Source organism: Thamnophis sirtalis, unplaced genomic scaffold (assembly GCF_051295495.1).
Source record: "Thamnophis sirtalis isolate CommonGarterSnake01/CBP01778 unplaced genomic scaffold, rThaSir2_p1.2 scaffold_12, whole genome shotgun sequence".
NCBI classification, from domain to species: Eukaryota; Metazoa; Chordata; class Lepidosauria; order Squamata; family Natricidae; genus Thamnophis; species Thamnophis sirtalis.
Window position 1 is genome coordinate 43,768,482 of NW_028261392.1, and position 72,089 is coordinate 43,840,570.

The window sequence follows — 72,089 nt, forward strand, 5'->3', positions numbered from 1 at the left end:
CTGCTTCTTACTTAGTTATTCTTGGCAGAACTGAAAATAACATCAAACCCTCACAGAATTCAGGTTGTTATGTGCCTATTCTATGGTTTGGAAAAGACATACAAAAACAAAACAAACTGATTAGAATAGAACTAGAAGGGACCTTGGAGTTCTTCTAGTCCACCCGCTGCTCAAGCAGGAGACCCTATACCATTTCATACAAGTAACTACCCAGTCTCTTAAAAACATTCAGTGATGAAGAGCCCACAATTATTGAAGGCTAGCTATTCCATTGGTTAATTGTTCTCACTGTTAGGAAGTTTCTCCTTAATTCAAGGTTTCTTCTCTCCCTGATTAGTTTCCAACCATTGCTTCTTGTCCTGACCTCTGGTGCTTTGGATAATAATTTGACCCCCACTTCTTTGTGGCAGCCCCTCAAATATTGGAATACTGCTATCATGTCACCTCTAATTCTTCTTTTCTAGCCAAACCCAAATCCTGCAACCATTTTTCATATGTTTTAGTCTCCAGGCCTTTGGTCATCTTAGTTGTTTGTGTAGTGTTTATTGGAGGTGGTGACCCTTTGAGAGCTGTGTGCAATGAAATTTCATTTTAATGTATGCCGATTAGTGTACATTCAAAGTGACAATAAAGTTAGTCTAAGTCTAAAAAAACATTATTACATGATGAACAATTCTTGGGAAGTGGAGATTGTCCTTTGCAATAGTGAATTATAAGAATTTTCTATATACTATCTTGGAACTAGTGATATTATATTAAGAGCTTTGCGTCTAACTTGAGTTGTCACCTTGTCAGTAATACAGGTCACTGAGGACATATGCCTTCAGTAACTTTCTACCTAGTGAGTGTTAGAAAAGATTTGGAGGTCAAACAGCTTAAAAAAGAATCTTCCTGAGTGTCTGAATTGGCTCTTATTAGACCCATGCTTATCAGGGACAATACTACTTGATACTCAATACTTGAATCTGCCACTAATGATTGCTTTAAAAGGAAACAAATGAGGAAGCGGGGATGTCACTTTCACACTTTCCAAACTCTTTTGTTGTTCTTTAAATCTTAATATTAGAGAAACATGCATTGTTTTGTAAAAAGGGTGAAATGCCTATGTCTCATCAGGTTTCTAGTTCTAAGGTGAAATAAGACTCTGGGAAGGGCTTGGGGCGATGGGACGGCAAGGCAGCAAATTTGTTTAATTGGAATGTATAAGGTGAGCCCACCTGGGGAGTACTTTATGATAGTTCCCAATTTGCTGGTCTAACAGCAAGAGGAGATTGGGGACAAACTTTGAAGGAGTGATCAAGTGAAATGTGGCCTACTTGTACCTGCATGACATTGGTAAATTTTAAAGGTATTATTTCCCCACCACCACTCTGTTAATATTGTCCCTCACACCTGGCACTATCGATCCTTTAAACAATGGCTGTGTAATCAAGGATGATGTTACCCCAATATCGACCAAACACACGTAGTTCCTTCCTCCTATTGTAAGGATTAGGTCAGGCTCACTCTCAGGGCCATTCCTTAGGGATATGGCAAGGCCGGTGAAGGTGGCATGGCACTCAGTTAATTCAATATTTAGTTGTAACATGTCAGGGTTATCTTGGAACTGTATGTGATGAAGCTGTTTGGGAACTTCCTGATCCCAGTAAGGGGGGGTAGAAGATTCACTACAGAATAGGGCTCTCAGCAGGGGTTGATCGGTCCTGAGCAGGGGTGAAATTAAATCACCTTCGCTACCAGTTCGCAAATGTGAGCGTGCACGCGTGTGCTCTTGCTTCACTTCTGCCACCTGTGTATGCACAGAACCTTCCGCGCATGTGCAGAGCATCAAAAACGGGATGTGATGACACCTGGGTGGGTGGGCGGAGCCTCCTACCACCACCACCAGCTCGCCCAAACCAGATAGAACCGGCTGAATAGCACCACTGATTGTGGCTCTTGAAAAGCTGTCTCTACATCCCCTTTGAAAATATCCCTCCTGTCCGCATATTAAGAAATGTTGGCACCTTGATCCAGATAGCATCCAGATAGATCCTCCTTAAACCAAGAGCATTTCAACTGTTCATCTGGCAGCTGAAAGCTTGGATGTCACTTGTCATTTTGCATAGTTGCAAAACTTTTCAGGTCTTCCCTTTCAGTTCTCCTTTTCCTCTTCCTTTCTTTTTCTGCTTCCGTTATCTCTTCCTTTAATTTTTCCCTCTGCTCATACAAAGTTGGCAAATCTGCACAAGTCCAATATTTCTATTGGCTGATTGATAAATGAAAGTGAGACTAGGATATGCTGGACCTTGGGTTGCTCATGTCTAGGTGGGCATAATCCTAGCTGGGTATGGGCTACCCTGGTTTCCAGCAGAGAAACCCAGATGGCATCAGGCATCTCTCCCACTATATCTTACATTGAAACTGTGACCAATTCAGCAGCTTTCACCCTATTTCTTCCAATGCCTCCAGTAGGTTTTCTTTTGCCTGGCTGTACTTGTCCCAATGACTAGCCATGCTGTAATCCCAGTCATGCTGAGAATACTGAATATTGAGAATGCTGAGAATACTGAGAGAATGTGGAGATTATCGAGAGAACACTGAACACTTTGTGGAGTATTGTATGTATTATTGTACTGTTGGAACACCATTCAAGTAGCCAGGTGGCGCTGAACCATCTTGCGAATTTTGTGGTGCCATCTGTGGCGAGAGGCGGGCTGGGACTACCTGACCACTGGGGCCGAGGGGGCTTGTTGGAGCCTGGAAGAGCTGGCTGAGACCGTCTTGGCTACCGTGGAGACAGCTATTGGAGACTGTTTTGGGGGGACCCAACCCCCTTGATTGTCTGACGCCTCCATCTGCTGTCTGTGCTGCTGCAGGGTCAGGCTAGGGACAGAGTAGGGTTAGATTAGAATTATTGGGTGGGGTTAGTTTAGTTTAAGATTAGGATTAAGGTTAGGGTTAGGGTGGGGGTGGGGTTGCTAGCCTGATGGTTTACCGGTTGGCTGCCACCACTGGGAGTGTTACGGTACAGCTGGGAGTGGGGCTTGTTCCTCCCCCCCTTTTTACCGTGGGGTTTCCCTGGCTCCCGTGTGTCCTTTTGTTCCCGAGGGAAGGGGTGTTGCTGGCCTGTCGTCGCCTATGGCTGGCCCCGCAACTTTCACTGCTATATCTACCGCCTACGGCCTACTTGCCTCCCAGACATTTCCTGGCCTTACCCTCTGGACCATCGTTGGGGAGCGAATTGGAGCCTATGACTTTATTGCCATTCTGGGCTTCCTGTTTATACCCCCACTGACTTTTTGCAAGCTTATTACAGTAATGAGAGGACTGGGAAGTGTGGCTCTCTCTTTAATTGCTATCACCATATGTGTCTCTCATCATTTTCTGGATCTCGGCCTCTTGCATGGGAGGTCTTGGACATTACTCCCTCCTCGGCTATTTCGGACTATATTCGAACAATTTGCTATATTGCACAGTTTTTATAATTTTTATAATTTTAAATTTTTATAATTTTTAATTGTATGGAGAGCGCTTGGTATGATTGTGGTTGACTGAATGTTCCCACTTTTATTATGATATTGTTGTTCCCTTGTTTTTAACTTGTTTGTGGGGATTGACTGATTGTATGTGTGCGTATATGTGGTGGGCCGGGAGTATAGCTGGGTACCTCCTACACTGAGTGCTTTGGCAGAAGTGTCAGGGGGGGGCCAGGCCTAATCCCGCCCTTGGATTTGTGTGTCGAAGGGCCTGCTGGTGAATCCGGCGGCCAGGGGAGAGGGTGGAGGGACCATAGATGCAGGAGTGGGCCGGAACATTAGGGTCATAACGGGGAGGGGCAGATATGGCGGGAACTTCAGGGAGCCATTACCGGGGAAGGAGGGTTCCCTGCGTCATAGGGATCCCTCCTTCCGGCCCTGTTAGTTCCACTGCAAGGCCAGATGGCGGGAGTAGTCAGGACCCTGGTCTCAGGTTGTTGTTGCTAAATGCCAGGTCTGTGGTTCACAAAGCTCCCCTCGTCCATGACCTAATTTTAGACGAGGGGGCAGACCTGGCATGTATTACTGAAACCTGGCTGGGCCCGGAGGGAGGAGTCCCCCTCACTGAAATGTGCCCAGAGGGTTTTCAGGTGCTTCATCAACCGTGACCCCAGAAAAGGGGTGGGGGAGTGGCCATTGTTATCCGAAAGTCTTTAGTTCCTCGTAGGATCCCTGCTCCGGAGCTTGTCGGGTGTGAGTCCTTGCTGGTGAAGTTGGACCTTGCGGGTCAAGTGGGCTCGTTGTTAATGTACCTGCCTCCCAACAGCGTGGCAACAGCCCTCCCCTCGCTTCTTGAGTCAGTAGCTGAGCTGGCAGTTGAGTTCCCCAGACTTATGATCCTGGGGGACTTCAATCAGCCTTCGCTCGGCGAGCACACTGATGGAGCGCAGGAGTTCATGGCTTCCATGACAGCCATGGGCTTGACTCAAGTAATTCGGGGCCCGACTCACTCTGCAGGTCACATGCTCGACCTCGTATTTCTCTCGGAGCAGTGGAGTTGTGATCTTGGTTTGAGGGGTAGTGAGATCTTGCCCCTGTCATGGTCGGACCACTTCCTACTGAGGCTCGACTTTCGGAGACCAATCCCCCACTGTAGGGAGGAGGAGCCAATTAGGTGGTTCCACCCCAGGCATCTTATGGATCCTCAGGGTTTCCAGACGGCGCTTGGTGTTGTGCCTGATACTCTCGCCCACAGTCCGGTGGAGACCTTAATTGCTGCTTGGAACTCAGCAGCATCTGAGGCTCTCCACCAGATTGCACCTTTACCGATCCGAGGCAGTGGATCCAGGAGGGCTCCTTGGTTCACCAAGGACCTCCGGGAGATGAAGCGCCAAAAGAGACGCCTAGAGCGCCGCTGGAGGTCCAGTAAATCCGAGTCAGACCGAGCACTATTAAAAGCTTGCATCGGAGCATACCTTCTGGCAATCCGGACAGCTAAGAACACCTATACTGCCGCTCTGATTGCATCCGCTGAGTCGTGCCCAGCCGCCTTGTTTAGGGTAACCCGCTCCCTCCTGAATGGGAGGGTTGCAGATAATCCCTTACAAGGTAGAGCGGAGGAGTTTGTCCAGTTCCTCGCGGACAAAGTTGCTTGGCTTCGGACAGACCTGGACTCCAATTGCACAGAGCCAGCCGAGGTACCGGGGGAGGGTCTTGAGTGACATCTCTGGATTGATTTTCAACTTGTTACTCCTGATGAAGTGGACAAGGCCATGGGAGCGGTGAGTGCCGCCACGTGTGCACTGGACCCGTGCCCCTCCTGGCTGGTCGCGAACAGCAAGGAGGTGACGCGGGGCTGGATCCAGGCGATAGTGAACGCCTCTCTTCGGGAGGGCTTCTTTCCCCTGCCATTGAAGGTGGTGAGACCCCTCCTGAAGAAGCCATCTCTAGATCCAGCCACTTTGAATAACTACCGTCCAGTCTCCAACCTTCCCTTCGTTGGGAAGGTTGTTGAGAAAGTGGTGGCCTTTCAGCTCCGACGGTCCTTGGATGAAGCCGATTATCTGGATCCCTTTCAGTGAAAACCAGGTTTTCAGGAAGCAAAATCACTTATCCAAGTGTCCCTTTGAATCAGGTTTACAGAAAGCAAATCACTTATCCAAGTGCCTCTCACGAACAACGACCGATGAATGACAAACCACGAAGTTGACTTCTGCAACTCAGGCGTGGCACCATCCGTCATCTTTTATCTGCAGAAGACGACACTAACGAGCAACAGCTGCTCATTATTCCTGCATCCCGACTCAACTCACAGCAAACTTCTGCTGAGTCACAACAGTTACTGGTCTGGGATAGCAACTGTTTTTCAGCCTATTTGTCCTTGTTTTTATTGTCCTGTACCATCTGCCAGATGGCAATATTGAAAAAGAAGGGTGCCCAGGATGAGATGGATCTTTAAGAATGTTTTGAACTTTCTTTTTTTTTATTATTAAAAAAAAATTTAATTTCAATTTAAAACAAGTACAACATCTTTCTTTACATGCTATAGAAAGTGTATCAGTCGGTCACAAATAAACTTTGGTACATCTCCTCCACAGTCAACAAACATAACTCATGTTAACTCAAGCATTTTAACTCAGATATTCATACATATCACCATCGTCATATATCCATTTTCATTTGACTGTAATTATTATTTAAAAATATTGATAATAATAATACTCTTAAACAATACATGAGCCAAGGTGGCGCAGTGGTTAAATGCAGCACTGCAGGCTACTGCTAGATCAGCAGTTCAGCGGTTCAAATCTCACCGGCTCAGGGTTGACTCAGCCTTCCATCCTTCCGAGGTGGGTAAAATGAGGACCCAGATTGTTGGGGGCAATATGCTGACTCTCTGTAAACCGCTTAGAGAGGCCTGAAAGGCCTATGAAGCGGTATATAAGTCTACTGCTATTGCTATTGCTATTGCTATACATGCCCACACCAGTGGGAAAATAAATAAAAAAAAACAACAAAAAAAAAACATTAAAAAAAAGACAAAAAGAACAAAAGACAAGGCAGGGAGGAAAAAAAAAGAAGAAAAAAAACGAAAAAAACACAGGTATATATTATTTAAAAAAAGTATATCAGCTGGTTACAACATGTTTTGGTGCATCTCTTCCATTAATTCATATTAATTCAAATATCTTAGCTCAAATGTTTACCATATTGACATCATTATACCTCCACTTTTAGTTAACTACAGTTATTTAAACATCCTTCAACCTTAACTATGCCAAAGAGTTAATCCATAACCACATGCTGACATTTCATTTACTTGTTTGTAAAATCCTCTATTAACATCAAATCCTCATATCCTATTTTAGCTGAACATCCATAATATTTAATACCAAAAATTCCATCTTCCATGCAATATAATTTATTATCATTCTCCCTTCTTTATGTAGTTATATCGTATATCATAACATTTTCCCCATATTAATTAACATTTAACTGTATATATTTTATTTTTAGTAGTGATAATTATTGTGATTAATAACCTTTATATATAGCCCAAAAGTATTTCCAACCTTCCTTTCTCATATCCAATTATTATTTATCGTATCAACTCCACATTATATACATTACTATCAATATCAATTATTATTCAGCTATATCTATTACAAATGAGAGTAATTAGATTTAGCTAATTTTAAGTTGTATTCTTCCATCTGTCAGCCTATGTCTCTCCAATAACAAAACCTTCTCAGTCCTATTGCCATTTGTTGAATAGATTTACCAAATGTTTTTATAAGCAAGTCCAAACAGGGATATCTTCGCACCTTTTTGCTCAGGATGTCTCTGATGAGATAATAATGTTGTCCCAGGCTTGTTAAACTTTTCAAATTGACTTTAATTCTCAAGGGTGGAATTCTCATTTCTCCTACGCTCTGTCTCTTAAAATGAATCTTCTTTATAGCTCCCCCCCTTTCCAGCATAGCATTTCTTTCTTCCTCCGAGATAAACCAGACGCCATTTCTCACATTTTCCATTTGTATTTCAGGAACATTCAAACATTCCACGTTCTCACCTTTTCCTTCATATTTTAATGTCAAATAATCCAATTTTTTTTTCAAATCTTTGATATGAATCAAACAGCTTTCGAAATGCGGAAAAAAGTATTTGAAGTGAGCCCTTGGGAATATAATTCGACGCCATGTTGTGTCGCAGTTAGAGACTCTAAGGTATTTGCAAGTAAAAACACGCTGGGAGCTGTGCGATCTTATCTGATCTTAGACCAACACAGCCAAGCAGTAAAAGTGTCAAATCGTGAAGGGCCAATTAGTAGTAGGTTGATTTTACAACTCACTTAGAAAGAGTCAGGGGGGAATGTTGAAGAATTCCTTAAAGTGTTTAAGAAATAGGGTAACCACCGGCCATAAATCCATTAAAAAAAAAACCAATTCGCCGCTAGATTCTTCTGTTCTTTGGTTTCAATTAGCTTAAATTTTAGTGCGGACCGTCTCTCTTTGAGTAATAAAATCAGCTTACCAGTTGAATCCACTTAAACCATTCTTAGGGGCAACCTGCAGTTTCAGTTAGCATACAGCTAATCCAGAAAGGAGTTGGCAGGAGGGGTTAATTCCAAGCCCCCCCAGAGACTTTGCGAACGTCTCTGAGGTCACTGGATCTCCCCTCACCTTTCACTGTCTTCTCCGGGACAGCTAGGGTCCGACGACCCATCCAAAATTCCTTCGGAATAGGGGAATTTCAGGAATAGCCTGAAACTCCGTCTTCTCACTGCTAAGCCCCGCCTTCTTCCAAGAATGTTTTGAACTTTCTTAAGGCAGCGGGAACGACAAAGCTCTTCCAAGGAGGGGAGAGGGCAACCAATGATCCTTTGGGCAATGATGTTAACCCTCTGGAGCGTTCTCCTATCTGCCACTGTGCAATTAGCAAACCATACACAGGTGCAGTAAGTTAAGATACTCTCTCTAGTGCAGCAGAAGATCACCAGCAATTTTTCATTCAGTTGTTGTTTCTTGAGAAGTCTCAGGTAGTATAACCTCTGCTTGGCCCTTTTGACCTCACCTTTTGAAGGTGAGGACCCCAGGTTAGGTCCTTTTTTATGGTAACACCCAAAAACTTTAAACTGGCTGGATATCTGATCTATTCCTTCTGTAGTCCACTTTAAGCTCCTTGATCATATTGGTGTTATGGATCAAATTATTGTCGATGAAATCAATTGATCCACCTCATCTCGACAGGCAGTCTCATCCCCCCTGGAGATGTTTTATCATCTGAAAATTTAATAATAGTATTACTGGTGTGAGTGGGAAAGCAGTCATGTATATAGAGAGTATAGAGTAAGGGACTCAACACACAATCCTGTAGTGTACAAATGTTAAGAATAAGGGCCGAGGAGGTATGATTACATAATCTGACCCTCTGAGAGCGTCCAGACAGGAGATATATAATCCAAAGGCAGATTGAATGAGAAAGCCCAGGGTCCAGAAGTTTAAACACTAGTCTATGTGGAAGAATTGTGTTAAATACAGAACTAAAATCTACAAAAAGCGTCCTCACTTGTTGAGTTTTTACATGTATTGGGTAGTAGAAATGGGGAGCACTGATCTGTTAACTACAACCATTCTATTTTCTTTCAATGCATAGAAAAGCACTGAGACACACAGAGAAACTCAAAAGTTTATAAAGATTATAGCAAGATTACATTTAGTTCACTTCAAGTGGATTTAAAAAATGCAAATATTCTATAATAAAAAGGGTAGGTGTCAAATTTCCAAATTAATGTGCATTATGCATGTTATACCCACAAGCCCCAGTTCAATTTGTTCTTTGCTGCAATAAAAAAAATGTTAACCTGTGAATATGGAGAAACTGCTGATGAAGGTAAAACTTGCTTTTCAACAGTGACATTCATAAGCATAATTTCTATATAGGGAGTCCTAATTTACAACATTTGGGACTGGAACTTCTGTCACCTAATTTTGCAACTTTTTTTGTTAACAAAATCACTGCAGTTATTAGTTGAATCATAGGGTCATTAAACAAATCCAGCTTTGTGTGAGGGCTGCGACATGTCATCCCATTGATCGCCAGGTTGATTTGGTTGATCTAATTGGCTAGGCATGTCCTCTCCATGTGCGCCCCTCCCAAAGCTGTACACTCAGTGGAAGACAATGACCATCCCAGACAGAAGGGGTGTACCAATCTTCGTTCAAGGGTATACAATACTGCGCTCCCATTAGAATCTTCAAACAAGCTCCATCCAGCTTTCCTCTTTGACTTTGCTTGTTGGAAACCAGCTGGAAAGGTCACAAATGGTCATCATATGACCTGATGTCACTGCAATCGTCATAAACACATGCCTGAATTATGATCACATTTTTCAGTCACATTTTTCAATGGCATCATAAATTTGAAGTCATTAAATGAATGGACATAAGTCGGGAATAACTGTAATGGAAACAAAGAGTGAAATCTTAGCTTTTATAACACCATCTTTTGGGTTTATACACAAACTGCATTCATTATCTCCACACAAATCATAGAAAATAACAAGTTTACAATGAATTAAAAAGAACATTGCAAAACTTTTGCAATAAGAATTTATTCAAACAGTTAATTTAAAATCGATACTGTAATATTTACTATAAGTAGAATCAATACTATTCTTAAATTATGTTGACAGGAGACCTGCCACTAGAAAATCATACCCAATGGATTCCAACAGTATAGAAAGCATTTTAGGTGAAAATGCAATTTGGGCAATAGTCATTAAATCAGCAAATTACTTCCTTTGAGACAATGTTTTAAATAGAACTGAATGATGCCACTTGTTTTATTCATATTTAACAATTTTTCTGATCTATTTTCTAGGTGACTGGCATAAACAAAAATGCAATATGTTTAATATTTTTCTTTTCTTCTACAATGAATTTTATATGACAGAAAGGATAAATAAACTCACTGAAAGTCAACATTTTAAAATATACATAGGCTATCTGAAAAACTAATGTAGGCTACTAATGGTAAAATATATCTGTACATAAATGAGTTGTTAAGTTGTTTTGTTTCCCATGGTTTCATTGTAATTATAGTTCACGCTTGAGAATGCACTGGATTTTTAAAAAAATGAGTACACTAATTAATGAACACATTAATAGTATTTTTATGAAATAACACAAGTATTCAATTTTCTGCAAACTGCACATATTTATGACTTCATATGAACAAATTTAATGGAAAAAAACCATATTTTTAGCATTTTCACATCTGCATGAAAAAATGAAAATAAAAGCAATTGAAGTTTTGATTTCTCTTACTCTTTTCTAAGAAACAGTTTATCTTCTATACCAAATACAATTCCACTGCATTTGAAATCTACAAATTCAGATTTGTAGATCTACAAATCTACAAATTCAGGCCAGCACAATATAAAACACTTGTCTGGCATGAAATCTCAGTGACATTTTTTTGAGATAAACATAAATGGTGACATCAGCCCTTTGGGATCAAAGATTTGCATTTACAAGCCATCAATTTTTTATTTATTTTCATCTGGCATAATCTACTCAAACCAATTTTCCTTCAATAAAAACTGTATGGCATCATCATATCCATCTTGATATAGTGATTCCATCTTCTCCTGGCTTGGTGGAAATAGAGCTTGATGAAGTCTTAGAAAGTTGCCAATGGATAACTGCATCCAAGAAGGAAAAAGAAGCAGAATATGTTTTTGCTTAATTAATTACATTTTGATATAATGCATTATTTCATACCAATTGTATTCTTGCATTTGCTAAACCATAAAGTGCTTGATTTTGTTAATGGTATATAAATCATGGTGTCAACTTGTAAAGCATTTCCATGCCTATTGACATTGCAAGAAAGTAGGGGGAGAATTCCATGAATACCTTCAACCATGGTCTATCTCAGATTTCTACAGCAGGCCTGTGAGGCGTGAAATTTTACAATCTAAAGCTGGTGGATGTGATTTATGACACAGACACAGGGGAAGGGAGATACAGGGGTAAAGTTCAGCCACCATTAAATGGAAATCAGATCTGGCTCCGTGGCAGGAAAATGCCAAAATGTTGCTCCTAATAAATGACTGGATTTCCCTTGAACTTTGTCTCGAGGCTCGTAAATTAATTAGGACATCTTTTGGGAACCTCACACATGGCTTATGACTTGCAATATTTGAGGCCAATCAAATGGGTGTATTTAATAAACCATGGGGAAGCAATCATGGCTTAGATTGTTGTGAGAACCTCGGGACTGCAAGGTTTCACAAAATTTATCCAACATACAGCACTTAGATATAATTATATTAATTAGAACATTAATTAAATTAAAATCTAAAGCAAAATGGTTTTCCTAATCTAATTATTTTCACCATCCTAGAAAACTGAAACAGAATAGAGACATTTCTAAAATGTTTTTAAAACGATAATCAAATATTTTGCCCCTTTTGTAACATTTGAACCATGTTTTAAAATATTTATTGGTATGTTAAGCATATAGTTTTCATACCTATTTTTACTTGATGTACTGTCAAGGGAAAATTGCACTACAATTATCCAGTAGTTAACTACTAAATTTTAGTGATTTGATTTTGAAGCATAAAGATCAAATTAATGAACCTGGACCTGATGTCCTCCACCACAGAGGTGGCCAGTAATAGTTTGTCTAATGCAGGGGAGTCAAACCGGTGGCCCATGGGCCGGATGCATCACATGCAGAGCATGGCCACCCCAGCTTCCCGAAGGAAAAAAACATTATGAAATATCATGATGGCAACGTGACACCATGAGTGACACCCATAGTCTAATGTCTTACCCTCTTAATCTTCACTGCTATTTTTAATTAGGATTAGGACCAGATTGAAATTTCCTAGCTTCACATTATAATAATAGGGAGCTGAATATAATGTACTGTTCTACTATATATGCCCCAAAATAAAGACACGACTAGATTACTTTTTTTAGCACATCTTCCTAAATAACAAAGAGTAATTCTAAAACTGTGGAATAAATCATTTTCCTTGCATAACTCACCATGATGTCTTGCTTTGCAACTTTAGCATAAATATCCACTCGTCCTTTGTTTTCTGGGCAAATGTCCAGCCGGCCACAAAAAGGAGAAACAGTCACAGTTCGGCCTTTTGACAAGATAGGTAGGCCATTGGATAAGCCACCATCAATCCATTTCTAGTGAAAACAGTTATGCTCTATTAATAATTAATTGCTTTATTACCTGTCTACATACATATCAGGATACCATTTCCTGTGTCAAAACCTTGATTCTCTCAGGGAGAGAATCACAACTCTTAATCTGTATTATGCATTTTTTAATTCTCTAACTTGTATCATCTGTGTGTCATCTATAAAGCCTTATTGTTTCAACATCTAACCTAATTTCTAGTTTTCCTTGTTTCTTCTCTATCCTATTACTTTTAGTCCTTTCTTGATGAAAACTTCTAAACCTGAACACTCTGTTGAAATATTTTAGCTTATCCTTTCAAAGATTTTGGATTTTTTCGTCTATAGGCAAGATGGTTGCAATTATTCTTTTAAAGAGAACAGAAAGATACCGTATTTATGCATGTATCTTTTCAGGTACATAATGCTCTAAATCCGGGGTGTCCAATCTTGGCAAATTTAAGGCTTGAGGACTTCAACTTTCAGAATGTCAATGCTGATGGTAGTCAAGTGGTACTTTGGCATCCAAGGTCCTTGTTATTATTGGTACCATCTTTGCTATGTTTTGCAACAGTTGTTCTACTTCTATATTAAGGTCTTTATATTTTGTGATTTTTCTCTTGTTCTTTCTCTTTTATTCTGTCTCCAAGTAAAGGTAGACCTCAACAAATGGTCATTTAGTGACCATTCAAAGTTACAATAGCACTGAAAAAAGTGACTTATGATCATTTTTCACAATTAAAACCATTGTAAAATCCCCATGGTCACATGATTAAAATTAAGACACTTGACTGACTCATATGGTTGCCGTGTCCCAGGTCAGTGATCCCGTTTTGTGACCTTCTGAAAAGCAAAGTCAATGTGGAATGTGGATTCACTTAACTGTGATAAGAGAGGTCATAAAATGGGGCAAAATTAAATTGACAGTTGTCTCACTTCACAACATAAATTTTGGGCTCAATTTTGGTCACGTCAAGGACTACATGTATGTCAATATTATTGTTATTATTGAAACAGTAATAAAACCCTCCCAACAAAACATTAGAGAGACATATTTTCACAACAAACCCTCACTCTTTTTCTTCTACTACACCACAGAATCATCAATTACATTATTTAAAATTCAGACACTATTTCATCCTCAGGTCTTGTCTCTAGCAATTCACTATTACAAAGAAGATGCTGTAGCATAATGTATAAATCTACTTAAAAGAAATCATAGAGCATGACAAACATGTTTAGGATATATACTAAGTATTTAAACCTGTGTAACTATAGAAGTATTTGTTTTAGATTACTCTACATTGCTTCATGGATCACTGAATTTATAATCAGGATAAATGAATAAGTCTGTTTTCCTTATCCCTTATAAGTCAGTATAAACTCCCACAACATGAAGCTCATTAAAAAAAAGCATTGTAAAAATCCCACTACTATCTGGAGATCAATAATATACTTTAGTGCACAGCATTAAACAATTTTACTCCAATAAAGAGAATCTCAGCTATTTGCAGTATGAGAGACAATGCACAAGAAAAAAAACAACAGATGGCCATACAACTGTTGGAATATTTGTAATCCAACACAGCAAACAATATAATTACTAGACTTTTAATGTCTGCACAACAAAAGGAATTTTAACATCTCCATAGCTCAAAATATAGCAAGTTGTGTCTATGGCAGCATTCTCTTATGCAAAAAATTATCTAGTTCTCTCAGCCATGTGATATACTCCAGACAAGAAGCATACCCAGAACTACTTGCTCTAACTTTATTGTGAAGTTACACGAACATATTGTTGCAAGTCTGAAAGTACATCTGTTCCTTCTTGCCTTTATAGCTCAAGAAGCTAGGGAGGGTCCCTTCTGAGACGTTTGACACACCTCCATTTCTTCTTTGGGCTAAGCTGCCTCTTACCTGACTTTTATCTAGCATGCAGTTCTTTCTCTTGTCTCCCAAGGTCATTCTCACAAGTACAGAAGTTACTTCCTAGGATGTTTCTAACGAAGAAAACTGCCCATATTGTACTGATATTTTCTTTGCTTTAATAATAACCAGAAGTGTCAATTGCATGAGACATCTACAGTATTTCATTAATTTTAACATCAGGAACATTCCATGCCATTTCAGAAGCCCATTATGAGTGATATCTTTTGCCAAAGCAAATCTTGAAGCATAACATCACATAATTGGTTTTCAAGGCCATAATGCTTCAAACGTGACATGTTAATACGAGTTCTTAAAAAATCAAATAGTGATGATCAGCCTAATTGATATGAGGATTTTTTGCAACATGCATAAAAAACACAGTATCTAGAATAAGCACTCTAATTATACAGACCTGTCCTTTATAATCCACTGCATTTATTCCTGCATAAAGAGGAATAAAACTGCTGGCTAACAAAGCCTAGAAAACATAGGAAAAATATGTGTAATTCTTATCTTATTTTCTTAACTGAGGAGAAATACTGAATAATAACAATTCTATTTTAACTCTTCTTTCAGACAATACGATTTATAATTATCAAATAATGTACATGTGGCTAGATGGGAGTGAAGAGAAAAGAGTAGATCCATTTTAGAGTTAAAACCCAGGTAATCCCATTTGTCTACAATGTAAGATATATTTTTTAATCCTTTCTGTCAGTACTGGACCAAGCCACCTATATTATCTTAGCATGAGACTTTAAAGAGAAACATTTATGGGTGTTACTTAACAACTTCTTTGCTTAGCAATAGAAATTCTGGTCTCAATTGTGGTCATAAGTTGAGGACTACCCATAAAGGCCAGTTGTTAAGATTTCCAAGACAATTAGGTCATGAATTCCTGCCTATAAATATGTCAACAGTCTTCATTTTTAAACCAAGGGAGTTGTTCAAGTGAGGAACATGAAGAGCTTGCAGGCAAAAACTAATAAAACCTAAACTCTTAAGACTCTGGAGACAACTGGGTGATTTCACTTATAGGAGTAATATGCAACTTTCCTACCTTAACAAGATCTTCCCTGGAGGCAAAATGTGAAAGCAAATAATTTTTTCCATTCTTAGTACTAGTGACTGATATAAAGAGGCGATTTTCTGCTATCTCATGGGCATTAGGGGGGAGGATTGAATCAATGTAGCCACTATGGAAAAAACAGAGTAAATATTAGTCCACTTTAATAATTAAACAACTTCTAAATAATTTAGAAAAAAACAAATGCTGCATTTCTCTATAGTAACTATCACAAACGCAGTATCTCTGATGTACCATTTATTGGAGAATTTACAGAAAACCAAATTTGGCAGAATAAATATTTACAATCTTACCTAAGTTTTGTCATGAGATCATAACCAGGTGTTAGTGGTCCAAAATAGAGTCTTCTAGTATCTTCAGCAAGTTGGTAGGTAATATTTGTACATTTCTGAAAAAAGTTTAAACAAATGTAAACACAGCTCCTCTCAACACATTAATTCAATCACGTGAAACATTTAACTGACTTTTTAACATATGTATGCATAAGGATACGGATGAATAGACAGACAGATAACAGGGATGTAATTTGGGGAAGGTTTGTTTTTTTATACACTCCAAATCTTTAAAATGCTACATATTAATAAGCAGGCTTCCTAATTAGAATTCATTTAAGAAAACGTAACTGTGAGCCTTATGATTGGACCTCTATTTAATAAAAGAAAAATCATACAATTAAGAAAATATGTAGCCTCAAATAGAGAAGGGTCCAAAATCATGTTACTAGAGTACTCTACTCTTCCACTGGTTAAATAATTATTTTTAAAACTTTTTTTAGTGAAGTTCCTATGATTAAAAAAAGGTGCCTCTCCTACATATACAGTACCTTATATGTATATGTATTATGAGCTTTTGTCTCTTAGAAACCCCATGTATCAAAGTATTAGAACACAGGTGTGAATAGTGCTTTGTTACCAATATTGATAAACGAAGTAAAACTCATTATGTTCCTACCCTCAGGAGACATCATAATTTTAATGAAAGTTATCATATTACTGAAGCTAAAGTAAATGAATAGCAACATGGAAGCAAAGAAAGACTTCTGAAATCATGCTAAGAATTGTGGTAAAGAAAAAGAAAAGCTACAGAGACATGGAAAAAAGACAGTCTTTTATTACTTTTATAACGTACAGTTTATAAGGTGTAAATATTACCAGTAAATTATCCATTTATGGAATTATAAACTTACATATTTTGATGCCTACTTGACCATGTCATAGACTGATTGTAAATACAGGTAGACATTTTTTTAAAATTCTTATTTGTCTCATAATATTTCAAATGATAAGGATACATCAAAAGCTGCTAATTTATTTCCATTGAACTAATATCTACTTTAATGATGCCTAAATTTTTGTCCAGCTATAGTGTAGTTTCCGAACTATAAAGGATTAGGATGAGCAGAAGAGATCCTGGAATTTATGAAAAGAATCAGTTTTAAATCGAAGAAAACTGTAGGTGACAATGTTTAGTTATTTTAATACACAGACTTTCAATATGTAATTTATTAAGATAAATCCTCATTAAAATGCAAAACTAGCTAACAGCTGCAGGTAGCATATGGGCAATCCCGATGATACTGGAATTAAAGTTGGTTAAACAACAGTGATTTCCACCATTGACTTCTCAAACTCTTAAAAGGATGTGACCAAGGTAGCTGCAGTAGCCTTAGTTGAAATATGGCCTAGAGATAAAAGCATGGTCATCTGATTTATAAGTTAACTGTAAACAATAAGCTCAGTGCATAAATCCTGATCAGATGCAGCTGAGCTAGGCTAGTATAAAATTAGGCAATATACTAAGTTAATGAAATACAAAATAAATAAAATTGTATTGTAACCTATAGAACAAAGTGAAGATACTATGCAGATACTTCCCAAGTTATACAATCCAATTTTTGGGAATCAATTCCATTCCCAGCTTCACTTGCACACAAACACACACCACTCTTAGAATCAAGCCTTGTTCTCTCAGAAGCTACCTCCACTTTTTGTCACTTGCTTGCTATAGTTGTTCATTCTACCACAAACACTTAGGATATACAAACAGTTCTTAAAACCTAAGATTTGTAATAGCAAATCCTATTAATAATCCTAATAGCAAATTTGTAATTACAAGTGCCACATAGGTTGGAAATTATCGCCAAACAGTATAGAATTGTTGTCAACTGTACAGACTCACTTTCCATGACTTTGTGGCTGCCCTTATAAATTTCATATTGAATATTAATAAATAACATATTCTAGCACATATAAAGGCTTTTCATCCACATTTAATAGGTGATGAAGGAAGAGCAGCACATGCTGTTACCACACCTATTTCAATCATATTAGTCATATCAGTCCTATTTGCAGACAAGTCTTACTCAGAAATATCTCAGTGACCATTAACATTTCCATATATATGATAGTTGCATAAGACAATTACCTAATTTACTCCACAGGTGAACATGGAACTTACCAGGACTGTGGTGAGTTAATGGTTAATAATTGTCAGTATATACTGGAATCTGCCCTTCATAATGTTTAAGTTGTGACATGACTGGTCAGTTATGATTGATACAAATTTACACGTTCTGCAGCAAATCACCATAGTCATTAAACAAATCTGCAGTTATGAAGCAAACACTGCAGTCATTAAGCAAACAAATGCTTTCCTGTGGGCATGGTTTTGCTAAAAACCTGAAGTGCCAATTTTTGGCAAGACTGCTGTAAAACATCATCACATGATGGCAGGAATGCTGCAAACAGCCATAAATGCAGCTCTATTGCTGAGCGCATAAAGTTCAATGACTGCAGGGGGACAGAACAACCGTTGGAACAACAAATCTGGGTCATAAGTGATACCAAGTAGGTACATCATAACTTCGAGCAGTCACTAAGTGACTGGTTTTAATGAAGGATACTTGTAGCTTGCTTAATGGAGGTACCTGAAAATAAATCTAATTTTTGTTTTGCAGAACAAGTTAATACTGCAAATTTACAAGCCACAGTAACTGGTTTAGCCAGATGTGCCATGTCAAAATTAACCAGTTCATATTATAACTTATGGTGTTAACATTATATCTTAAGGTGTTATATCAGAACATGTTTTTTTAATCTGTAGAAATAACAACCCTGTTTCTAATCTTCATCATTGTAATCTTTCTTATTTCTTCAAAGACAAAATAAAATACATCTGCAAATGCAAATTAAAATGAGTGAAATCAATTTGTTGTTGCAGTTTTCTCCTCTATAAAGTGTCTTTGCTAACACATTTAAATACATCCTGCGGTTTTGTAACCAGACATTGGTCTTATTTTCAAAAGCTTAGCTGAGATCATCCAAAGCAGGTAGAATTAAGGTGTGTTTTCAAGATTACAAGTTCTTCTTCACAATTACCTCAATACTTTCTGGCACTGTTAAAAGAACAGTGGCAGTCAAAGCTCCTGAAGATGCTCCTGCAAAGGCCTTCACAACCTTCAATAACTTCTTACCATGTCTGCAAAGAGCAGATGCTGCCCCCAAGTGGTAGATCCCCAGAAAGCCAGAGGCCGCAAAGGATAAATTGAGATGTTTCATCTTTGCTGTGGAAAGGAAATTTCAAAAGGAAATAGTTAAGATTTCCCAAACATTTTCTTCAAAATATTACATATATTAGACTAAATTAAAACTGAACAGAGATATAGTGCATTCAGAAAGTATTCACACTTCCGGGGAGTGGCCTGTCGCCGTCGGCAGCTTAACAGAGCTGCCCCCAGAATTCAGGTTCGTTATCTACTCAATATCAAGAAGATAACTCTTTTTTCAGACAAGAAAAAAGCAGTGAGGAATCTCAGCTGGTAAGAATCTTCTTTGAAGTTCACAGTTTGTTTCTTTGTGAGCTGTGGACGGAGGGGGAGGATCAACCCAAAGCTGAGTCATTCAACTCCGACCTGAACTTCGCAGCTGTTATTCACAGCACTAGACAGGACCCCTCCCCCTTAGGACAATCTTTAGAAAAGAGACTATTAAAAATCAATACGAGCAAAGACCAAACTTGTGAACTTTAAAACCTTTCTCTATCTGAAATACCAGCTTCAATGTTATAAAAACCTCTTTTGTTTAATTGTCTTCAAAATGGCGTTTACAGCTTCTGCATTTGTTATCTCCGGCTTCCTGCTACAGAATTAAAGAAACAATCTCTTATAATTTAATTAGAGCTACTCCCTTAAAGCTTTCAAGACTCTTTGTTGTTGAAACAGAGACATTCCAAACATTCCAAACGGACTTTCTCTTTTGAAATCCTCCGTAAAACCCCTTGAAAAAAAAAAAAGAAGGAAAAAAAGGGGGGGGGAGGAATTTCTTTTTCTCCACATAGCACTGTGGATTAGTAATTTAGAATAAATAATTAAAACCAAAATATAATGGCATCCAAATCAACCTCTGTCAAATTACCTCCGAAAACGTCTCCCATACCTGGTACAAAGTTGCAGCCCCCACCATCTATGCCCCCTAGTGGAGATGTACTAACAAAAGAATTTTTTCTGGAAATGTTCAAAGAATCCAGAGAACAGAACTTAGAAATGTTTAAAGAATTCAGAGAACAGAATCTAGAAATGCTCAAAGATTTCAAAGATGAAATAAGGAGTGAGATGGAAGTTCTATATGACAAATTCGATACCAGGGTCACTAAAATGAATGATAATATGATGGGAATTGTAAATGTGATAACAGAATATATTTCTGGAATGGAAGATAATTTAGAAACTCTCAATGAAGCTAAAACTAACCTGATATCCAAAACTGAAGTGGTGGAACAAAAAATTGATAATGCTGAAAAACAAATTATTATGATACAGTATAAGCAGATGGAGCTTGCATTAAGAGTGAGGGGGCTGCGTGAAGAAAAGCAGGAGAACTTAAAGCAAATGTTTTCTGAAGCTTTTGACCGTCTGGTGGGAAAACCGGGATCCAATTTTGATTGGCAGATTGACAGGATTTTTCATGTTAACTCATGGGCGGCAAAACAAAGGCAACTTCCCCGAGACGTGGTAATATACTTTGTTACAAGAGAATCTAGAAATATGATACTACAAGAGTCTTACAATACTAAGCTTCAAATTGGTGGACAGGACCTGATTGTTTTGAAAGAAATACTACCTCAAATGCTAAGAGCCAGAAGAGATTATGCTTTTCTGGTGGAAGAGCTCAGAAAGCGTCAGATACAGTACAGATGGGATGCCCCATTCGGTATTATAGTTACAATGGACAAACAAAGATATCGTCTCAGCTCTGTATGGAAAGCTCGTGATTTCTATCATAAGATTCTGAAGATGGGATACCCTGAACCTTCGGGATATGGTGAAAAACCACGAGACGAACAAGATAAACAGCAAACCACACAACCATCAGATAAAATGTATCATCTCCCTCTTCCGGAAGGGCAAGGAGTCAAGGAAAAAAGATCCAACCGTAAGACCACCAGACAAACGGACAAACAAGCTACTATGCAACAATCTCAACAATCGTTGGCCACTGATCAAGGAGCTACTGCAACAAGCTCAGAAGCTGTGGGAGGAGCCAAACCAAAGGTGAGACAGGCCTTGCGGGAGGCTCTAAAAAAGCTTCAGGCAACCAAAAATGACAACTAAGATTTTGACATGGAATGTTAACGGACTGAACTCTCCACAGAAAAGAAAGAAAATATTTCATTATCTCAAACAGTTTAAGAATGACATAATTTGCTTGCAAGAAACTCATATCAAATCAACCGATCAAAAATATTTGTTTAACCCCAAACTGGGCCAACATTTTGCGACCTCAGCCATGGAAAAGAAAAATGGCGTAGTAGTATATTTAAGAAAAGACATTAAAGCTGAGCTAATTGAAGCAGATCCCTTTGGAAGATATATTGCATTAGATTTAATCTTAGAAGGGAAAAAGACGTTACTTTTGGGAATTTATGCTCCTAATCAACAACAAGATGGGTTTTATAGAAATCTCCATGCTAAATTAGTACAGTGGGACTTTGAGTCTTGTATATTATTGGGTGACTGGAATGGCGTGATCGACACCAAAAGAGATAAGAAGACAGCTCGCCTGAACACCAAATTTCGAGCTAAGTTACCCAAACCCTTTTTTGACATGCTGGACGACTTTGAATTGCGAGACGCTTGGCGCGAGAGGCATGCAGAAGAATATGACTTTACCTTTTTTTCCAATAGACATCAATCTCTTTCAAGGATTGATTTTATACTAATTACAAATGATTTACTTTGTAGGGTGAAGAAGACAAAGATTATGGCGAGAGTTCTTTCAGATCATAATCCAGTCTGGATGGAATTGGGAAGGGTAGCCCAGGCAAGAAGGTCCTGGAGGTTGAATGAAAACTTATTTAGATATGAAAAGTATGTTAATGATTGTAAAAAATTGCTATCGGAATATTTTGTTCTCAATATGAACAAGGGTACATCTTTGGAATATGTATGGGATGCAAGCAAAGCGTATATGAGAGGAGTATTAATGAATATAAACAAAATACATAGACACAAACAAGGGCAAAAACGAAAAGAATTGGAAGAGGAAATTAAAGGGAAAGAGTCAGAATTAACATTGAATCCAGGAGATACAAAGATTAGGGAAACAATTGCTATATTAAAATCTCAGTTTGATATGCTGATCTCTGACCAGGTAGCTACTAGTTTATTATATGCTAAACATAATACTTTCTGCAATGCAAATAAACCCGGTAGGTGGTTGGCTTATCAGATTAGAAAAAAAAGGAAAGCTCGAAATGTATCCAAATTGTGTTACAGAGGGAAGGAAGTGTTTCAACAGGAAGAGATTCAAAAGGTATTTCGGGAATTTTTTACAGAGTTGTATAAAGGGGATAAAATTAAGGACGGAGATATAGACAAATACCTAGATAAAGAGAAAATCCCCCTAGTTAGAGAAGAACATAGGCATAAGCTGAATCAACCTATAACCTCTGGGGAAATTTTGCAGGCAATTAAACAATTAAAGTTAGGGAAAGCACCAGGCACAGATGGTTTAACAGCTGTTTATTATAAAAATCTACAGTTAGAAATGGTAGAACCCCTCAGAGAACTATTCAATAAAATTCAATCGGGAGGGAAAGTGCCTCCTTCATGGAAGACTGCGTTCATATCGTTGATACCCAAAGAAGACCAAGACCTTACCCAACCAAAAAATTACAGACCTATTTCATTACTCAATGTAGATTATAAAATTTTTACTAAAATATTAGCAAATAGGCTAATGGGGGTAATTCAACAACTGATACATACCGATCAAACTGGTTTTATACAGGGCAGACAGATGAAGGACAACGTTAGATTAATTATCAACGCTTTAGAATACCTGGGAAAGAATAATCAAATCCCGGCCGCATTCATATTTTTGGATGCGGAGAAAGCTTTTGATCGAGTTAATTGGCAATTCCTGCTGAAGACATTGCAAAAAATGCAGATAGGAGATGGCTTTTTACGGTCAATTGGTGCAATATATCAGCAGCAAACAGCCCAGATCATTGTCAATGGAAGTCTGACAGACTCCTTTCAAATTGAAAAAGGTACAAGACAGGGCTGTCCTCTGTCCCCATTATTGTTTATTATAACTTTGGAAATACTGTTGAATAAGATACGGGGCCTGGGCGGTCTAAAAGGGATTAAAATTAGACAGCAAGAATATAGAGTCCGTGCATTTGCAGATGATCTGGTTATAATATTGGAACAACCGCAGGAAACTAGTAGGGTATTATTGAATACGATCAATCAATATGGTCAAGTCTCGGGATTTAAAATAAATCTAGGAAAAACCAAAATAATAGCTATAAATATGACTATCAAACAGAAGGAAGAACTGGGGGCGATGCTAAGATGTGAGGTAGTTAAAAAAGTTAAATATCTTGGAGTTAATATTTTAATCTCAAATGGGAAATTATACAAGTATAATTATGAATCATTTTGGCATAGTACACAGTTGGAGTTGAAAAGGTGGGAAAAACTGCATTTGTCCTTGCTGGGTAGAATAGCGGCAGTAAAAATGAACATTTTACCAAAATTTTTATTTCTTTTTCAAATGTTACCAATACTTAAAAGAGATGCGAATCTTTTAGAATGGCAGAAGGGTATCAACAAATTTGTGTGGGCAGGAAAGAAGCCGAGGGTAAAGATGAAAATAATGCAAGATGCACGTGAAAGAGGAGGATTGAAATTACCTAACTTAAAATTATACTATGACGCAGTGGCATTATCTGCAATTAGTGATTGGATTCATCTAACTAATGACAGAATTTTGAATATTGAGGGATATGACTTGTTATATGGTTGGCATGCTTACCTGTTATTTAACAAAAAAACGGATAAGAAATTTAAAAATCACATCTTAAGAAATGCTTTATTGCGGGTTTGGAAAAAATATCAACATAAACTAAATGATAAAGTGCCCATGTGGGCAATTCCTAGACATGCAATTGAAAATATGAATGTAGAACAAAAACACGATAGAACCACCTATAGACAACTTCTTATCTCAGAAAGAGGGGTGATGGAACTAAAATCTTTAGAGGTACTTAAAGAAGAGAAGGTAGTTCAAACGTGGTTTCAGTATGGTCAACTACAGGCTAGGTGGAAAACAGATCAAAAAATTGGCTTTGTAAAAGTTGAGGATAATTTGTTTAAACAAATAAGAGATCAAAGCTCAATGCATATAAAGAGGATATATAATGTATTAGTACAGATGGATTCTGAAACGGAACTGATTAAGGATTGTATGATAAAATGGGCTCAGAATATCGAGGAACCAATAATGCTTGAAACATGGGAAAGAATCTGGGTAAGAAATGTGAAATTTACACAAGCACAAAACTTGAGAGAAAATTTTTATAAGATGTTTTATAGATGGCACCTAGATCCTAAAAAGCTTGCCTCTATGTATCCAAATGTTCAACCTAAATGTTGGAGATGTGGTTCTTGTGATGCTACATATTTTCATATATGGTGGACATGTCGTAATGTCAAGGCATTTTGGATAAAAATATGGTGGATCCTGCAAAACATCTTTAAAAGAAGGATAAAATTTACCCCCCAGTTGTTTTTACTGGGTATATGTATTGATTTTACAGCAGCAGAGACTAATTTGGTTCTGTATTTAATAACGGCAGCAAGACTCTTGGTGGCGCAGTATTGGAAGAAGAAAGATTTACCTACAATTCAAGAATGGACTTTGAAAGTTATGAACTTAGCCGAAATGGCCAAAATCTCAGCATATCTCAAAGAACATTCAAACGAGAGATATAAACGAGACTGGAAAAAATGGATTGATTACATAAAAAGTAAATATGGGACTAAGAAACTCCAGATAGCTTATGCTTAGTATCAGTAATAATTTAAATTGTTTAAAACTTGGGTAACAGTAAGAAGCTGAGTTCAATGTAGAGATATTTTAGACTGTGATTGTTCAAAAGTTATACCACGTATGGTCTTTGGGAAGTCGGGGGGAGGGAAGGGAGGTGGGGATTTAGGGGGAGGGGGGAGGGGGGAAATACAATATGTGTTAAATTCCATGATTGTATTTGTATACTGTGGCTTTTCAATGTTAGTGCGAAAATAGAACAAACCGAATATACTGGAAGGTAATAGATACCGAAGGAAAGAGTCGAGTGAAAGAAGAAGGAGTGTGGAGAGGGTGAGAGAGAGGAGGAGGAGAAGGGAGGGAGGGAATGGAGAGGGAGTGATAGGGTTAAGGTTAGAAAGAAGGGGAGGGGAAGTAGGCGTAGAGGGGTGTGTGAGAAGAAAGAATGAAAGTTGGAGGGGGTTGAAAGAGGGTGTATGGCGGGCCAAGGTGGTATACTGGGTTTGTATTGTAGAGGGCATTTTCTATATAAGTGAGGGCCGTGTTTATTATTCAATGTTATATGCCCTGATTAAGCACAGTGAATATGTGATTGTATAGAATGAAAACATAATAAAATATATATTAAAAAAAAAAAAAGTATTCAGACCCCCTCCACTTTTGTCAATTTTGTTATGCTGCAGCCTGATTCTACAGTTGTTGAAATTCATTTTTTTTCTCATTAATCTACACTCAGTACCCAATAATGACAAAATGAAAACACAATTTTAGAAATCTCTGGAATTTTATTAAAAAGAAAATATTACATTGGCATAAATATTTTGTTGAAGCACCTTTGGGAACAATTACATTCTTGAGCCTTTTTTATGTATGATGCGATAAGCTTTGCTGGATTGGGGAATTTTTGGCCATTCTTCCTTGCAAAATCTGTCAAGGTCAGTCAGGTTGGATGGCAACCATTGGAAGACAGCCATTTTCAGGTCCCTCCAGACATGTTCAATAGAGTTCTGTAAGGGCACTGGCTGAGCCACTCTAGGACATTCACAGAGTTGTCCCTACACCATTTCTGTGTTGTCCTGGTTGTGTACTTAGGATCATTGTCATGTTGGAAAGTGAACCTTCAGCCAAGTCTGAGGTCCTGAGCACTGTGGTACATGCTGTCAACTGTCCAGTTGGCGAATCCAGAAAAAGAAACTCCTGGGACATTATTTTACTAAGAGTATGAACTTTACTGAATAAATCCACATTGGCACAGAAGCAAAATCAGCTCTGGGCTTCCCGTGGAAAAGAATGCATAGTTCATTCCCCCTTTCCCCTCGGGCCACCCAGAGTCCATTGCGTCCACCAATCACTTCTGCTAATTTTGTTGAAAACCAGCCAGCCACACTGTGACTTCTGCTCCGAGTGTCCTTGAAGGGGGAAACAATGTCTCAAGGGAACTAATGATGCTTGGATGCCATTCCAATTCACCACCACCTTTTCCTTTGTCAAGCTGAGAGCAAAGCAGAATATAGGTGAAAGTCAAGTCAGTCTTGACACAGGTTTTCATCAATGAGGGTATGGCTGTATTTTACTCCAGTCAGCTTTCTCTCCATGACCAGTCTCTCCTGCTGAAAAACACCCCACAACATGATCCTGCCACCATCGCACTTCACTGTTGTGAGGATATTGGGTGGGTGATGAGTGGTGCCTGATTTCCTCCAGACAGAACGTTTAGAATTGAGGCCAAACAGTTCGATCTTGATTTCATCTGAGCAGAGAATCTTGTTCCTCACAGTCTGAGAGTTTTCAGGTGCTATTTTGCAAACTCCAAGTGGGCTTTCATGTGTTTTTACTGAGAGGCTTCTGACTAGTCACTCTATCATAAAGCCCAGTGGAAAGCTGCAGTGATGGTTGTCCTTTTGGAACTCTGTCCCATTTCCACCCAGGACTTGTGCAGTCAGGCTGACTGACCATCGGGTTCTTGGCCACCTCTTACTAAGGCCCTTCTCCCCTGATTGTTTAGTTTGATCAGGCAACCAGCTCTTGGAAGAGTCCTAGTTGTGCCAAACTTCTTCCGTTTGAGAATTATGAATGCCACTGTGCTCTTACGAACTTTCACTGCAGCATAAATGTAATTGTAGCCTTCCCCAGATCTGTGCCTTGCAATAATCCTGTCTCTGAGCTATGCAGGCAGTTCCTTTGACCTCATGGCTTTTGCTCTGCTACAATATGTATTGTCAGCTGTGAGGCCTTCTATAGAGAGGTGTGTGTCTTTCCAAATCATGTCCAATCAATTTAATTTATCACAGGTAGACTCCAATCAAGGTGTAGAAACATGGCAGCAACTATCAAGAGAAATGGGAGGCACCTGAGCTAAATTTCAAGCGTTGTTGCAAAGGGTCTGAATACTTATGCCAATACTATATTTCAGGTTTTTTATTTTTAATAAATTTACAGACATTTCTAAAAGTGTGTTTTCACTTTGTCATTATAGGGTACTAAGTGTAGATTAATGAGGAAAAATAAATTTCAACAACAGCAGAATCAGGCTGCAGCGTAAAAAAATTGACAAAAGTGAATGGGGTCTGAATACTTTCTGAATGCACTGTAGGTTGTGGTTTATCATTAGGGATAATATTCTCTATCACAATATGTTGGTTTGTGTGCTATTATTAGGTTAAGAGGTATGTTTTCTGTCTCCAATTAACAGCTGGTACTTGGAGGAGATGGAAGAACACATTATAGATAATGTTTTAAATAAACCAGTGGTAACTATTTCAGGTCATATAGGTCAATGCAGAGGGGAAACAACTTAATCATAAATTTTGATTAACATAGCCCACTAACATGGCTATAGACTATCTTTGAAAATCACCAAAATAAGTACTCTGGACTTTCCTAATTCCTTGCAATTTAATTAACTAATTTAAAATAGTGCATAATGGACATTTATTGCAATGCATCTTTTTTTCAGGATTCAACTAATTAAGTGAAAAATTTACAGTGTAAGGTATCTCAGTACGCATTTCACAGTAGCAAATTTTACCACAGCAAGAAAATGAGATGCCAGGGGATGCTAGTTTGCACATTCAGCTATATGATTAGCCTATTTGGATGGAGAAAAAAACCCACAAATACAACATCAGAGAACTGGTGGTAAAAGACTCTAAAGAAAGCATTAAAATATATTAAATAATCAGTACACAACACAATGAGCACAGCTATAGCTTGGAACAAAAGAAAATGATGCTTCTGGTGCAATGTTTGATATTTCCATTTCAGGATAAATTGGAGATGCTTTGCATAAACTCCATAGTAGCATGGATTTACCACTGAGGATTTTATTGATGGTGTCTGGTGTATATATTTTTACTGAAAAGACAAGACTGACATGTATGCTCTGATTCATAAGCATTCATATTATCAACAAAGAAACTGAAACAGAAATGAACGAGGTAAATGAATGCAGGAAGTAATCTGCGATTAGTGCTTAGATTTTTGCTATTATTGCCTTAAAAAAAGGTTTTTCATATAATCTGCTTAATATTTCTAATATTTCTGAGCTCTTTAGGTTTTTCTGGTTTTTCTAAATATTTGCATTGAAAGATATCACACTTTATGAAGGTCCAATACAAAGGGAGCATGAATGAAATAACATCAATATTTAATGGCTTTTTAATTTATTTCATAAACATAAAAAAATTTAAAAAAATGTGCCCGGATGAAAAGATTAATTGGCAATAATCACGCCTTGGATAAACCTCATTGGCTTTGATATTGCCACTGCACAAAGCTACATACATACCAGGATGAAAAAAGAAACTTCGAAGTTAATTCAATTCAATTAAGATGATTTCTATTGGCAGGAAAAAAATACTTCATTAAACCATCAGTTCTGCCATATTGTATGTTTTAGAAAGACAGTGAACAAAGATGGATCAAAATTGACCTTTTAGATAAATACTTTATTTTTAGGAGGTAAGTCCATATGAAGAAGTGGATGGCAATCATAATAGTGCAAAAATCAGGGGTGGGTGGGGTGGATTCATACACAACTATTCATACACAACTCACTATATGCAGCACTTGAATTAGTGTTCATATAGCAAAATTCAGTAGTACATGAGAGCAACTTGTTTATTGCACATGCAATAGTACAAACCATTGTAAAATTCTACAGAAAATAACAAAATTTATAAAATGCATTATCAAGAAAGAGACAGTAGTAATAGGTTAATGACATGTAATTCAATTTTCAATTGGGTAAACAGAATAATGTTGGTGAGAGATTAATAGAATTTTTCAAAGGGAATTCATCAGTTCTTCAATACTAACTTCAACTTCCATATAAATGGACATCACTGGATACACAACACTGGCAATAAATCAACTACATAAGAGGAAACAGAAGATGAAAAAATACAATTCAGTCAGCCAGGCCTATTTCAGTTGCAGGTTATGAAATAACCGTGTGTAGTGTGAGAGTGTCTGAAGTATATCAAACTGTATCAAATAAGTATGATAAACTTGGCAAATATGCAGTAAAGATAGTAGATATAGATTTTACTATAGAAGTCTAGTCTAAATATAAGATTGAAATACAGAACAAATTCAGTATGCTTAGAATAACTAAGTTGGAAGGGACCTTGGAGGTCTTTGAGTCCAACCCCCTGCTTAGGCAGAAAACCCTATATCACTTCAAATAAATGGTTACCCAATCTCTTCTTTAAAACTTCCAGTGTTGGAACCTTTATAACTTCTGGAGGCAAGTTGTCCCACTGATTAATTGTTCTAAATGTCAGGAAAAGTCTCCTAAGTTCTAAATTGCTTCTCTCCTTGTTTCTGAACATTGCTTCTTGCCATACTCTCAGGTGGTTTGGAGAATAGCTCGACTCCCTACTTTTTGTGGCAGCCCCTGAGATATTGGAATACTGCTATCATGTCACCCTAGTCCTTCTTTTCATCAGATTAGACATACCCAGTTCCAGCAACCGTTCTTAATTCACATGAATCTGAAGAGTTATGAAAAGAAATAATAAAACAAAAACTGTAGCAGAAACAGATATTCCCAAATTTCAAAAATGGAAGAGAAAAAATGAATGAGATGTACATATTCTTTATAGCAAGCCAGGTTCCAACTTGCTTTTTGAGGATTGTAGTGATAAAAATAGCATCTTTACATTATGCCTTGAATAATGTATCAATAAAATACACAAAGGACGGCTAATGAAGACAACAGAAAAAGGTTTATTACTACAGCATAGATTTTTATTGTGTAATCTACATTAGGAAATGGAATATATTATGGCTAGTTTGTGTGCCAGAATACCTGCTACTATAAGGACTGTTCAGAATAAAAACTCCTATTATAAGAAATAAAATGCAAAAACAAAGCAGATTGCAAAAAATAAAGAACAAAGCTGTGTTCCTATATCTGCTTATTATATACAGTGGTACCTCAGTATTCATCATTAATCAGTTCCAGAAAAAAAAAAACAGCATGGGTGACTTCCTGCCCACCCTCTGGGGCTGTCCCCTGCTTCCTTTTGCAGCAACCTTCCTGAAATAGCTGACTTCTTGTCCATTCTCCGCAGCCATCCCTCTCTTCCTATTGCAGTGCATCAAGTACCAAACAAACGAGTACTGGGACAACATTTTCACATCAAAATACAACAGTGCTCTACATGGGGCTACCCTTGAAAAGCATTCGGAGACTACAGTTAGTCCAGAATGCAGCCGCGCAAGCGATATTGTTACATCTGTCCTCCGCAAGCTGCACTGGCTACCAATTGGTCTCCGAACGCAATTCAAGGTGTTGGTCATTACCTTTAAAGCCCTACATGGCTTAGGACCAGCGTACCTGCGAGACCGCCTACTGCCACATACCTCCCAACGGCCAATAAGATCCCATAGGGTGGGCCTCCTTTGGATGCCGTCAGCCAGTCAGTGCCGGCTGGCAGGCCCCCGGAGAAGAGCCTTCTCTGTGGCTGCTCCGACCCTTTGGAATCAGCTACCCCCCCCGAGGTCTGGACCTTGCCCACTCTCATGGCCTTCAGGAAGGCTGTTAAAATCTGGCTGTTCCGGCAGGCCTGGGGCTGTTGACCTTATTGAAAGATCCAGCCCCGACTAGAACGAATGCGTGTTGTGAATTTTAAATTATTTTTTATTTTTCTTTTTTTCCCTTTCCTCCCCCCCCTTTTTTTTCTTTCGCTTTGTAAGCCGCCCAGAGTCCTGTGGGATTGGGCGGCTTATAAATTTAATAAATAAATAAAAACAGGTACAAAATTTGACAATTTTTGAAGCAGTCAAATATGAATCCAAAGTAAGCATCCAAAGCATAGTGGAGTACTGAGGTACCATTGTACATTATAAGACTATGAGATTGGAACAGTTTACACAGTGGTGGAATTCAAATTTTTTTACTAATTTTTTTTACTACCAGTTCTGTGGGCATAGCTTAGTGGGCATGGCATGGCTTGGTGGGCGTGGCAGGGGAAAGATACTGTAAAATCTCCATTCCCACCCCACTCCAGAGGAAGGTTACTGCAAAATCCCCATTTCCTCCCGATCAGGGAGGATGGGGGTGGGGACAGTCAGAAGTGGTATTTACCGGTTCTACGAACTACTCAAAAGTTCCACTATTGGTTCTCCAGAACTGGTCAGAACCTGCTGAATACCACTTTTGAGTTTACAGTGAAATCAACATAGGAGGCTGAAATGCTATCTGAAATATATGAACATTATTTTGTTAAGCCAAAGTGAATTATACAGTAGTTCCTTTTAAAACAAAAAATAAAAATATGGATTTATATCAATTATTAACAAATAATAAACTTGCATCTCTCCTGAACTTTCCTAAATAATCCCAACTTCTATTTTTCTTTCTCTTGTTCATTTTCACTAATCCCATAAGCAGTGCCACAAAAAGACACAGTGCAGATTTTTCTCCAAATAGACTGAGTATGAGATTAAAGACATTTATGATAATCATTACAGTAGCCATTGGACCCAAGAGAGAAAAAGCCCAAATTCACATAAATTTCACCATCTCTTAATCCACCTCTTCTTATTGCACATACTGCAACAAATTAAAATCAGCTACCATTGGCACCCAATCCACAACACACCCAGCCTTGGCGGCATATTAATATATCCATCCCATTTCATTTATTTACAAAACAATCATTAAGTTGTACATCACATCAAATATTTTACTTCTTTATCAAATTGATTTGGTAAAAATTTAAAAAATACACTCTACTATTTAGTAAAGAATAATGGATGCCATTTATTTTGTGTTAATTTCAACTCACTTCATGGAAATTTGGGGTTCTTACGAAAAAAAAAGTGGAAGGGTACCAATGCTTTTGTCTGCATCTGTATCTCTAGCATGGCTCCCTCTAAGACAAAAGCATGTAAATCATTCAGAGACTGAATGAGATGCGGTCACCTAAATCAATAGTATGGCTCCGTGATGAAAAAAATGCCAATGTGATCTTAGGCTTAGATCATGGAAATAACAAACTATTGTCAGGTAAATAAAATGTGCACAGGTAGACTCTGAGTCCTGAACACTTGAGAGGGGGTGTACTTACTACTTTCAAAAGATCTACCAATGTCATAATCATATTTAGATTCCATGTCAATACCGAGAAACAAATGGAGCTAGAAAAAGGCTGGGCCACCAAGATAGGTGCCATTATATTTCCTTCCCTTTTTTAATTACATGACAAAGCTATTCTGTGCTTATTTCATGTCATCTAGACAAGATGTTGTTCTAAATATTACATTTTAAAGAAGCAGAAGTGAAATGAAGATTAGATAGGCCTCTTCCATAAGGCATGCGACCAACTTTCATTAGAAGCCAAGATTAAAACCAATAAATATACTTGCAATACATACACACACAAATCCCAGAAGCATTTTAACAGTAAGACTTGTTCAAAAGAACAAAGTTTTAAGCTTTATTTTTACCTCCACCACTGCTGTTTACTATGAGTACTCTACACATTTAATAAATAATCATCTCTAATGAATCATACCCTGTAAACATTTTCCTTTCAAAAGTTGATTTTCCAGTCCAATGGAGCATTAAACCATAACCAATTACAGCATTCTTAAGAGATCGCCTAAAACCCCAATTTCAAGAGAGAGCCTGATCAGAAAATTCAAATGAGATAAACATTGTCTATAAGATGTTACTTAAAAAAAATATTAGGAAAAAGGGTGCTTAATACCTTCCATCTCAAGATGCCTTCCATCATGTAGTGACTTGGATGATTTCTTATTTACTTTATTTCCTTCTTTTACATTGAGATTAGTTCTCATATCCATTATGAAACATGTATTATGAGAGGATACCTATGCATGTCATAAGAAAATTAATACCAAAAAATAAATTTAAAAAGTGGTCACATATTTTACCAGTAGAAAATAATCACTAATTTCCAAAAATAAGAGTACAGATTTGGTTTACCCCTCTATATGGAACCATTTTCTATCGATCAGTTGCAATCTAAATTATATTTTTTTCTGAATGACCCACTGCTATTGTTAGAAACAAGAATTGGAAAATCTTGACATCAATATTAATTTCCCATTCACAACAATGTTCATCTGGAGTAGATATATTTGCCTAGCCTCAGCCCAAATATAGAATAAATCCTATCTGTGATCTAACAAGGAAAAAAGGCCCCTCGTTACCTACCCAGAGCCTTCATACATGTAAATTACAGTATTTCATACCATAATTGTCATTAAATTGTGAAATAGTAGCCTTACAAGTAGAGCATAAGTAATTGTAGTATAATGCTTTTTACTTCTTATGTCTCAAGAACCCAATCCAGGATAATACCCAAACAGTATTAAAAGGCACTGAAAGGTCAAAGAGTACACATAACCTGAAATAAGTATTCATATTTTATTCTAAACTTCTGCATTCGGGAAATGTTTTTAAGGAATTGTAGTAGAATTGTTTGGATATAATAATTATGGACTTTTTTGTTATGGCTTTCCCATGCACCCCAAAAAAGCAAAGATAGGCAAAGATCCAGAGAATATATGTTTTATATGTGTTCATTTTAAAAGATTAAGGTTGCATAAACAGAGACCAATCCCATGAAATCCCATCAAACAGCACAAACTATTCTGACAATCTTGAAATATTTCCACTTTAAGCATTTTTTTCACTTCCATGTACTTGTGATTCCCCAAATAAAACATGGGTTTGCAAGAATACTCTTATAATTCATTTTCTAGAAAAGTACATTTCACACAAATGATAATTTATATAAATTAATAATATATTTTCCCCTTCCTACAGGACTCCTTGCATATTATGTATTCAAAAATTAAATGCATGCATTTATTAAGCCACATTTTAGAGGGCAAAATTTTTTCAAAAAGCCTTCACAACATAATAAATTTAACATGACATTCAGAATTGGTAGAATATTTGAGAATCCAATAATTAAAGTTTCTTATTCTTTCACATGAAGGTAAGAATTAATACTTACACTGCATGTGGATAAAAGATGAAAAGCTTGTAAAACATAATACTGATCAGATTTCTCAAAACATTTGACTCTACATAGAGAATTGTGCAGTCCAACTTGCTTCAACTGCAGCCTCTGTCTTAGGGATCTATATATCCTTTTGGTAGCCCACATGCCTTTAAATGTGTCCAGTTTATAGAATATGAATCTTGCTGCCCATAAGGAAAGAAAGAATGAGGCACTTAAAGGAGTATTAGAAGTGTTATTCAGGAAGAATACAAACGTGACATTCTTGATTTTTCTGATAAGAAAATTGAAATTTACCTAGTCAGGTTAACAAAATATCTGCAAGTAAACAACCAAACTCAGAGAACACCAAGGACTTCACTACATAAACCAATGGTTACCAAGATGTTATAAAAACTGTGTAATTAATTACAGTAAACTAGATACAACAAAAATGAACTAATTGTGTAGGAAAATATGAAATGCAGCATATATATTAAGAGTTCCAAGACCAGAATTCCAAGCCTCCTTAGTATCATTCAAGGATGACCCCGTTTTAAAAAGAACGTTATTATGTTTAAGATTCAACCCCATGCCTTAAACACAAGTTGCATATACATGAAAACAAGATTTTAAAATTTTACAAAAATCAAGCTCAGAATATCATAATAAGCTTAATGCAATAGATATCCCAGTCATGCCAATATTAGGATTTTAAATAAAAATAGGCTTTGTAGGAATTTTATCATTTCTCATAACATGAAAGGATTTTGTTATGCATATGTACATGCATACAAATTGCAGGCTCTACCAAGAAAGCATTTATATTATTAATTTCATTACTTAGGTTTTTATTCCAGAACAATGTTATTAATTGATTTTGGCAGAACAGAAATGCAATTGTTTTTTTTTTAAAAAAAAGCTTTCCTTAGTGAAAGGTGAGGATAGCAAAGTATGTTGCAATTCATTATTCAAACTTCATGGCTAAGACTCATGAATATTAATAAACACATAAAGTATACTTCAAACCTTATCTTCTCTGAAGTAAACCTCATAGAGTTTAACAGATTTTATTCTCAAAGCATGAAAAGAAGAATTAAGGAATCTAATCTAGTAAGGCTATTTCCATATCTTTAGCAATGCAACTCAAGTTCTATGAACTACGGGCCATACGCTGCACTTTAAAAATCAGAATTATTGCCAGTACAACATCTAACAATGTTGGTAATGCCTATTTATACTTTTGATACCCAGTGCATATATGTTTAATAATGTTATATTAAGCTTTCATAACTTCAGGCTGCCTTTTCTCCCAGTCAATTCCTTTATCTGTTTATCAAGCAAAACATTAAAATGAGATAAACCATTATCAATCAGATTCCTGTTTATTGCGGTTTTAAAAAAACACAAGACTTTTTCAAAACAGCATAGGAAATGATATTTGCTGTTGTACCAAAATGCAACATATTAGGAAAACATGCCTATTATTTATTCATTCTTGATTTCTATTAGCTTAGTCTTCTAATTTTCCAAGTTTTATTTAAAATTTGTATATTGCTGTTTTGCTAGGTAGCTATGAATAAAACTAAACTATTTGCAAAAAAACCTGATACATTTGATTCAACTAAACTGGCTTGGGGAAGTGGCAATATAACCACATTTCACTTCTAGATAGGAGCCAGTTTGCAAGTGTGCAGATTTCTTATTTTTGACTACAGTATAATAGTCAAAATATAGTTGTATAGTTGACCACAAAATATAGTTGTATAGTTGACCACATATACAGTATGCAGTTATATTGCCACTTCCACTGATACATATTTTAAACACATAGCACGTGTAACTCATGTTGCTTGATGAGGAAGTATTGAGCCTCCAGTTTGCCACTGTTCAAACTTTCAGTTGGTATAATCAGATAAAGCACCATTTTTTTCTTCCCTGTAGCCATTACGTCTGTTTTGGCTTTCCCTTACTTATTCAACAGGAAAAAATAGAGCAGTAAAGAATTTTAGGCCAAGATGCCTCAATCTGGAACAGAGAAGCAGCCATTAGTGTCACTCACAATTGGTTATTAAGGCATTACTAACAAGGACAAAGACTGAACCAACAGTCCAGAGATTTAAGGCATTATAATTTATCACTTTTTCAGCTAAACCGCCCAGCGCTTTTGTGCAAGGCTAATAAATCTAATGAGCTTAATCAAGTAACTGAATTTAAATCATCGCTACCATATTGACCGGGTCTGCTATAAAACTGGCAAACCACAGGCTGAACAACCATCTTATTTGGCAGTAATCTTCCCGGTTTCCCAGAAGGACTCAAAAGGTGAATTTTACTCTCTCGAATAGTGCAGAATCAATGCTGAAAGGTCATTGTCTCTGAATTTTAAGATTCCTTTTATGTTGCTACAGCTTTTCATGCACTTTAACCAAAGCTTCCAGCCTATTAAAGTCATTATGAGGGAGGAGAAATGGGAAAAGATTCAGCTGTATCTCAGCAACGTTCCCGTTTATAAGCCATTAATTCACCTTTGTTCTTTTTATAAGAGTACTAATCCTCTTTTGACAAGTCCACTCCACCAAATGAATTGCATTCAACGGAATTATTTTATGATAACGGTGCTGGCCTTTAAGGTGACACAAAACTCGACTGTTTCCTGCTGAAAAAACATAAATAATTGGGCTTGCTCTCCATAGGACTAGCATAATCTAGCAATTTAAAAGCCAGAACTCACAGAGAGGGTCCTCCTTGCGTACTACTGCCAGCTAGCACGGCTGGCCAAATGGCCAACACCAGAGGGCCCTGAACGTTTGAACAAGAGACAGAAGGGTTGAGGCAATATTCAGAAGCCGAAATGCTCGTCTCTGCGAACACAGCCTAATGATTAATGGCGACTTTAATCTCCAAGCGAGTCCCGACCAACAGGTCAAATCTCCAAGCGAGTCCCGATTATAAAATATCTATTTTAGCATCTTATTTTATTCCGAGAACCTCATTTGGGGCTGAAAGGAGCTAAATGGATTAATTTCGAAGAAACGTAGCCAAGGCTAAGAAAAAGGCTTGAATCCGCATTTTTCAATTTCAGCACTTGGCGGAGCGCAAGGCAAACAATAGACCCTCCATAATATACCTCCGCTTACTCCTCCCTTCCGCCTCTTCGCCTCTTTTCTTCCTCCAAAGAGAGCCGCGTCCTGCTATTTCGTGCCCTCCGTTTACCTTAACGCGGGCGGCTGATTCCACACAGGTACCGCGTCGTTCTTAAAGAGACAGATCCAGCACGAAAGGAAAAGTTTTTCTATTCCCCTCTCGCTGGGCCTTCGCAAGTGGGTTTCTTACATTAATTACTATATTAAATTCATTAGCTCTTTTTATTAGTTCGCGAGAGATTCCCACTTTTTCTCAAGTGTAAAACAGCCGTGTGAGCTGCTGCGATTGGGAGAAAAGGGGAAATTTGAAGCAGGAGGAAGATGCAGCAGGCTATCAATAGAGGAGGTATTAGGCTTGCTTGCTTGCTTCCCATTGTAAAAATGCGGACAACCTCTAGTCTAGTCGCCAGCAAAATTAAGATCCGTACGAAACTACAGGTTACTAAATTCTCCAACCCAGATCTGATAGTCTGAATATTTAATATTTGTTGATGACATTGTTAACATGTAAGGAGTAAGAAGCTGTAATAACTGGTTTGTTTACATTAGTATTTATATAAAAAATGTATAAATGAAAATTTACATGTCCCCATGGAGAGTCCCAGAAAATGAAAATGGGAAGTGGCTGTCATCCAGAGATATATTTATAACTGTCTTTGCCTGCCTACTAAAAAAGGCAAACGTACACTAGGATAATCTGGCAAAGCATAAACATCTAATAAATTTCATCATCTGGTGATGGATCATAACCTCCATCTATTGTCACTTTTTCAAAATGTTTGACTCCTTAATCTATAAGATCCTGACAGTGGCTGAAGCTTGATGAGAGAGTTCTACAATTCTTATACAATACAAAAGCTTAATAAATTGATAAATTTTTAACACAATTTTCAAGATATTCGCCTTTATTTTTCAAATTGAGAAAACAGTAGCATTCTGGAAATAAAACAGCAACAAAAATACTGTGGCGCTTTTCAGTCTTTTGTTAAAACCAGTTTTAGATCCCTAAGAGAATCTAGAGGTGAAGATAAAGTCAGCTTAGCTATTAATTCTTACAATTCAAAAAAGAAAGTTTGTACTGACACAGCAAGCCTTGAAAATGAGACTTGTGGAACTATTTAAATAACTCAATTATTGTGTATTGTAAACACATGAGAATGCTTTAAATATACAATGAGTAGATACAGCAAATCATGTGGATATAGGGTGGAAAGAAAATAAGACTGCTAATGTATACTGTAAACATTAAGTGGTTTTTTCCCTCTGCCATTTGTGTGTGTGTTTGTGTGTTTGTAAGCCATTGCTTCCTCATTGCAAGTAGTGATTAATACATCTTTCAAGCATGGAACTATCTCAAATTCAATTTAGATCCTACCTGGGTCCACACACATATTTTTACAATCACTTTTCCAATAATTTTTCACAGGCTGAAATTGTCTTACAAATGACTTAATATAATACAATAGCAGAGTTGGAAGGGACCTTGGAGGTTTTCTAGTCCAACCCCCTGCCTAGGCAGGAAGCCCTATACCATTCCAGACAAATGGCTATCCAACATCTTCTTAAAGACTTCCAGTGTTGGGGCATTCACAACTTCTGGAGGCAAGCTGTTGCACTGATTAATTGTTCTAACTGTCAGGAAATTTCTCCTCAGTTCTAAGTTGCTTCTCTCCTTGATTTCCACCCATTGCTTCTTGTTCTACCCTCAGGTGCCTTGGAGAATAGTTTGACTCCCTCTTCTTTGTGGCAACTCCTGAGATATTGGAACACTATTATCATGTCTCCCCTAGTCCTTTTTTTCATTAAACTAGGCATACCCAGTTCCTGCAACTCTTCTTCATATGTTTTAGTCTCCAGTCCCCTAATCTTTGTTGCTCTTCTCTGCACTCTTTCTAGAGTCTCCACATCTTTTCTACATCGTGGCAAGCAAAACTGAATGCAGTATTCCAAGTGTGGCCTTACCAAGCCATTATAAAGGCATTCATGTGATCTTGATTCTATCCCTCTGTTTATGTAGCCTAGAACTGTGTTGGCTTTTTTGGCAGCTGCTGCACACTGCTGGCTCATATTTAAATGGTTGTCCACTAGAACTCCAAGATCCCTCTCAGAGTTACTACTATTGAGCAAGGTATCTCCTATACTGTACCTGTGCATTTTGTTTTTCTTGTCTAAATAGAGAACCTTAACTCTTTTCACCATTGAATTTCATTTTATTAGATAGTGCCCAATGTTCAAGTTTGTCAAGATCCTTCTGTATCTTGAGCCTATCTTCTGGAATGTTGGCTATTCCTTCCAGCTTGGTGTCATCTACAAATCTGATGAGTCCCCCATCTATTCCCTCATCCAAATCATTGATGAAGATGTTGAAGAGTACTGGGTCTAAAACAGAGCCTTGGGGTACTCCACTGTATACTTCCCTCCATGTAGATGCAGTTCCATTGAGGATTACACGTTGAGTGTGGTTGGTCAGCCAGTTAAGAATCCATCTGGTGGTGATGCTATCTAACCCACATTTTTCTACTTTATCTAGTAGTAGGTTATGGTCTACTTTATCAAATGCCCTGCTGAAGTCCAAGTAAACTATATTGACGGTCCAATAATTTTGTCACTTTGTCAAAGAATGCAATAAGATTAGTCTGGAATGATCTGTTTTTGACAAACCCATGTTGGCTTTTGGCTATTACTTTTTTTACTTCTAGGTGTTCACTAATTCGTTGCTTGATTATCTTTTCCAGAATCTTCCCTGGTATTGAGGTCAGGCTGATAGGTCTATAGTTTCCTGGATCTATTTTTTCCCCTTTTTGAAGATGGGAATCACATCAGCTGTTTTCCAGTCCTCTGGCAGTTCTCTGGTGCTCCAAGATCTCTGAGAGATATAGTTCAGTGGTTCTGTCTGCCAGTTCCTTCAGAACCCTGGGGTGTAATCCATCTGGTCCTGGTGATTTGAACTCATCTAGGGTAGATAGGTGCTCACTTACTATTTTCTTCCCTATTTCAAGTTGTGTTCCTAACCTGATTTTTGTGATGCTGTTTTTGGTAGGTTGGACTGCTTTTTCCCTTTGTGTAAAGACAGATGCAAAAAATGAATTAAATTGTTCTGCTTTCTCCCTGTTGCTTGTCACCTTCTCGCCACTTTCTCTCAGCAATGGACCAATTGTTTCCTTAACTTTTTTCTTGTTTTTAACATGTTGGAAGAAGCTTTTTTTGTTATTTTTTACTTTTGTGGCAAGCATTTCTTCATTGTGAGCATTAGCTTTCCTCACTTCATCTTTACAGGCTCGGGCTATTTGCTGATATTCTGCCTTAATTATGAACTCCCCTTTCCACTTTTTATATTTATCCATTTGTCTTTCAATTTGTCAGAGAGTTCTTTATGCAGCTATGCTGGTTTCTTTTGGGAGCTGTTATTTTTTTTCTTCATTAAATTGTGCTAGACTGGGCTTTTATAATCTCATTTTTCAAAATTTCCCAAGCTTCTTGAGTTGTTTTACCCTTGAGGATTCTCATCCATGGAATTCTTCCCAAGCTCTCTCTAAGTTTATTCAAATTAGCTCTCTTAAAGTCCAATACTCTAGTTTGACTTTGTTCTACTACTTATGTTTGCATAATGTTGAATTCCAGTATTGCATGATCACTTGCCCCCAAAGTTCCTATAGCTACTTGTCCCGAATCCAGATAATGTGGATGAGTGTGGTTGAGTGGAGGAGCATATCTAACTAGAATGAAAGAATAATATAACAAAGGAGAAGGTAGAAAAGGAAGAAAAAGGACATGAAATTTAATTCACAAACAAAATGGCATTCAAAATTAAATGGATTTTCCCCTTTTTGCCACTAAAACAAATTAAAGAAAAGTCATCAAAGACATCTGCAATTATTTCAAATGATTGAAATAATAAATGGAATTTATCAGCAGTGGCCAAAAGAGACACCTATTTTTCCTGTATAATACAATAATGAATTGTGATACTGTGTGTGTGTGACAATGGTTAGAATGCAGTACTGCAGGCTGCAGATCAAATCTCACCAGGCTCAAGGTTGATTCAAACTTCCATCCTTTCAAGGTGGGTAAAATGAGGACCCAGATTGTTGGGGAAAATATGCTGACTCTGTAAACTGCTTAGAGAGGGCTGTAAAAGCACAGTGAAGAGCTACATAAGTCTAAGTGCTATTGCTATTAACTCAAGATGCATGCATACTTTGTGTGAGAGAGACAGAGAGAGATAACATCTAATGCCAATACAATTAAAATTATTGGAATACAGCTTGTTCTCTCTCTCTCACTCACACACACACAAATGTAAACCATTGCATCTTTTTCAATAATCTGAATAATAAACAAAATATTATCAAAAGGAGTCCAGAAATGGAAGTTTCATCTGGACATAATAGATTTTCATACAAAGCTTCTATTAGCATGAGTAAAAGATTTTAAAACCAATTAGACACTTTAACAAAGCTGATGACACCAACATTAATAATTATAATTATATAACTATATATAATATATTATAATAAATAATAATTATTAAATTATTATTTAGGAATTAAAGAATAGTCCTCTAGGCCAACCCAATCAGCCGGCTAACTATTGGACTTAAGAATCCATATTAAAAGCTTTCTCAACAGTACATGCCTTCCTTACCCCATGAAAGAAACATTTGGATTTTCCTGATGATGAATTAAAGCAATTAGGTCGATTAAAATTCTAACATAACAACCTTGACAATGTCATGCAACCCAAGCACAGATAATAATTTCTGTAGGCCCAGATAGCTGTGAAATCTTAGGATCTATATTTATAAAACAAAGATATCCATATTCGTAACAATAAGATCCTGAACTTGTCTTATGAAAATAAAGCCATTGTAGGAAAAGAGCCATGTCTATGGTGGTAGAAAATCAGACTGGGAGTGTATTTCCTGATTTCCAAATTTCATCAAAAGGCGTATGCTTATATATACATTAATTAAATTTGTTAAAAAAGATGCTGTCAGATCTGATTTTTTGTGAAAATGACAGCAATCTATTCAAAAACTTCACTAAACATTTCTGATAAAGTAGGTTGTAGAAATGCAACACTTTTTTCTCTTTTAGGTGGAAAGACACCAGATCAAGGAAACCTCTCTAGTTCATAGATTGAAAGAGACATTCCCAAGTTTTGGAATAAATGTGTAAAATTTGGTTTGCAACTTCATCTTGTAACAATTTTCTTTACACTTTCTGCTAAAAAGTGAGCAAATCTAATCTGTTGTTGAGATATGAGAAATATATGTGGCCTTTAAAAAAAAACCCTCAGAACTAGATTATTAGTATACTTATGCATCTCATGCAGTGTTTTATTATTTCATTAGTTTAAGTCTATATTTATAATTTAATGTGTGGATTGAGAGAGCAGGCTGAACCAGAGTAGGCCTCAAGCCTGAACCAAACTAGGATCTCATGATATTAAGCTTTAGCTGTTCATATATAGAAATTGCAAACGTTCGCTTTTAGGAAGTCTGCACATAAAAGCTGCTGTAGCAAAACTCTCTACAACAGGATGGCCTTGGGAGATGGGAGAAAATATGCTGTCTGTGAAAAAAATCAGACAAGATGGGGAGGGCCCCCCAAGGAGCTAACATTCAGAGCAATGGTGGGTTTCAATTTTGTCTACTACTGGTTCGCTTGTGCATGCGTGCGCATTCACACACGTGCCCAACGCTTCTATGCATGCGCAGAAGCATCCGGGCAGGTAGGCAGAGCCTCCCACCACCGCCACTACTGGTTCGCCCGATTCAGTCCAAACCGGGAGCAACCCATCACTGATTCAGAGAGAGAAACTTAGGAAACACCCGCTCTAAGTTAAAAGTGGTGGCAGGAAGTTTATACTGGTAAGATTGATACCAGCCCTCTTAGGTAAACGAGACAGGAAATACAACTAGATGAACTAATTCTATATTATTGTCAACAATGGAGCCATCTTTGGAGCATCTTCAGGGTTTCCATAGTGAGGCTGCCTGGAGTTATGGGAAAGGGGAGTAGAGATAGCTGAGGGGGATATGTAGCCAAAATAATATTCTTTCTCCTGGGAACCAAGATCACTGTCACCAGCACTTGGAAGGGCATGGATGGGAGGCATCTGGTATGGGGAGAGAGACCTGATTGGGGCATGTGATGGTTGTGGGCAATGTGGAGTAAAACTTTGGATTTTGAACTGGGTGGGGAAAATTCCGGGGACTTTAGATTTGGATTTTTACCAGCTGTGTAAATATAACATGCCTAATAAATCTATACTTTGAGGAACACTGCCTTGGAGATGTGATTTCCTATGAGCTGTTACTTGGAACCCTGACAGTTATATTAACAGAAATTTGCAAGTCAGTTCCTCCAAGGTAACATGACTAGATGAACTAATTCTGCTTTTATTGTAAGGTTACATTAACAGAATCTTCAAGAGTTCAATAAAATCTGCAAACAACAAACAATTATTTCACCGTCTCCTCTGTAAATTTAAATTTAATTTTTATTTGTTTGATAGCAGTTTAATTGCCTGCTACTTCTTTTATAATGCAAACCCTAATTAATAGGGATTTGCTGTACCCCACATTAAAGATAGCAGTGAAACCAACATGAAAAAAATTCTACCATCCTGTATACCATCTGTTTAATAAAAACTATTTAAGAGTCAACAAGAATACATTTATATTCCATTTGAAACTTGTTTGCAACTTATAGATAAATGAAGCAGTTAGCTTTACCTAAACTATCACAAATGAAAACAAGCAAAACTTGTGACAGACAAAATAGCAGACATGTTTTATTTAACCCAGAATGCTGAAAAGGCAGCACTAAGAATATCATAAAGACTTCATTTCACAGTCTAACAGCAATTGATTTAAAGCCATATTTTCTAAATATAGTGCCTTCCAATTATGTTAGACTAATATTTACATCCTCATCCAACAACGCCAGTGAGGATTATTGTCTAATTAATACATCTAGAAGGCATCTGAAGAAGGCTGATACAGAAATTTGTTTCATGACATAAAACTGGTACTCAAGAAAATCAAAAACAGTTGTGAGAGAAAAAAAGAGACTTTCTTAGTGAAGGACATCAGCACCTTAATTGAACCTAGCAAGATATTTAAATGTTGAGTCCAAATGAATATGACTAGAACAGTGATGGTGAACCTTTTTTGGGCTCGTGTGCCATGAAAGGGGGGAGCGTACGGGGGGGTCATGCGCGGGCATGCTGCACCCATAATGCAACATGTGATCCACCCCAGTGTGCATGCGTGCATGAGAGGCGCTCCTCCCCATTTTTTGCATGTTTTTTTTGCTCTCCCAAGACTCCAGAGGCTATATAGGAGCCTGGGGAGCGTGAAAACAGCCTCCCCCCCCCCCGAGGCCCTCCAGAGGCTTCCCTGAAGCCTCCGGAACGCAAAAAAACAGCCCTATGGTCAAACCGGAAGTTCAGGAACTAACTTCCAGTTTGCTCATAGGGTCAGTTTAAACCCTCCGGAGGCTATAGGGACCTTCAGGTGGCTTTCCTGAAGCCTCCGGAGGACTAAAAAGACCCTATGAGCAAACTGGTTTGCTCGTAGGGCCGGTTTAAGCCTTCCAGAGGCTTTAGGGAAGCCTCCGGAGGACTAAAAAGACCCTATGAGCAAACTGGTTTGCTCATAGGGCCGGTTTAAGCCCTCCAGAGGCTTTAGGGAAGCCTCCTGAAGGTCCCTCCAGAGGGCTTAAACTGACCCTACAAGCAAACCAGAAGTCTGTTCCCGAACTTCCGGTTTGCCCATAGGGCTGGATTTTTGAATTCCAGAGGCTTCAGGAGCTTCCGTGAAGCCTCTGGAGGGCCTCCCGGAGGTGGGGGAGGATATTTTCGCCCTCCCCAGACTCCTATAAAGCCTCTGGAGCTTGGGGAGGGCAAAAATGGCTTTAAAAAAGGCTGAACTCAGCTGCCAGCGCGCACATGCGTGCCTCGTGTGCCCTGAGAAATGGCTCTGCATGCCATATGTTCGCCATCCCAGGACTAGAATCTCCCCTATCCATAAGAAGCATGGCAGTTGGTCAGCCTTTATTTATTTTTATTTATTAAATTTATATTCATTTACAACTATATTTGCTGTAATAAAAGCTGTACTGTTGTTCCACAAAGATACCTTCAATGTGGAACCTATCACAGTAGTGAAATTTCCAGATTATGAAGCTCAATTGATTGCAGGTGCTAGCAAGAAACAGGTAAGAAAAAGTGGCTTTAATTTACCGGTAGTCTTTTTTTTTTTTTTTTTTTTTAAGATAAAAAGGCAAACAGGGTTCAAAACAACTTTCCTTAGCAGAATAATTCCTGGCTAAATCATTCAACTCCAAGATTGTACTATTACCATTTCTAATTTGTCTAGATTCATTTTCACTCTTAGCCCTCACAATAGTAGTTCCTGACAGCACTTATTTCATTAACTTGTTAAGTGCAAATAAAAGATTGCCTTCTAAGGCATACTTAATGACTTTTATTGTTTTATTTTATCAATATATAAAATACAAAGAAAAAGAAAAAAAGGAAGGGAAGGAAAAAGAGAGGAAATTAAGGGAACACATTGACTTTCAACTGTTTAGCACAGTACAAGATAACATTTCTGCCTCAACTTTTTACTTTTAAATATTAGTATATAACTATGGTAGCCATTTCTATAACAACAATTCTATCTAATTGGCAAAATCTAAAGTCAAAGCTTCTTTTTTTTCATCATAAGCACAAAATCTAGAAGTGATATCTAAATAAAAAACATAATTATATATATTCTCTTTGAATAAAACAATTTAACAATTTTTGCTTTATCTTCCTTGCTGTGGAAATATTTATTTCTTTATAAACTATCACCATTTATATTAACAAATTTATTTCATATTCTTTAACCTTAAAGGGAAAATATTTTTTTCAACCATTTTAAAACATTAAACTTTTCTTTAAAAACATTTCTGAAATCAAACCCTTTTTCACTTTTTCCATAGTTCACTATTAAAAATCACTCCCTCCAAGTTAATCCTCATAGAATAATTTTTTCATCTTGTATACATCCTTTATAAAATTCTAAACTTTTCTTTTAAACTAATACAGGTGAAACTCAAAAAATTAGAATAGCAATAGCAATAGCAGTTAGATTTATATACCGCTTCATCGGGCTTTCAGCCCTCTCTAAGCGGTTTACAGAGTCAGCATATTGCCCCCAACAACAATCCGGGTCCTCATTTTACCCACCTCGGAAGGATGGAAGTCAACCCTGAGCCGGTGAGATTTGAACAGCCGAACATCAGTCAGCTGAAGTAGCCTGCAGTGCTGCATTTAACCACTGCGCCACCTCGGCTCTTTATCGTGCAAAAGTTCATTTATTTCAGTAATGCAACTTAAAAGGTAAAACTAATATATGAGATAGAGTCATTACATGCAAAGCATGATAGTTCAAGCCGTGATTTGTCATAATTGTGATGATTATGGTTTACAGCTCATGAAAACCCCAAATCCACAATCTCAGAAAATTAGAATATTACATGCAATCAATAAAACAAGGATTGTACATAGAACAATATCGGACCTCTGAAAAGTATAAGCATGCATATGTACTCAGTACTTGGTTTGGGTCCCTTTTGCAGTAATTATTACCTCAATGCGGCGTGGCCTGGAAGCTATCACCCTGTGGCACTGCTGAGATGTTATGGAAGACCAGGATGCTTCAATAGTGGCCTTCAGCTCTTCTGCATTGTTCGGTCTCATGTCTCTCATCTTGGCAATGCCCCATAGATTCTCAATGGGGTTCAGGTCAAGCGAGTTTGCTGGCCAATCAAGCACAGTAATCCCACAGTCATTGAACCAGGTTTTGGTGCTTTTGGCAGTGTGGGCAGGTGCCACGTCCTGCTGGAAAATGAAGTCAGCATCCCCATAAAGCTCATCTGCAGAAGGAAGCATGAAGTGCTCCAAAATTTCCTGGTAGACAGCTGCGTTGACCCTAGACTTAATGAAGCATAGTGGACCAACACCAGCAGATGACATGGCTCCCCAAATCAACACAGGTTGTGGAAACTTCACACTGGACTTCAAGCATCTTGCAGTATTTGTGCTTCTCCATTCTTCCTCCATACTCTGGGTCCTTAGTTTTCAAATGAGATGCAAAAGTTGCTCTAATCAGAAAAGAGGACTTTGGACCACTGAGCAACAGACCAGGTCTGTTTTTCTTTAGCCCAGGTAAGACGCTTCAGACGTTGTTTGTTCTTCAGGAGCAGCTTGACAAGAGGAATACAACATTTGAAGCCCATGTCCATGATCCGTCTGTGTGTGGTGGCTCTTGATGCACTGACTCCAGCCTCAGTCCACTCCTTGTGAAAGTCCCCAACACTTTTGAATGGCTTTTTCCTGACAATCCTCTGCAAGCTGGGGTCATCCCTGCTGCTTGTGCACCTGTCAGGTCAGCAGTTTTTCCCATGATTGTGATTCCTACTGAACCAGACTGAGAGACCATTTAAAGGCTCAGGAACCCTTTGCAGATGTTATGGCTTAATTAGCTGATTAGAGTGGGACACTTTGAGCCTAGAATATTGCACCTTTTCACAATATTCTAATTTTCTGAGATTGTGGATTTGGGGTTTTCATAAGCTGTAAGCCATAATCATCACAATTATGACAAATCACGGCTTGCATGTAATCTTGCTTTGCATGTAATGAGTCTATTTCATATATTAATTTCATCTTTTGTTGCATTACTGAAATAAATGAACTTTTGCACGATATTCTAATTTTTCGAGTTTCACCTGTACATTTTTTTTAGGATTACTTTTAATGAAGAGTGTTCAAAATGTGTTAATAAATATACAAATACATTCTCTATTTGAAAGTGTTATAGACAAAAAAGGGAGAATGAAATCCTACCAATATGTTCTAACTAACATAACAGACTGAGTACTGTTATCTGAATGTAGTCCTCTCCTATGATGAAACTGACTTTTATTGTACTTAAATTTGCTTTAATACAATATAATAAAAATATTACATTTTATGGAAACCAACTCCACTTTCATATCCTTTCATAGATGTACTCTATATGTTAGTACAGGTATGTTATATGTTATATGTTAACGTTTATCTATGAATGGACCCAGTAATTGCCCTTGGGTCAATAATGAACAAATTTCTTTTAACTGCCTCTGTTTTCCCACTTGAAATAACTGTAACATAATGAAATTATAATGCTGAGGTCCTACAAAACATAAATAGCGACAAAAGTTATATTAAGTTATTGTTTATATTATAAATAAAAGCAGTTATGAGATATTATAAACAAACAATTTCACTCCATGAAATAACATGATTATGCTGAAGCAAAAACTGCTCAAGCAATTTAGAGTTTGAGTCAAAACATAGTCCTCACTTAACAGTGGTAAAAGGATTAGCAATTCTGTTGCTAAGCAATGTTGTGTGCTGTGATGACACATGACTGTATTAACAAAATGGCAGTTGTGAAAGATGTAGTTGCTTTCATTAGGTAAATCCTGCGCAATTGCAGTGACTTACAGTCATGTGATTATCATTTTTGACCTTTCCTGCTGGCTTCCTCATTGACTTCACTTGTCAGAAGCCAGCAAGGAAGGTTTCAAATGGCGATGATGTGACTATGGAATGCTGAAGTGATATTGTGAGCTGTTTGCCAAAGGTTTGAATCACAATCACAGGATCAGAAGTCTGTTGTGTTACACCGGCTTCAAATATGAGGACCTGGTATAAGTCCCCATCATTCAATGCCACAATAACTTCAAACAGTCACCAAATGAGTAGTTATTCAGTTAACACTACCTGTAATTCATTTCATGATGAAATAAACTATTTTAAGGCACATGACAATATTGATAAGTTATTGGATATTAAGGATAACCCCAAATCTGTTGCAAAAAGAGGTCGGCTCCATATCTAATATAACAAAGTTGGCCTTGTAATAAAAATTAAAGTAAAAAAAAAGACAAAAAAGGAACATACATTTTCCTCCATTAGTAGGTGGAGTCCCCCCTTATTGAGTTCCCCAGATTACTATTTTACATAAGATTTCAAATAATAATTTTAAAATTAGTATGGTAAAATTAAAATAGTAACATCCCATAGGACTCAAATAGGTCATTGTGTTCATTACCACTTATTTACAAATTTGAAATCAGGGCTCAATGACCTAGATTTTTTTTAAGTCTAATTTTAACACTTCCAAGGGCATCAAGAGAAACACAGTTTAAAATGTTATAACTGGTGCTGCCAAGCACGTTGCTATTTAACTGACAAATTAAAACTGGGTAAATCTCTCTTTTCCTAAATACTGATTAGATCTACAATAGGTTTAGCTGCTAGTTTGATGTGCTGCCAACTGCAGACAACAAGGAATGAAAAAGATAGCATCTGCTGACTTAAAAATCCATTGGACAGTAACCATTGGGCTAGGGATGAATAGAATCCAATATGATCCCTTCCCTGTGAAGAAAGGAAAGGAATTATCAGTATTATGGAAGAGTTGTTGATATTTAGTTTCCAGAGTGGCATGGTGGCCTAGTGTTGAACATGGGTGCATCCCACTGAGCAAGTTGAGAGTTCAATCCTAGATAGAGGCAGATGTTTTTTTCCTATGGTAGGACGCAAAGAAAAATGTCTGCTGTGAATTCTGCACAAGCATCAGGAAGGACATCTGACCAGTAAACTCTTACATTCACCCAGTCACCCTGACACTAAACTGAATTAAGGGATTACAGGGTCATAAAAAGGGAGTTGTTTTTAGCTTTTAATTCAAATTGTAGTCAATCTCATACTCACTAGGGAGAATGGGAGGTGAAAGCCCACCTAACTGGAAGTAGGTTGATTAGGAAAACTAAAATATAGTTTTAATCATGGACACATTTAGCTGAAACTAGTAAAAATGTGAAGATAAAATGATGTGTTTTCTCTTTATCAGGAGATACTGTACATATTATCTAAAAAGATATTCATGCGTAACCTTTGCAAATGTAGGCCATTGTAAGGATTCACTTACAGATAGTTATAATCTAGATCCATGATGGCGAACCTATGTCACACATGCCAGAGGTGGCACACAGAGCCCTTTCTGTGGGCACCCGCACGGTTGCCAGCTGCTCTTCTGGTTTCTGACATGTACATGAGCACCGGCTGCTAAGTCCTTGACTTGCGACCGGTCCTAAGTCCTCGATTTACAACCGGATGCAAGTCCTCAACTTAAGATTGACAGCTGGCAACAGCACAGCTGCGCCTGATTGGCTAAGGCACGGCTGGCTAAGCGCACACTGTCTATCGTTTTCCTCTTGATCATCCTGCTTGATAGCTCCGGTATAAATAGCTGTCAAGCAGGGCGAGATGCTGAATCTGTTTATAGTTGTTGAGTTGTTTTGTGTTAATAAAAGCTGTTCAACTTACCTCAGCCAGTCTCACGTCTCCTCAATCAGTCCAAAATCTAATAGTGGTGATTAAAAAATCATTGCGCACTGACTCCATCTCGAATAGCCTGCCGCTACACTTTCCGTCAGTGCATTCAAAAAGACTTTGAGACTGTAAGTCAGTTCCTACAGTCTCTCCAAACAGTGGCTATACAATGCAAATTCATCGATCTCGATGACTCGCTGGTTCCAGTGACCGTCCTACCCCTCCCATCCTATCTCCTAGGATGACCCGCTGGACGGAGTTCCTCTGACCCTAGCCCTGTCCCATCCCTTTCTGTCCTGTTCATTGCTTCTTTGCACCCACCGCTCACCTCTCTGATGTAGCGGCCCACTCCCTGGCTGACCCCCTCCTGTCCCAAGTGTTCACATGGGTACAGAGAGGGTGGCTGTTGGGCAAGGTGCCCGACGATTTCCACCCATTCAAGACCCGCCAACTGGAGCTTTTCCGGGTGCATGCTCTGGGGTGACAGGGTCATTATTCCTCCCTCCCTCCACCACCAAGTGCTTGACCGCCTCCACCAGGATCACCCAGGCATAGCTCACATGAAAGCCTGGCTGGCAGCTATGTCTGGTGGCCCAGGTGGGATGAGGACATAGCGACTTGGATGGGCCATTGCTCTTCCTGCCAGAAATCCCACCTCATGCCCCCTGCTGCCCCTGTTAGAAATTGGGAGCTTCTCAGGGGTCCCTAGTTGAGGCCCCATTTAGATTTCATGGGTCCCTTCCATGGTCAGAATTTCATGGTGGTCATAGATGCTTACTCACATTGGGTGGAACTCATGGCATCTACCACTGCAGAGTCCACCACACAGAGCCTACGACATCTGTTTGCAACCCATGGGTTGCCAGACACTCTGGTGATGAACAATGGGCCACAATTCACCTCCTCAACCTTCCAGAAATTTCTGGCCAAACTTGGGATCTGCCATGCACCACCCGCCCCTTACCACCCTGCTTGTAATGGTCGAGCGGAATGAGAGGTCCGCTCAGCCAAGGAGGCATTAGGCAGAATGGACCGAGGAGATTGGCCGAACAAGGTGGCGGCTTACCTTCTCAGTCAACACTCCATCCCATGCCCCCTGTCCAACAAAAGCCCCGCAGAACTGCTGATGGACTGCCACCTGCAAACCACCCTAGACAGGCTGCACCTCCACTACAACACACAGCAACCTAGCAACCTTACCTCTTCGACTGCTTCTCTTTGAGTGATTATGCATGCGCCACTGCCGCACATGTATCCTCATGGGGGGAAGAAGTGCTAAGTCCTTGACTTGCGATTGACAGCCGGCAACAGCTCACCCGCGCCTGAGTAGCTAAGGTGCGACTTGCTAAGCGTGGGCTGTCTATTGCATTCCTGTTGGTCGTCCTGCTTGACAGCTCTGGTATAAATAGCTGTTAAGCTGTTAAGCAAGGCGAGATGCTGAATCTGTTTATAGTTGCTGTTGAGTTGTTCTGTGTTAATAAAAGCTGTTCAACTTACCTTTGTATCTCAAGTTATTTTTTAATTTTAATTTTTATCTTTCTGTAAGCCGCCCAGAGTCCTACGGGATTGGGCGGCATACAAATTTATTAAATTGCTAAATTGCTAAATTACCTCAGCCAGTCACATCTCCTCAATCAGTCCAGAATCTAATAGTGGCGACGAGAATGGGATCCTGAGAGTTTTACAGTGAACAGCTGCAGAAAAAGGAAAATTGTTTAATTCCTCTTCGTGCAAAAGAATTTTTTTTTACCTCAAGTGCAATTCGCTTCCATGGCTTCGTTGCCTCCATTCACGCCTTTCAGTAGGGCCAACGAATCGTAGCCCGGTTTCCTTGAACACTTCGAGTGTTTCCTCATCGGTAACAATTTTCACCAGCTGCTGTCGGAACAAATATGCAGTATTTTCCTCAGCTCGTGTGGTCCCAAAATGTTCAACATGGCCAGGGCTCTTGCTTCACCTTTGGCCATCTACGAGTTGAACTGGGACACACTCATCGGCAAGTTAAAAAGTCATTTTTCACTGACTCCATCTCGAATAGCCCGCCACTACGCTTTCCATCAGTGCGTTCAAAAAGACTTTGAGACTGTAAGCCAGTTCTTACAGTCTGTCCGAACAGCAACTATACAATGCGAATTCATCGATCTTGATGACCCGCTGGTCAAGCAGTTCGTCTGTGGGGTCCACGATATCCGCCTCAAGAGGAGATTGCTAGCCCAAGCAGACATCACCCTTCAGCAGGCAGTGGACGAAGCCAGAGCCGCCAAGCTCTCTGAGAAATCTACGGCAGAAATATAGTGGTGCCAACAGCTAATTGCACCTCCTCAAAGAACCTGCTTCATAGATGAGCTAGTCACACTAGATGACCTGGAGGAAGACCAGGTTGACCGCCTCCGGGCTCAACCTAGAAGACTGCCTCCAGCGGCTGCAAACCGCCCTGCGACTGGCTGCTTGGATTGCGGCAGCAATCACGCTCACACTGCCTGCCCATTCAAACTGCCACCTGCCATCACTGTACGAAAGAAGGCCACCTCGCTCATGTCTGCTGCATGTGAAATTTCCAAGGGTTGGCCTAATTAATTTACAAGCCTCGAGACAAGGTTAAAAAAAAAAACATTCATGTATTAGGACTAACATCTTGGCACGGACTTCTGTGGAGCCAAAACTAAATCCCACTTAATGGCATCTGAACTTTACCCCTGTGTCCCCTTCCCTCTGGTTGAGGTCATTAATCACATTCTCCAACAGGTTGTTATGGCAGGGTTCTGGACATGCGTATTCACATCCCAGTATAGAAATATGAGACTTTTACTCTGGCCAAAAGTATGCATGGCATTTCCCCCCATTCCTCAAGTTGATAGTAATCATGGAAACGCTTTAGACGTTGACATCCGGTTCCCCTCACTTCCTGAAAGCGACCTGTGTAAAACAAAGCAATTTGAGTACAGGTGTATAACTTACGGATGTGTCCTTCCCCCAGGCTTGCTTGGATTTTCTGCATGGAATTTTGCTATAAGGCAAGCAGCCTGGATATTTCTACTTTTCACCCAAGATGCCTCTGATAAGGGGTAGCCCACTTGATTAAGTATTGGAGTTGTCTCCTGTGCCATCTTGAATCAAGGATACACTGAACTTCATAATGGATTTGGCCCCTGTTAGGTAAGCTCCCCGTTGGGAGAGCGAGTGCGTTCAGAGAAGCATTGTGAGAGTGGTGTTGGAGAACACACAAACCAGCATACAGAGACACTGCAGTTTAAATAGGCTTTTACTTTCATGGAAATAAAGGTATCAGAATCCATCAACAGTCCAAGTCATACATGGTTAAGACAGTCAGTCATCAATGTCTTTCAGTTAAGGGATAATCCAAATAACATAGTCCATAATCATACAAACAGTCCGGTGCACAAAGTTTGCTAGCAGTTGCAAAACTTACAATAGCTCACACTGATCACTTTACGGCACCTCTAATAGCCAGCTTCCAAAACCTCAGATCAGATCAGCATCTAACAGTGATTCTGGCTCCATCTTATGGCTGATTGAGGAAACAGCAACCAATCACATTTACTGCATGATTTAAAGAAACAGGTATAGCATTGTTACATGATTTATATATTGCCAACCCAACCATTAAATTATATTCCTAACAGCCCCCTATTACCATAGGGCCTAGGGGCTCTCGGGGTAGTGGTCTCAGAGTGGATCCAATCACGGGTTTTAAGAGGATGCTATGAAATGCTGGGTGTATTTTCCCCAACAATCGAGGCAGTTTCAATTGATGATCTTTACTATGGGGAATGGTCCCATAAACTTCGGCCCAAGTTTCTTGCTAGGCAGTTTTAATCTCACATATTTTGTGGAGAGGTAAACCTTGTCTCCCACCCGGAATGGCCGTTGTGGAGCTCGGTGTTTGTCTGCCTGTTTCTTATAGAGATTACGATCGGCTCCCCCCCTTCCCCCCCACAGAGACTGTGAACGACCTTTCCCCCCCACGGAGGCACGGAGACAATACGGGCAGCTTGCAACCGAAAGAACTGCTGTGCTTTTTGTTTTGTGCTTTGTTTTGAGCCCGGGGAGGTGCTGGGGAAGAAGCATACGAGCGTCTTGCAGATTAACCAGGTTTGGAGGATACGGAAGGCACCTGGAGTTCCTTGAGCTGACTGAGGAGGGGTTGCCTTACTGAGAGATTGCGTTACTGAAAGGCTGAGAAGAAAACATTGAGAGCACAGAGAGGAAAATGCTGGCTTTATTAGCACTTTAACATCACTTTAACAAGCACTTTAACATCATTTACTAAGCATTAAGCACTTTAACATCACTTAAGTCAGAGTTGGAAGGCTTAAACTTAATGCTCATCTGCGAGACTAAGATGGCTGTTAGACTTTTTCATCCTGAATTCAGGTGCCCCCATAGCCCTTCCAGACGCCCTCCCCCCTCCCTCCTCCTCCCTCTGCAACTCAGCCCTTGTATTAACTTTATCATCATCTTCTTCAGAACCCTGTTTGGGTGGATTTTTCCCTTGGTGGACTTGAAGAGTTTTTTCTACTGCCTGTTATTGACAGTGGGGAGCCTCAGTTTATCTCCCCCATTGGCCATTTGGCCCTTTTCCAGCTGGGCCTCTAAACATCTGGGCGTAGGAGGACTCCCGGTTTCACATTACTTTCTTAGACATTTGGGACCTTTTTCAGCTTTACTAGAGGGGGGAAACGTTATCCTCCCCCTCTGTATACCATCTGTGGATTGTGGCTGGGTTTTCAACCATCTTGGTCAATTTAATTGCTATAGGAAGGGAGAGGAGCGGAGTACCTCTCCCTCCTCCTCCTCACATTGTTCCATTTAGATCTGCGCAATTTTTAGTCTCTCTGCATTTTATGAATGAGGTGAGAATGATGTGACTGTTGTTGTATGTGCCCACTTTTTTTAACCCCTATTATTGTTGTAACTTTTCTGTGTTTTTAAATTGTTAGTGGGGAGCGAATGGTTCTGTGACTGTGTATGTCTGAGCAGGCTGGGGCCTATCCAGGTACCCTCTGTGCTGAGTGCTGTGCAGAAGTATTAGGGGGGCCTGAGCCAATCCCAGCCTCAGGATGTTTGATTCGAAGGGCCTGCCGGAGCATGCGGGGGTTATGGGGGTGGGTGGAGGGGCCACGGACATGGGAGTGGGCCGGAGCATTATGGTCTTAACAGGGAGGGGCAGATACGGCGGGGACTTTAGGGCAGGCCATTACCGGGGAAGGAGGGTTCGCTACGTCACAGAGATCCCTCCTTCCGGCCCTATGAGTCCCACTCCAAGGCCAGATGGTGTGAGTAATCAGGACCCTGGTCTCAGGCTGCTGTCGCTAAATGCCAGGTCTGTAGTTCATAAGGCTCCTCTCATTCGGGACTTAATTTTAGACGAGAGGGCAGACCTGGCATGTATTACTGAAACCTGGCTGGGCCCGGAGGGAGGAGTCCCCCTCATAGAGATGTGCCCAGAGGGCTTTCAGGTGCTCCACCAGCCGAGGGCCCAGAGAAGGGGTGGGGGTGTGGCCATTGTTATCCGAGAGTCTCTAGCACCTCGTAGGATCCCTGCTCCGGAGCTTGTCAGGTGTGAGTCCCTGCTGGTGAAGTTGGACCTCAAGGGTCAAGTGGGTTTGCTGCTAACGTACCTGCCTCCCAACAACGTTGCAGCAGCCCTCCCCTCGCTCCTCGAGTCGATAGCCGAGCTGGCAGTTGAGTTCCCCAGGCTTATGGTTCTGGGGGATTTCAATTTGCCTTCGCTCGGTGAACACTCTGACGGAGCGCAGGAGTTCATGGCTTCCATGACAACCATGGGCTTGACCCAAGTAATTCGGGGCCCAACCCACTTGGCGGGTCACATGCTCGACCTTGTATTTCTCTCGGAGCAGTGGAGTTGTGATCTTGGTCTGAGGGGTAGTGAGATCTTACCCCTGTCATGGTCAGACCACTACCTACTGAGGCTTGACTTTCGGAGACCAAACCCCCACTGTAGGGAGGAGGAACCGACCAGGTGGTTCCGCCCCAGGCGACTTATGGACGCCTTGGGGTTCCAGACGGAACTTGGGGTTATTCCTGATACTCTTGCCCGCAGTCCGGCGGAGACTCTGGTTGCTGCTTGGAACTCGGCAGCGACGGAGTCTCTCAACCGGATTGCGCCTCTACGGCCGCTCCGAGGCAGTGGATCCAGGAGGGCCCCTTGGTTTACTGAGGAACTCCGGGAGATGAAGCGCCAAAAGAGACGCCTAGAGCACCAATGGAGATCCAGTAAATCCGAATCGAACCGAGCACTTTTAACATCTTGCATCAGAGAGTACATCCGGGCAATCAGGACATCAAAAAGAACTTACATTGCCTCTCTGATTGCTTCCGCTGAGTCGCGCCCAGCCGCCCTGTTCAGGATAACCCCCTCCCTCCTAAATAGGAGGGATACAGGTGATCCTTTGCAGGGCAGGGCTGAGGATTACGTCCAATTCCTCGCGGATAAAGTTGCTCGGTTTCGGGCGGACCTGGACTCCAATCCTGCAGAACCAGCCGAGGCACTAAGGGATATTCTGGTAGGTCATCGCTGGGTTGATTTTCAGGCTGTTACCCCTGAGGATGTGGACAAGGCCATGAGAGCTGTAGGTGCCTCCACATGCGTGCTGGACCCGTGCCCCTCCTGGCTGGTTGTTAACAGCAGGGAGGTGACACGGGGCTGGATCCAGGCAGTTGTTGCCGCCTCCCTATGGGAGGGGGTCTTTCCCCCCGCTTTAAAGGCGGCGGTGGTGAGACCCCTCCTGAAGAAACCATCTTTGGATCCAGCCGTTCTAAACAACTATCGTCCAGTCTCCAACCTCCCCTTTGTGGGGAAGGTTGTTGAGAAGGTGGTGGCCTTTCAGCTCCAGCGGTCCTTGGAGGAAGCCAGTTATCTTGATCCATTCCAGTCAGGCTTCAGGCCTGGCTACAGCACAGAAACCGCTTTGGTCGCATTGACCGATGATCTCTGGAGAGCCAGGGATGGAGGCCATGCCTCCATCCTGGTACTCCTTGACCTCTCTGCGGCTTTCGATACCATCGACCATGGTATCCTTCTGCAATGACTGCGGGAGGTGGGGGTGGGAGGCACTGTCTTACGGTGGTTCTCCTCTTACCTCTCAGACAGGTCGCAGTCGGTGTTAGTCGGAGGGCAGAGATCGACCCCCAGGCCCCTAACATATGGGGTGCCGCAGGGTTCGGTCCTGTCCCCCCTTCTTTTTAATATCTACATGAAACCGCTGGGCGAAATCATTCGATGGCACGGGATAAAATACCACCAGTATGCGGACGATACGCAGTTGTATCTGTCCGCCCCGTGCCAACTCAATGAAGCGATGGACGTGATGAGCCAGGGCCTTGAAGCTGTTAGAGACTGGATGGGGGTTAACAAGCTTGTACTCAATCCAGATAAGACCGAGTGGCTGCTGTGCTTCCCTCCCACTAATTGGCCAAGTGTTCCATCTCTCAGGCTGGGGGGTCAAATACTACGCCCCTCAGATAGGGTCCGCAACTTGGGAGTCCTCCTGGACCCACAGCTGACCTTTGAACATCATTTGTCAGCTGTGACCAGGGGGGCATTTGCCCAGGTTCGCCTGGTGCACCAGTTGCGTCCCTACCTGAACCAGGAGGCTCTCACAACAGTCACTCGTGACCTTGTGACTTCTAGGCTGGAATACTGCAATGTGCTCTACATGGGGCTGCCCTTGAAGAGTATTCAGCGACTTCAGCTGGTCCAGAATGCAGCCGCGCGAGCGATCGTGGGTGCACCTCGTTTCACCCACGTAACACCTATCCTCCGCGAGCTGCACTGGCTGCCTGTTGATCTCCGGGTGCGCTTCAAGGTGCTAGTTGTCACCTACAAAGCCCTTCATGGTATTGGATCTGGGTACTTGAGAGACCACCTACTGCCAATTACCTCCATTAGGCCAATAAGATCCCATAGATTAGGCCTCCTCCGAATTCCATCAGCCGGCCAATGTCGACTGGCAACTACCCGGAGGAGAGCCTTCTCGGTGGCTGCTCCAACCCTCTGGAACGAACTCCCCGTGGAGATTCGTACCCTCACCACCCTCCAGACCTTCCGCGTAGCCCTTAAATCCTGGCTGTCCCGACAGGCCTGGGGCTAAAGACTCCAACCCCACTCGAATAGTATGACTGTTGTGCTTTTTTAATGATGTATTGTCTTCATGTTTGTAACTTGTTTGTCCTTCCCTCCCCCTGAATTGTGAGCCGCCCTGAGTCCCCTCAGGGAAAAGGGCGGCATACAAATAAAGTAAATAAAAAATAAATAAAATAAAAAATATGTTTGTGCCACTTTAGCCAGTGCCTTTTTGACATTTTCCCAGGTCGCCTTCAGCATCGACATCCAGTCAGCCAAGCTGACTGAGGAGGGGGGATCCCTTGGATACTCAGGCATTGGGATGATGTCCATACCGCTCACTATTTTTTTTCCATATATTTTTATTATTTTTACATTTAAAACAATGCAGTACCCCGAAGTCAGAATGACTATACATTCACATTATATACAGCTAGTCACAACTATTGACAATGTATTGACAACACATTCACAGTATATACAGTTTGTTCCAGTCTTGTCACCTTGTCTTATACCAGTCATAAAATCTATTCCAGACTTCAAAATATTCTGATTCCCCTTTCTTTTTAAGTTCAAGAGTGAGCCTATCTGCTTTTGCAGAGGCCAACACTTTTCTGATTATATCTAGCTCTGATGGTGTATTTTCTTTTTTCCCAATATTGTGCATAAGTTATGCGTGCCGCAGTTAGTACATGAATAATTAAATAAAGTGTATCTTTCTTAAACCCCTCTGGTATTATACCTAGGAGAAAAATGTCTGGTTTAAACAAGATTTGGTCTCCCACCATTTGTTCTAATCATGATTGAATCATTTTCCAATAAATTTTTGCCTCATTGCACGTCCACCACATATGATAAAAAGTGCCTGGTGTTTTTTTACACTTCCAACAATTTGGGGCCAGATTTTTAAACATTTTGGAGAGCTGTGCTGGAGGGAGATGCCGTCTATAGAACATCTTATAAAGGTTTTCTTTATACGCCGTAGCCATTGTTAGTTTCTGATTAAGTATCCAAAGTTTTTCCCACTTAGCCAATTCCACATTGTAACCGAAATTTTTTGCCCAGGCGACCATCGTTTCTTTAACATGCTCCTCCTCTAGCTTGTATTCCAACAAAAATCTACACAACACTTTAATCAGCCTGTTTTCTGTCTGTATCAAAAGTTTATCTAATGTTGTGTAGTCTTTGGCAATACCTTCCTTCTTCCTATCCTGTGCAAACCGTGACTGTATCTGTAAATAAGACCACCACTCTAGTTGTACCCCTTGTGATGTCAATTCTAATCTAGTTTTAATCTCCCCCTATCTGTTCAATAACTCTTTATATGTAACTATATTTTCCATATTAATTAAATTTGGATGTATGTATGCTTCCATCATAGATAGCCAAATGGGTATTTTGGTGTAGTGGTCGTGTTTGATTTTGTTCCATATTAATAACAGGGACTGTGTCAGCTTCTGCTTTGCTGTTGCTTCAGCTGCCATGAAACGGGGAGGGAGGGCCTGGTATTTGGGAGGGGTTACTCAATGTGCTGGAGGAAGGTTCTGGAGTTCCCTGACTGATCGGACTACGCATGCGTGGGTGTTTCCCGCCAGGACTAATGGCACCGACATTCCATCTTCGTGATGCCTTTTGAAGTTATCTCACACCTGACACTTGGAAGACTTATGATTGGACTGGGACTATGATGCCAAGGGGTGGGGAATGGGCTATTCTATATATCAATCGCTTTCGCGCCTAATTAATCAGACTTCGCTACGCTTTGCCTTTAATCATTCTTAATTAGTAAAAGTACACTTGATTTCCACACATGGAGTCTCGTGGTCTTTCTTTCCTAATTAATTAATGGAGAGGAGCTGACAGTTAGCGAAGTCTCATAAAACACCCTACCAGGAGATTACAACCTTCCGTGGGGGGTGAAAACTACCACAAGAAGACGAAACAGAGAAAATGTCTTCGCCAGCCAGCGATGGAGAAATGGAAAAAGAACCCACTGATTTATTATTTCCCGAAGAGATGGCTCAGCTGGAAATAACGAGCCCTGCGAGCCCACCCCGTTGGTCCTTGTCGGTGGGACAAAGAGAAGATAGTGCGAACTGGGATGCGGCCGTTACCAGAAGGAAGCATCAGGAAAGACCGTTGGAAGCGGGGGCCGAATGAAGACCCCAGGAAAGAGGTCAACCTGATTACTTGGAACAGAGGTACTCTGGGCAAAGATTTGGGGAGGGAGAAGAGGCCGAGAGGGGGTGGGAGCAAGAAAACCCATGGGCAGCTTCACCCCCCCAGCCAGGGGCCCCACCCCCCAGAAGACGCAGAATGCCCAAAGTCCCCCCCCTAACTGTAAAGTACGATGGAAATCCTAAAAAACTGGGGTTTTTCATCATGCAAGTTTACAACTACATGGAAAGTTATGGGCCCGATTTTGAGTCAGATGCCATGAGAGTCCGCATGATTTTGCTTGCTTTGGAGGACGAAGCCGCTGATTGGTGGTCAGGATTACACCAGACCAATTCCCCCCTCCTGAGGAATTTTAATGCGTTTATGGAAGCGTTCAAGAGACGTTTTGATGACCCCCTAACTGTCTGATATAATGTCTACTGAAATATTTATGTGCAGGTCCTTTTTCATACCAAAGGAAGGCATGCCATCCTACTTGGAGGTCATGACCTTCCAATTTGAGTAATCTTTTATTTCTCAACATTATCCATTCTCTTAGCCATGTTAGAGTGGCCACAATATAATAAAGTTCCCAATCTGGTACTCCAAATCCTCCTTTTTCCTTAGTGTCTTGCATAGCCTTGAGTTTTATTCTTGGTTTTCTTCCCTGCCAAATAAATTTCGAAACCAGTTGATTCAAATCCTTAAAAAAGCCTTTTTCTAATTTGATGGGAATATTCTGAAATAGGAAAATGGATTTGGGTAATACGTTCATTTTTATAACTGCGATCCTCCCCATCAGGGACAGTTGTAGGTTTTCCCACCTTTCTAAGTCTTTCTTAGTTTTATTGATCAAATTAGTTATCTTCTTTGATGGTCACACACCTCGCAGATAAATGTATACCAAGATTTTTGACTTTTTTGACAGTTTGGATACCCAATTTCTTCGTTAACTCCTCTTTCGCTTTTGAGGTCATATTTTTAACCATTTTAGTCTTTGTCATATTTATCTTTAAACCCGCTATTTTCCCATACCTTGTCAATTCCTCGATAAGTTTTGTACCAGACTTTATAGGATCCTCTAACACAAACACTAGATCGTCCGCAAAGGCCTGTAATTTAAATTGTTCCTTTTTGATTTCTAGTCCCTTTATTTGTTCCTCTTTACGTACATTCCTGGCTAAAACTTTTAAGGTTAATATAAACAGCAGCGGCGATAGGGGGCAGTCTTGTCTTGTACCTTTCTGGATTGCTATACTTTGCGTTAATTCACCATTAATTATTACTTTGGCTCTTTGTTTTGTGTATATTGCTCTAATCGTGTTTATAAATTTATCCCCAAATTCCATGTGTTCCAATTGTTGATGCAAAAATTCCCAGTTCATGTAATCGAATGCCTTTTGGGCATCGAGAAAAAATAGTGCAACCTGTTTTTCATTATGCACTTCATAATAGTCAAGGATGTTCAGGATAATTCTCATATTGTTTTTAATTTCTCTTCTGGGGAGGAATCCATTTTGATCTGTGTGGATGAATGATATAAGGAATTTTTTCAGCCGTTCTGCTATTATTAGAGCAAAAATTTTGTAATCTGCATTTAACAGTGAGATTGGTCTGTAATTTTGTATAAACATCTGGTCTGTGTCCACCTTAGATAATAATACAATATTAGCCTCTGTCCATGATAATGGTGTCTTCATCTCTTTCAGCACAGCATTATAAACTTCCAACGGCGTTGGAACAAGCACATCCTGGAATTCTTTATATATTTCCGCTGGCAGCCCATCCGGCCCTACAGCTTTATTATTCTTTTGTCTTTGTATGGCTTCAATTATCTCTGATGTTTTAATGTCTTCATTGAGCATATCCTTTATTTCCTGTGGTATCTTTGGCAGATCTGACTTTTCCAGATATTGTAGTATTCCTTCCTTCCTTCCTTTGTATAGTCTCGGTTTTCTCTATATAGTTCATAGAACTCTTGGGTAATCCTTTTCTTTTCCTCTAGTTGGTAGCAGATCTTGCCTTTTCCATCTTGTAATTTATTGATCCAGTTCTCTTGCTTTTGCTTCCTCAGCCTATAGGATAGCCACCACCCCGGCTTATTTGCATTCTCAAAGAAATTTTGTTTTGCTTTTTTAATAGACTTTGCCAATTTTGCTTTTTCAAATATAGTCAATTCATGTTTGATCAATTCCATACTTCCTTTTTATACTTCTATTTTGTGTTTTCTTTTGAAGTTTGCTCTCTAGATTTCTATACTTTCTTTCAACTCTCTTATTTTTTGATTCTCATTTTTTTTCTTCCTAGCTGTAGCCGATATGGTGACCCCTCTTATAAATGCCTTAGTTGCATCCCATAGGTTTTGTATGGATGTGTCTCCTGGCCAGTTTTCTTTGAAGAAAAGTCTTAGTTCCTGATTAACTCTTTTAATATATTCCTGATCCTTTAGGATTGTTCTATTGAGTAACCAACGATAACTGCCCTTTTGTTTTTTCCATATAATCCTCATGGGATTGTGGTCGGCCCATAAATTGGGTTCTATGTCTATCTCCTTCACTTCCGAGATTAACTCCATCGACATCCAGACCATATCTAACCTTGACCAGGATTCATGACTATTCAAGTAGAAGGTATATTGCTTTCCTTCTGGGCATCTTTCTCGCCATACATCATAGATATTAAGTTCTTCAGCCATTTGAAAGAATGACTTCGGGAAAGTTCTCCTAGCTCCTTTTCTCTTCTTTCCACTTTTGTAGTCCCATTTCTGGTCAACTATAGCATTGAAATCAACCATTAAACAAATATTTTCATTTCCCATTTCTCGAATAATGCTATGTAGTCTATAATAAAAATTTTCCTGACCTTCATTAGGTGCCTATATTACAACCGGTGATACCTTTTTTGGTTTAACATTATTTCTGCAATTAATATTCTCCCTTCCTCATCATGATAAATTAGTTTAGTCTGGATCATGTCTTTAACATATAGTGCTATTCCTCTTTTCTTTTGATCAGCTAATGCTGTGTAAAGTTTATCCAATCTGGGATATTCTAAGATCTTGATCTGTCATGTAGTTATATGGACCTCTTGCATTGCAATTATGTCATAATTCAAATATTTTAGTTTATTAAAGGTTGTTTTCCTTTTCTGGGGTGAGTTTAGACCATTGATATTCAATGATAGAATCTTGATTTCTCCCGACATAATTCTATGTCTATTTAGGTAGTGTGCTTCTTGTTGCCCTTATCTCTCTCTCACTTCTTTTGGTTCTTCCCCTTTTTTGTCTAAAATAACTTCTTTTTCCTTTCTTGTCTCAACTGGTTCCTTTTCTCTTCTTATCTGTGCCCAGAGTCCTTGCATCCTTGCTCCCGACTGTTCTCCTTCGTCTTCCTCATCCTCCTGCCCAACAAGATTATTGCAGAAATCTTCCGCTTGTTCCACCATGATTATTCTGAATCTTTTATCTCTCTAAGTTACTAATATACCCTCCGGCATCAGCCATCTGAAGTTAATTTCATGTTTATTCAGGACAGATGTTAAAAATTGATAGGGCCTTCTTAGTCCTCTGATTCTCCTCGGTACCTGTTTTAGGACTGTTAGTTGTCGTTGATTGTGTGGTTATCAGATCATCTCTTATTCTATTCAACACCTCGTCATGTATTGATTTTTTAACAAAGTTTACATGGACTTCTCTCGGTAGATTGTTCTTTTTTGTGTGGTTTGTTTGGATTCTATATGTCTCATCGATCTCACTTCCCATCTCATCCTTTCCTATTCCCAAAGCCTTTGCCATAAGGTCTGCCATCATGTCTAGTAAATCCTCACCTTTTTCTTCCTTTACATTCTGAAACCGTAGAAATTGGGCTGCTGTCTCTGATTCTAATGTGAGGACCGTTAACTCAAGTTCTTTGTTTGCCTAGAGCTGAGCTGCTCCATTTTTTGCCACTCACTCTCCAACCTTCCTTCTATTACATTTATTCTTTGTTCGTGTTTATTGATCTGTTCCTGGAACTTCTCAAATTTATCATCCATCTTCTGCATCTTCTCCTTCAGTTCTCCAGTATCATTTCTTATTTCTCTAATATCCTTTTTTAATTCTTCGTGATTTTTAGCCATTACCTCCTGCATAGTCTGTAATATCATCTGAAGCTCCTTAGGTGAGTTGGATCGTTCTCTCTGTAACATATCCTCCAAAGATCTTTGGTTCAAAGGACTGGCAGCCGCTAAAGACTGCTGAGATGCTGGCTTCCTCCCCGTGCCAATTTTCATTAGATTTGTAATGCTTGTCATTTTTTGGAAGAGTTGGATCCCTAATTTAGTTCCCACTTTCTTCTCTACCTCGTATCTTTCTCCAGTCCTTCTTTCTTTCTTTCTTTCTTTCTTTCTTTCTTTCTTTCTTTCCTTCCTTCCTTCCTTCCTTCCTTCCTTCCTTCCTTCCTTCCTTCCTTCCTTCCTGCCTTCTTACCTCTCCCTCTCCTCCCTTTCCCTCTCCTCTTCACTCTTCCTCTACTCAATTATCAATTTTAAGTTGTATTAAGGGGTGGTATACTCTATATATCAGTAGATTCATATATTATATGAAAACAACTATCAATTATATAGTATGTATGTATGTATGTATGTATGTATGTATGTATGTATGTATGTATGTATGTATAAGATTTCTTTTACAACCCCCGGTATGCCCAAATATGGGAGGAAGATCACCACTTCCACTCTCTGTCCTTCGGCTCATCACAAGAGACCATCCAGGCAGAAACCCAATTTTTTTTTTACTGTTGCCATCAGTTGCCATCAAGAGTAAATTCTAGGAATGAATTGCTTATAGTTGTTGATTAAATTATAATCAAACCATCTCCTTGATTAATCAATACTAATGGCAATAATACCAAAAGTTGGTGGAATTAATAGTCTTATAGCAATAACAATACCAATGGCAATAACAATATATTTCCTTGATAGTAGTATTATAACATTAATTCCAGTTCTTTAAGTTCAACCTTATATATGACCCTCCTGAGTTAAGTAATTATATGAAAATGTTCTGTTTCCCCTTGGTCCAAAAAATCTTCTTTCACTCTCTCTAGTTGTTTCTTTTAGTAATGTCCAAAGATTAACACCAGAATTCTCCAATAGTCAGCTCTCTTGTTTTCCAAGGGGTATCACATCACCAATATCTATCTATCTATCTATCTATCTATCTATCTATCTATCTATCTATCTATCTATCTATCTATCTATATATATATATATATATATCCAGATTTTGCCAGTAGATGTCACTTTTCCACAAGCTAACTAGATACAGACTAACCAGAAACAGATGTGGCAAGGAACACTGCCATAAATCAGCTTTTATATCTTCTCCTTCAGATCTTCAGAAGTTAACTCATTTCCCCTTGAAGGCATCCATGTAGTCAGAGTTATTTACAGCCAGCTTTTATTGTGTTAACTAATTAGATTTAGATTCAGCTCCTCAGACAGTTCAGAGAAAAAGAAGAAATAGCCTCCAGCCTTCACTCAGCATAATCCTCTTGCTGCTATTAAGGGGGGTGGAAAAAAAACAACCACCCCACTCCTTCTTTGAACCCTTAAACTCTTGAGCTGTTTTGGAATAAAAATACCTTACACCAAGATCAGGAACTGTTAAGCCACTCCGCGACTTCTCTGTAATAAATCCTCGCTTATTTTGAACTGCTGTCAGCACTCTGGGACAGCTATTATAGATCGCCCTCTTCCACGCCTGGGGTTATGAAGGAGATTTCAAGCGCAGACCATGAATTGCCATCCTATGGTCGTGCCAAACCAACCTTCTCTTCAGTCTTCCCTACAGGAGACCTTCGGTTTACAAAAAACTTTCCAGAAACCGCTCCGGATGCCAAATCCAGCTGCTCTTCACGGAGCTTCACAGAGCTCTCCGATCAAGCAGCCATTCATGCTGGCAGCTAGCCCCGCCTCCTCCCATACTGCTCATTATTTTGAATGGCGTGAGTCTTGTGCTACTGTGAACAGCATTATTGTACGCCACCTCAGCAAAAGATAAAAGGTCTGCCCAATTGGACTGCTGATAGTTCACGTAGCACCTCAGGTACTGCTCCACCATGGCATTCAATCTCTCTGCTGCCCCATTGGCGCTCAGATGAAAAGCTAAACTAAGACCCTGAGATGATCCAATGGACCGCAGGAACTCCCTCCAGAACTTAGCCATGAACTGGACCCCTCTGTCTGAGATAATTCTTCGAGGTACTCCATGCAGTCGCTAGATATGCTTCACGAACAGTTTAACCAGCTTGTGAGCCGAGGGTAGTCCGCTACAGGGTATGAAGTGTGCCTGTTTGGAGAACAGGTCTATTACAATCCAAATCACTGTGTTTCCCCCACTTTTTGGCAACTCTAGTATAAAGTCCATTGCGATCTCCAACGGCCTCGTTGGCTCTGCTACTGTTTGCAGTAGTCCAGGGGGTTTTCCTGGTCGTCTCTTCATTGTGGCACAGATGGTACAACTTTTCACGTAACTATCTACATCTTTCTTCATGCCAGACCACCAGAATTGCCTCCGGGCTAAATGTAAAGTCTTTAGGAACCCAAAGTGGCCTGCTGGTTTGGCATCATGACTCCTCTGGAGAATTGGGGTACATAGGGATTCTGGGATGTAGAGTTTTGTCCCCTTCCATACAAGGTCATCTCTTTTTGTCAAGATGTGTTGGTTGTTTTGGAACCAGGGGTCTGCTAGCAGTTTAGTTTTGAGCCTCGTGGTTAAGTCGCTTGCAAGTTGGTCTTGTCGGTTACTTGGGCAGCGATTTGGGTAGAACGAATGATGGTGTCCACTATGTGCTCCTGTTAGCATTTGTCCTGAGGCATGCGGGAGAAGGTGTCAGCTAGAAAGTTCCTCCCCTCCGGAATGTGCTTTAAAACAAAATCAAAATGGTTGAAGTATTGAGCCCATCGGACTTGTTTGGGTGATAACTTCCATGGGGTCCTAAGCGGCTCTCTGTGAAGTTTCCAATTTATGAGCCTCGAGACAAGGTTAAAAAAACCATTCATTTATTAGGACTAACATCTTGGCATGGACTTCTGTGGAGCCAAAACTAAATCCCACTTAATGGGGTCTGAACTTTACCCCTGAGTCCCCTCCCCTCTGGTTGAGGTCATTAATCACATTCTCCAACAGGACGTTATGGCAGGGTTCCGGACACGCACATTCACATCCCAGTACAGAAATATGAGACTTTTACTCTGGCCAAAAGTATGCATGGCATTTTCCCCCCTCCTCAAGTTCATAGTAGTCATGGAAATGCTTTAGACATTGACACTGCACTACTTTACCTCCGGCACCTCAAGCTGAATACCGCCAGAGTCCCAGCTGACAGCAACGCCGACAACAGACCCAGAGGGACGACTGCTTTATGATCTCCAAAAACCCGCAAAAACGTCTCAACCACCTCGGTCAGCAAAGCTTTGGCTGAATGCAAAAAAGATCACGATTTCCCTGCTCGTTGAAGGCTCACATTGCATCATAGAGGTGAACTCAGGGTCTTTGTGCTCCCTCTTGTCATGGAGCGCCCTCTCCAAGATGTGCCCTACCATCTCACGCAGCCAGCTGACGCCTCCAGATACAACTTTAAAAGACTAGCAGGGGACTCAAATTCCTACCCTGTGCAGCTATGATGTTTGGATGGACTACGGGGATTTCCATGGGAAATGGTAGTGGGGAAGCCCCTGCTAGCCCTATTGGGGCTGGACTGGTTCCCTTCCCTAGGCCTGTCCCTCATGGAAATCCATCAAACCTGTCCTGTTTCACCTACCATCGAAGACGTCATATCTGAGTTTGCTGATGTTTTTGATGGCACCTTAGGTGAATATAAGGGTTCTCCTATTTCTCTAAATGTAGCTCCTATTAGGCTTAAGGCTTGCAGGATGCCATTTGCCTTGAGACTGAAGGTTGATGCTGAACTTGATGAGTTGTTGGTGCAGGGAGTCCTGGAGCCTGTCAACCACTCCAAATGGGAGACCCCCATAGTGGTCCCGGTTAAGGCCGACAGGTCTATCAGGATCTGCACCGACTATAAGTCGGCCATTAACCTTGGCATCCAGGCAAATCCGTATCCAGTTCCGGTAGTGCAGCATCTGGTCCACTCCTCAATAAGTCCAGAATCTAATACCTGCCACCTGGTCTTTGTGGGCGCCGGAAAACGGCCTGAAAAAATGGCTTGAAAAACAGCCCAAAATCAGGCAATTTCTGGGCTGTTTTCCCAGCCAAAAATGGCCTGAAAACAGACGGGAAAATGCCCAAAAAACAGCATGTGGGTGACAGCCAGCTGGTCTTTGGGTTTCCGGTGCTCTAGGGTGCACACATGCACACTCCAAATTGGGCACTCAGTGCCAAAAAGGTTTGCCATCACTGATCTAGATACTAGTTTATTCATTAGTGAAAACTAGCTGAAATTGTTGATTGCATTTTCCATTCTGACTTTATGTAAAACCAGGGAAGTTTTATTATTAAAAAACCTATATTAATACAATTAAGAATATACCCTATTAATAGTTATAAAAATAATAAAATAAATAGTTCATGATTAAAACCCAATCACAACATTGATTCTGATTTTCCAAACAGAGCGTTTTTTTCAAAAATATCCTGATTTTAAATATGAACCAGTACATGCTGTATCATTTGATTGACACTTAATTACTTTCTGTAACCCTTTGTACTATCTTCATGAATTTCATTGTTTATATTTTTCATTTTGTATACTCCTATTAAGCTTTGTTAAGCTTTATAATATCTTGCAGTGAAAAATATAAGGCAATTGAAATTCAGAGTGTTATAACTGCTCTGCCACCTTTTCCCCCTCAGACTTGAGAATAAAGTTAAAGATATTAGACTGACTCTAAAGACAGACAGACAAATATTCATATTCAGTAACAAAAATCCTAGTTTCCAGCTGCAGAGGGCAGTGCACCACAATAAAAGAGAATGTTGAAGAATACCAGGTCATTTAGTTTCCCCAATTTATGTGATACAAATTTATAATAGAAAGGCATTTGGGATTTGTTTTTCCTCTATTCTGTGTTTTATAGACTAGTAAAGCTCACTTTAGTTAAAAAAAAAAGACATTAAAAACCCTTATCCTCTTTGCTTCTACCATGCTGCATGCTATAATTTTAAAAATTATTTTAAAATTATTTTCTCCTTTTTGCTAAGCAGGGAAAAATCACGTTAGATGTTAAACAAAAGGACAGCAATTGCCTTTAAAAGAAAGAGGTTGTATTTATGCTTAATTTCGAATTCATTTTATATTGATATTCAGTAATTCATTTGTTATAACTTTTCATGATCAGATAGCTATCTTTTGTCAGAATTCTCCATCATAGGTTCTTGGAGGCTGATGCTTGTATCCTCAGAGATAATATTTAGTCATGTTGAGTCCTATTTGCTTTTTTCCCCTTTTATTTTTCCAAAGAGTCCTCATCTTCTCCAATATCTTCCATTTTCACATTATTGTTCAAAATGTTTAAACTTTAGTATAATTATGTAATCTATCCTTGATCATGAGGACTCAGCAATTCTTAAGCATTTCTATTGTGCCCAGTGATAATAAAATATTTAATGCATGTGGAAAAATGAGTTTTTTTTAAGCTTAATCTTTTTGCTGCATTTTGGCTTAAACAGTTTTTTTTTCATGGAAACCATAACTTTGTAAAACATCCTTATTTTTATTTTTACTTTAATAAGTTGAATATGTTTAATAAGTTGAAGTTCCAACTGTTTGGAAAAATGAGTAGGCAGTCTATAGCAACTAAAAAGCTCTTAAGAAAACTCCAATGTGCAGATTCTTAAAAGTGCATGGCCCCACTTCAAGCACACATTATATGACTCCTAAACAAAGTTAAATAGAATGAAGAAATCATTAAGCCAGAGTATATAGTCATGGGTAAACACTAAGAAATGTTACTGGAATGGGTTTTTTTGTCTTTAATTGATGCTTTCCTAAATCCAGGGGCGGGGGTGGTGGGATTGCAGCTACATATTGTGTACCTTTATGGTATACCTACTTATCAATTATGAAAAGAAAAACTGAACTTTATTATTAGGTCACAGTGGAATAAATTAGTTTGTTTATTACTCAATGCTACAACTATCTGGGGAAAAAGACTTGGGTTCCAGACAAATAATTAAATGCCACAATCATTTTTTCCTATTGCAAATAAATGCACAAATCACAATCATGTCACAATGCTGAGACAGCTGCAGCTATGCTGAGACAGCTGCAGCTATGAAGTCCCATTGTATGTCCCTTTCATTCAACACCATTGTACCTTTAGTTATTGAATGAATGGTTGTTTAAAAGGCTATAAATTTCTAACCATAAATCCCAGCAGCATCTGCACAAACCCATAATGACGGCAAAGTGTTTGATTATGTGTGTGTGTGTGTGTGTGTGTGTGTGTATTTGTGCTGATAAATAAATAAAGGGAGACTAGTATAGATCTATTTCAAGCTATTTAGCTCTCATCAGCTAGCCATACCCTTACTGGGAATCGAACCTGTGCTGTCTTGCATCTTAGGCAGATGTGTTAACCACTAAGCCACAGAGTTTGACTCCTTATCAGCTGTGCCGGGGTGAAAGGTATCTATTTAGAGTTACAACCCCCGGAATGCCCAAATATGGGAGGAAGATCACTACTTCCATTTTCTGTCCTTCGGCTCGTCACAAGAGACCATCCAGACAGAAACCAAA

At 39.5% G+C, this 72,089-nt stretch overlaps 1 protein-coding gene and 1 non-coding gene across 8 annotated transcripts; both read right to left on the reverse strand.

The window, feature by feature from the left end:
- Positions 1-9,134: 9,134 nt before the first annotated feature.
- PNPLA4 (patatin like domain 4, phospholipase and triacylglycerol lipase) lies at positions 9,135-38,022 on the reverse strand. Of its 7 annotated transcripts, none has more exons than XM_087726873.1 (9): positions 37,625-38,022; positions 34,510-34,700; positions 33,232-33,355; positions 19,058-19,242; positions 15,974-16,068; positions 15,654-15,789; positions 15,006-15,071; positions 12,521-12,673; positions 9,135-11,163 (listed from the first exon to the last, which is right to left on the reverse strand). In XM_087726873.1, the coding sequence occupies exons 2-9, from the start codon at positions 34,660-34,662 to the stop codon at positions 11,032-11,034; spliced, it is 1,044 nt and encodes a 347-aa protein (XP_087582999.1). In that variant the 5' UTR covers positions 34,663-34,700; positions 37,625-38,022; the 3' UTR covers positions 9,135-11,031. The 7 variants fall into 7 exon arrangements, with proteins under 7 accessions (XP_087582999.1, XP_013913005.1, XP_087583001.1 ...); XM_014057530.2 differs by lacking the exon at positions 37,625-38,022 and adding an exon at positions 37,229-37,566; XM_087726875.1 differs by lacking the exons at positions 33,232-33,355; positions 34,510-34,700 and having other exon boundaries at positions 37,625-37,809.
- Positions 28,653-28,789, reverse strand: LOC148043313 (U4 spliceosomal RNA). Its single transcript, XR_015698253.1, has one exon. It is a non-coding gene; the product is annotated as a U4 spliceosomal RNA (small nuclear RNA).
- Positions 38,023-72,089: the final 34,067 nt, after the last annotated feature.

Bases quoted from the DNA above. Each gene is read 5' to 3' on its own strand.
- PNPLA4 (XM_087726873.1), bottom strand. From the start codon at position 34,662: ATGTGGGCTACCAAAAGGATATATAGATCCCTAAGACAGAGGCTGCAG. The intron at 16,069-19,057 runs GTAATTGTGAAG...AACTTTTTTCAG, and splicing joins CAGTGCCAGAAAGTATTGAG to AAATGTACAAATATTACCTA. The intron at 12,674-15,005 runs GTCTGTATAATT...TGTTTTCACTAG, and splicing joins CAGTGGATTATAAAGGACAG to AAATGGATTGATGGTGGCTT.